The sequence below is a fragment of the Meles meles genome, unplaced genomic scaffold (genome assembly GCF_922984935.1).
Source record: "Meles meles unplaced genomic scaffold, mMelMel3.1 paternal haplotype, whole genome shotgun sequence".
In the NCBI taxonomy this organism is placed as follows: Eukaryota; Metazoa; Chordata; class Mammalia; order Carnivora; family Mustelidae; genus Meles; species Meles meles.
Window position 1 is genome coordinate 579,914 of NW_025721119.1, and position 72,089 is coordinate 652,002.

Consider the following 72,089-nt stretch of genomic DNA (forward strand, 5'->3'; position numbering starts at 1 on the left):
CTTTTGCTCACTGTTAGCACCTGCAAGAGTGCCTGGAGGAATGAATGATGTTTCCTGGTGCTTACAGTTCCCCTTGTCTGTTTCTTATTCTATTTTGTCAAGTATTTTTTCCCATGAGAAAACCATATCAGAAAGAATGCCAGACATTGGCATGATTCTCTGGACCTTTCCAACTTGGACAGAATGCTATTTTAATTGAGACAAACGTCTTCCATGAAATGGAATTTCAGAGGTAGCCTCTGATGGCAGTTTCAATTTTGACTTTGGAAATCAGTTTCAGAATTAACATAGTCTCCTGAAAATGATGGTACTTTTTGCTGTTGGTTGTCCATTCGGTTTCTCAGCCAGTCTATGTGTGGGCACTATTCCACTCCGATTGTAGATTCTGATCACACATTTTTATTCAGCAATGCTTGTCGATGAGGGGCATTGAAACCTATGCAGGGCGGAGGTTGATACATGGCCCAGTCAATGTATGACTTATGAAACCTATTGCAAGTCCAAGGCACTGTATTGATTCTGCTGAATGGACTGGAAAATGACCTTCATTGCACAGAACCCTCAAACTTGCTCCTTGTCTGTTTCTACCCAGTGGAGCACTTGCATCATGCAGCTTTGTTCCAGGATCATTACCAGTTATTTCCTTTAACGTTGCATCCTGATTTTACCATAAGTGTGAAGAGTGGACAAACTGATGTCTTTATTTAGCACAAAAACTGAAGTCCTGTTTCAGTGTCAGCTTTTCAGAGACAATTGCTTTTATCTTCTCTGACTGCATAGTTATGGCACATATATAGTTTTTTCTTGGACATGCAGGCCTTGTGTCAATATAAATTAGAGTTAATCATTATTCTGTTTATACCACCACTTATTATCACCCTGATCATATTGTATTGGATGGAGTATTTAAAGAATATTTTTTCATTTGTCCTGATCATATTAGTGTTAGAACTGTTTCCTTATTTCTCATGGTGGTTAAACCAACCAATGCATCATGGCACATGGTTGGAGTTCCACAAATGGTGGTTGAAGCGAGTTAATTATTCATTCCTGTGGCTGTATGGGAAGCGACACACAGTTTGCTCTCAAGTCTTCCTTTATCATTAGAATGAATTATAGTATGAAATAGGACATTCCTCATCAGCCATTATCTTTGCTCTTGAGAATGGATGTGGACTGGACCTCAAGATACCACAAGGAAAAAATAACTTCTTCCAGGATTAGGTTACAGTTCTTTGTGCCTTTGCATTCCAAGCATGTTTTATTTCATTAGAGAATGGTTATTCTGTTCTAATGACTAAAATTATAGGGATTTCTAGATGGAAGGAAGCTTACCGATCTTCTACCAGAGAATGTTCATTATACAGTTAAGTAGTTGGGACTGAGAATTTAGGGACAGACTCCAGGCCACGGGCCATCAGCTCATGTAAGAAGGAAATGGATGTCTTCTGAGCTCCACCATGATATTTGAGTTTGGTTTGGTGGTAGTTAATAAACTTATCTGAGGCAGAACATTACCATTCTAAGTATACTGATGTGCCTTATTTTTAATTGAGTATAGTTGATACACAATGTTATGTTAGTTTCAGGTATACAACATAGTGATTCAGCTTCTCTGTATGTTATACTGTGCTTGCCACAAGTGTAGGTACTGTCACCAAACCATGCCATTACAATATAGCCTGTATTCCCTATACAGTGCCTTTTATTCCATAACTTATTCATTTTATAATTGGAAGCCCATTTCTCCCTTTCATCTTCACAGATTTTTACCTGTCTCCCTGCCCTCTTCCTTCTAGCAACCATCAGTTTGTTCTTTATATTTATGAGTCTGATTCTGCTTTTTGTTTGTTTATTTATTTCAAACGTGCATTCTTTTGCAGAGATGACATGATGTGCCCACTGAAAGTGGTCAGGCAGGGACATTAGTCTAAGAGTTTGGTTTCTGCAGAACACATGCTCGCTCACATTCTTGTGGGTGTTGTTACTCAGAATTGTCCTGTCATCACCTAGGTCTTTGCTGTTATAGTTCAGTTGACCCTAGGGGAAGAAAATTGAATTGAGCAACAGAAGATGTGCAGACAGTAAGATAAATCAGATAAACACCACTACTCCGCAACACACCCTCAAGTGAGAAGGAAAGAGAAGAATTCAAATAAAGACTTCTAAGAATAATGATTCATTCATACTAAATGTCATATTCCTTGCCTTGGACCTATGATGTCATCATCATATAACATTCTAGACTGTAAAACTCATACTGTTTGATAGTGCATCAAAGGGCAAGGAGCCTCATGGCTGTTGTTATATGTTTGGAGTATAATCATTTCAAATGGAGTATAATCACTTATTTATGCACCAATAAATGGGCCTTTTATATGGAATATTGAATCGTAAGTGGTAGAGAGAAAACGAAAGTGAAGGAAGGGAGGTAACCTTGATGGATGGCCAACCTTGGACAAGTATAGGAACATCCTATATTATTAAATTAAATTAAATTAAATCTTTATTTTTTGAATATTTTATTCATTTGACACAGAGAGAGTGAGAGCACACATATAAGCAGGAAGAGTGGCAGGCAAAGGGAGAGGGAGAAGCAGGTTGCCCACTGAGCAGAGAGCCTGATGGGGGTTTGATACCAGGACCCTGTTATCATGACCAGATTGGAAGGCAAATGTTCAATGGACTGAGCCATCCAGGTTCCCCATGAACATTGTATTTTAAAAACACTTCCCAGGTTTGCAAGCTATATCCCAAATAGTCCATATGGAGCAGATATGGGCAAAGACACTGGCACTAAGAAAATGGGGTCATAACCATGAAGATGAGGTATTGGCCTTTTTGACATGCCCTTAGTCTTGTGCAGATTATTCAAAAGTAAATGAATTCATACTAGAAACCATTTTCTTTAAATGTACTGAATTTTAACATTCATTTTCATTTGCATCTAGAAAGATTTCAGCCATGTGAATGGATATGTTAGCTTTATTTTTCCAATACAAAAGCCAAATATTTGGAGATAATTTTTTTAAAGATTTTATTTATTCATTTGACACACAGAGAGAGATCACAAGTAGGCAAAGAGACAGGCAGAGAGAGAGGAGGATGCAGGCTCCCAGCTAAGCAGAGAGCCTGATGCGGGAGTCCATCCCAGGTCCCTGAGCTGAAGGCAGAGGCTTAACCCACTGAGCCACCTAGGCACCCTGGAGATGATTTTGATAGCGATTCAAGTAGTAGCTCAGTTAAGAAATTATTATATTTAAATTCATTTACATTTAAAGAGGAATCTTTTCTTTCCCACTTTTTATTTTTTAAAGTTCATCTAGGCATTATAATTTTTTTTTGGTCCTAATTGAAAACATTTTTGAAGCACCTTCCCTGGAAGTAGTCTAAACCAAGTTATTGCTTGCTTCTCTCATGTTTTTTGCATTTTATGGTTCTTAAAAAGGGTGTGTTCTGAAGGTATTGAATATGCATATTAGAAAATATAAATATAGCCTTGGGTCCTTTGTGGAGAATCTGCAACTGGATGGTGGCAAAGACTGGTCTTTATTAAGTGACACCATTTGTGTATCCACCAAATCTGAGAGGCTGAAAATCCAGTGCAAGTGAAAATGATAGTCCTTGTGCATTGTGCCATGACTTTCTCTGCATGACAGTGAGGAGAGGAGAAAGCCTGAATGTGCTACAGTAGTAGGATGCCCAGTCTGTGGACCACAGAGTTTCTTGCAGTAGTGTGGCAGACTGAATAATGGTCTTCTCAAATATGTCCACACTCTGTTCTCAGGAACCTGTGAATATGTTACCTCCCATGGTAAAAGGAATTTTGAAAATGTGATTAAGAGGATGCACCTAGAGATACATGGGGACCTTATCCTTAATGATCCAGATGGACCCAATATTATCTGGCTTGGGCATTGAGGGATGTAATGGAAGAAGAGGGAAGAATTCAAAATGTGAGAGTGTTGCATTTAAAGAAGGAGGAGGGGGCAATGAGCCAAGGAATGTGGGTGTCCTACAGAGGTTCCAAAATGCCTTCAGCTGCTTTCCAGGAAGGAGACAGAGATCTCAGTCCTGCAACTACAGGAACTGAATTCTGCCAATAACCTGTATGAGCAAGGAAAACGGTCCTCCCCTAGAGGCTCCAGAAAGGGACACAGTCCTTCCAGTACCTTTACTGTAGTCTAATGAGACCCTCACCAAATGTCTGACCTACAAAACCGTAAGTTGTTAATTTTGTGGTGATTTGCTACAGCAGTAATAGGAAACTAAAAAAAAATGTTATGGATCAAATGAAAAAGATTGAGAGAACACCCTCATTTGGGTAGGTCACTTTCAGCACTTGGAAGGAACTGCCACCGGGAATGAGGCAAAACATTAATGACAACTCAGGCAAACACACAAGTCTGTTAAAATAATGAATAAAGACCCCATGCACATAAGAAACAGATGTTTTTTTTTTATTTTTTTTCCATTTTATTTATTTTTTCAGCGTAAGAGTATTCATTCTTTTTGCACAACACCCAGTGCTCCATGCAAAACATTCCCTCCCCATTACCCACCACCTGTTCCCCCAACCTCCCACCCCTGACCCTTCAAAACCCTCAGGTTGTTTTTCAGAGTCCATAGTCTCTTATGGTTCGCCTCCCCTTCCAAAAAAAAAAAAAAAAGCAAAAACTAAATAAATACATGAAAAGGCACTAAACCCCACTAATATATATAAATTAAAAGGGCAAAAAAAAAAAAAAAAGAAACAGATGTGTTACATTTTATTGTGGAATACAGGTTTTCATTTTCAGACCAGCCTAGGAGATAGGAAACATCCATATTGGTTAGATATGTATAAAAACTAATTTCATATTATATCAGTGAATTATTTCTTGTGTCTCGGTAAAAGTCATACGTAAATGTGTCCATTGTAGTTACTCAAACTAACAATAATTTGTCATGGAAAAATGGTGTGCCTAACAATTAGGTGAAGTTTTTTGTTTTGTTTTGTTATTTATTTATTTAAGTCAAGTGCTTGTTCTTTTTCTTTTTCTTTCCTTTTTTTTTTAGGAATATAATCAATGGTACTATGTTTATTTATTTATTTAAATTTGTTTTCAGTGTTCCAGAATTCATTGTTTATGCACTGCACCCAGTGCTCCATGCAATACATGCCCTCCACAATACCCACCACCAGGCTGGCGCAACCTCCCAACCCCTACCCCTTCAAAACACTCAGCTTGTTTTTCAGAGTCCATAGTCTCTCATGGTTCATCCCCTTCTCCAATTTCCTTCAACTCCCTTCTCCTCTCCATCTCTCCCTATCTTCCATGCTATTTGTTATTCTCTGCAAATAAGTGAAACCATATGATAATTGATTCTCACTGCTTGACTTATTTCACTCAGCATAATCTCTTCCAGTCCCATCCATGTTGCTACAAAAGTTGGGTATTCATCCTTTCTGATGAAGGCATAATACTCCATAGTGTATACAGACAATATCATCCTTAACCATTCGTCCGTTGAAGGGCATCTTGGTTCTTTCCATAGTTTGGAGACCGTGGCCATTGCTGCGATAAATATTGGGGTACAGATGGCCCTTCTTTTCACTACATCTGTATCTTTGGGGTAAATACCCAGCAGTGCAATTGCAGGGTCATAGGGAAGCTCTATTCTTAATATCTTTGGGAATCTCCACACTGTTCTCCAAAGTGGCTGCACCAACCTGCATTCCCACCAACAGTGGACAAGGGTTCCCCTTTATCCACATCCTCTCCAAAACATGTTGTTTCCTGTCTTGCTAATTTTGGCCATTCTAACTGGTGTCAGGTGGTATCTCAATGTGGTTTTAATTTGAATCTCCCTGATGGTTAGTGATGATGAACATTTTTTCATGTGTCTGCCCAACATTTCTTTAAATAAAATTGAAAATAACATAAAACTGAAATAAAATATAATCTGTTTTTCCTCGATGAGATGACATTATAAGGTATCACCCCATACCTGTACAGTCATGACCTAATAATAATAAAAGTAACCACCATGTATTGAGTCATTGAGCAACCACAAAATCCTGGACTAGGGATTTTACTTAGATGTCTTTTCCCTAATGTGTACATGAAACCAACAATGTGAAGCATTTGTGCAACCAACAGGGGAATTACTGTTATTCTCTAAGTTTGGCAGTTGACAGAGGTGCTGTCACTTACTTTAGGGGCCCAACCTGACCCAGATTCAGGTCTGACCATAAATCCTGGTTCCTTTACTATCTATGCTCCTTTATACAAATTGCAAGCACGTGCCTTATTATTAACTGTATTATTCCTGGTAAATTGCATTACATAAATTCTGGGTCCTTTTAAAACAGTTGATCTTTGGGTTGTAGAAATAACCCATACGATCCTTGCTGCGATAGTATAATTTTGGGGAAACTGTTTTAAATCAAGATCAAGAGGCAGATCACTAGAAGAGGCAGTTTGGGTAAGTCTCATCTCGCATCGGACAGAGTGGGAAGTTGCCTTGTCAGCAGTCAAGAAAGGATACATCAAGGCATCTTCATACTTCCCAAATCTTTAGTTGAGTCCAAGGAACATTTTATTGTAAGTTTTTTGTGACTGTTTATTTTTGTGATTAAGAACTATAATTTATAAATGAATGATAGAGATTCATGTATAATATGCATGGTATATACAATATATTTATATGATATAGTGATATATATGACTTACACAAGATATACTTATGTTTAGGTTTATATATATAATACTTTTTTATCACAAAGAAAAAAGTACAAATTCATAGTTGTAAATAGAAATGCTTAGAGAAAAAAGTAGAAGTGTTTAAAAATAAATGTAATAATCACCTTTGCAGTATTCCCTTACCCTCCCCGCCGCCCCTGTCTCTTGATAATTTGAGGAATATGCAAGTATTCTTTTCTTTGTCCTCATGTTTTTCTTTTTTCTATTTTTTATTCTTTCATTTTTATTTTTTTAGACTTTTTAAAAATGATTTTGTTTATTCATGAGTGACAGAGGAGGGAATTGACATCCAAAGTATATGATAACTTGTTTAAATAAGAGGTGCCTTTTAAATTTACAGAGATTGATTATTTTTCAAAACAATTTTGCAATTCATACTTGCAAATCAATGGTGGACATGCCTTTTCTCCTCAAAATCATGGGATACCATAAAGTTTTTAAACTTCGGCTAATCTGATGAGTGAAAAAGTGTATGTCATTTATGATCCAAAATTTTTTAAAGATTTTATTTATTTATTTGACAGAGAGTGACACAGTAAGAGAGGGAACACAAGCAGGGGCAGAGGAAGAGGGAGAATCAGGCTCCCCACCAAACTATGACCCTCAGGCAGGGCTTGAACCCAGGACTCTGGAATCATGACTTGAGCCAAAGGCAGACACTTAACAATTAAGGCACCCAGGTGACCTCATGATGCATAATTTGGATGTCTAGTGATGCTGAAAATCTTTTTCTGTTTAAACATATGTTTATATGTTGAATTATAAAACTATATAATGTAAATATAAGGACCATTATATGTCCTTTGTGGCTTGTCTGTTAATATCCTTCACTAAATTTTCTATTGCTTTTTTTTTAGTTTACTCTTATTAATTAGAAGAACTTGTATATATTAAAAATATTATTTTGGGGGCAACTAGATGGCTCATTCAGTTAAGTGCCGTGTCATGATGTCATGGTTGTGGGATCAAGCCCATTGTGGGGCACACAGTTCAGTGGTGAGTCTGTTTGAGATTCTTTCTCTCCATCTCTCTCTGCCCCTCCTCATATCTAAAATAAATACATATAATCTTTAAAAATTACTACCTTTTTGTTGGTCATATTCATTCAGAATAAATACTTTTCCCAATCTATTATCTTTTACATTTTTCATAGAAGCTTTGGCAAATGATTATTTTCTGTCATAAAATAGGGTTTGCTTAGGAAGATCCCTTCAGTATGTGTGATGGTTCATTTTATGTGTCATCATGACAAGGCTAAAGGATGTCCAGACACTAGCACAATATTATTTCTGCCTGTGTTTTTGAGGATTTCTCCAGAACACATTTCTGGTAGGAGGAGTAAAGAAGATTACAGGTGGTCATCATCCAATCTGTTGAGGGCCTGAACAGAACAAAAAGGCAGGGGAAGGGCAACTTCTTTCTGTGCTTGAACTGAGACACCCATATTCCCCTGCCCTTGGACTCTCTTGGGCATTCAGACTCAGACCAGGGTTTAGAACATCAACCTGAATCTTTGGCCTTTGAACTTGGACTGAATTATACCACCACCTTTCCTGGTTTTCCAGCTTGCAGATGCAGATTGTGGGCCTTCTTGCATCCATAACTGCCTGAACAGATTCCTATAACAAATCTCTTATAGATATTACTGTCTATCCTACTGGCTCTAGTTTTATGGAGAATACTGACTAATAAAATCTGTTACAAAATTTTTCTCTAAAACAACTGTCATACTTTTTTATTGTGAAGTTTATTTTTATACTTTGAGACCAGGGCTAAGTTTCCTTTAATATCATTAGCAAAAACGTTAGCTTTATAGGGCAAATTGAAATTCTTTCCATATTTTCCTATGACCTAGAAAGAAATGATAAAATATTTAAAATTTGGTAGAATCAGCTATAAAACACACTGGAGTGAGGTCATCTGAAAGGTAGATTTTTAATTAATGGCCCATTCTGTGATTATGTGTCTGTCAAGATTCTTCATCTCTTGGATCAAATTTCATAGTTTTCCTCAAGATTTCATTTGGTGTCTCACAGTTGCTCTTATATCTTAAATCCTTCTGATACCATGTTTTCTATTAACCCAACTTTATGTATCTTCAGTTTATCTCTTTTTGAAAGTCATATGACAGATGATCTGTTCCCTGTGGCAAATTAGCAGGTGATGGAATGCCTGGCAGTTTCTTGCAGCTCTGAGTAAGCTGTAGACTCTAACCATTCTTTTATGGTTGGGGAGGATCCCACTATGCTTTCTTTTTCTAAGGGGTTGGCTACCATGTCCCAGATGACAGCTCTGGCCCTCAGCACTGCTTCTACCAGAGCCCCCAAAGGTTTACACAGTTGAGTAGCTGTTCTAATGATCAAAAGAAATAAATAGACATGTGCTGCCTCTTATCCCAAGATCCAGTCATCTGAGACCACTCATGAACTGTTCTCCTCAGACTGAAGAGAGACAAACCTTGGAGAAGGAAACCATGCCTTAAATTCCTTCCTCAGAAATCCCATCAGGACTTGTGTCCTTGGACCCTTTTGATCCACCAACAACATGCTTATCTGGTCTATCACCTTCTCTAGAAAGAGGATATTGACAATGAAGTTGGAGTAGTGTTATGTGACTGGCATGCCATTGTCCTAGAATCCTGGAGGAATGACTTCATTCTTTAGACCTATCTTTGTAAGATAAAAATGTCTTTTATGTCGTTTTTCTTTTTTTTTTAATTTTAATCTCCCTTTAACACACTTTGGAATTAAATGCAACCAGATTTTAAGTGTTTGCCTCTTACAAGCATGGTATAATAAGAACTGGAAAAAAAAAGTGGATATTGTTCTTCAAGGAATTTTTAAAAGATTTTTATTTTATTTATTTGACAGTCAGAGATCACAAGTAGGCAGAGAGGCAGGCAGAGAGAGAGGGAGAAGCAGGCTCCCCACTGAGCAGAGAGTCTGATGTGGGGCTTAATTCCAGGACCCTGAGATCATGATCTGAGCCAAAGGCAGAGGCTTAACCCACAGAGTCACCCAGGTGCCCCTGCAAGGAATTTTAGAACTTCAAGGCTGACCCACTTGAATTTCAGTTTCTTCATAAGCTAAATTGTGTTTTGCTTTCCTGCTACATGTCTAATCATAATCATATGAGTATTTTTCTGCTCTTCTCCATGCAAATTGCCCCGTATGTGACATCTTTCCATCTGAAGCTCCCCATGGGTTCAATCACCCTCTTGCAGAAGTGCCTCTCAACTTTTCCTAAGCATTGCTGGTGTGGTCACAGCTGTCATTTCCTCAGCACCATTTGTAGACTGCTATTTTGTGGGAATTTGTATGGATTCTAAGTAAGAATTGAGCTCAAAAGACCAGCATATTTAGTTTTTAAGAGAAAAGGAAGTAATCGATCACTTCCTATTCTAATCCACTCTCTTTACGCCTCCCCCCACACACACTTCTCCCCATTCTACCCTCACAGGAAGATATTTTTACAGCTTGGAAATGGAATCAGATTTCCCGGCTGCACAATTAAATTGCAGTCAAAAATGCCACTTACCAGAATGCGTACAATACTAATAGTGCTGTAAGAAATAAGACACTTGATTTAAAAATGGCACACTTGTCTGTATCTTTAATGTGCATTCCTAATGAGTCCTATGGGGAGGCTGATTCACAGGAAAATGCACATTAGCTCCTCCAAGTTTAATATACCACTGTATGCACTCAGGCCCTCTCTTCATTACCATTTGATTGCACTGTTTTCTTTGAGGTTTTGTGCAGGAAACAAATCCCTGTATATGGCACTCAGTTCTAGAATCTGATCAGTCTGCATTTGCCCTTTAGACAAAGGGTCAAAACAAAGTGCTCTGTGGTGCATTGATTTTCAATCTCTGGCTATTTTTGAAACTGTAATGCAGCCCATTTCCTTTTCCAAGGGACTTTAGGCAGTATATAGCATAGAGGTGGGTATAGCCAGGGTATTTGTTTGTTATTCTGAGCAGTGGCAGGCTATCTTTCTCACATGGATTCCAGATAAAAGAGGTTACTTTAAAGAGCTGTTGACATCCAGTGAAATAAAATATTACTTGGAATCTGGTTTCACTATATTGAGTCTACATCACTATCTGGACTTTGAAGTCTGAGACAGCCAGTTGCCTGAAACAAAAACTGAGAAAACAGAAGTTTTATGTAACTCCTATCAAGATTATAATTTGACCTTTCATTAATTTTTGGTGTTTCTGGCATGCCATACTCCCACAGTCCTACAAACTTCCTGGTAGTCAGAATTCTGTTTAATCTGGAGCAAATGAAATCAATAACATCAAAGATACTGTGAACATTTTAAAGGATTTCTTTCCTCTTTTTTCCCTCATTATCAAGCATAATGTAATCTTAGCCTTTCAATGAGACTTAAATTACTGTAAAAAGAAAAAAAAACGTCTTTCTTATGACATAGCAGGTAGTTTTTACTCTTGAGTAATGAATCACAATAGGATATGCTACTAAGGATTAAGTCATTTTAGAAAATACAAATGGTTGATATTTTGCAGATTTACAGAGTCAAAGAAAAAGATAAGTCATACTTGAGGTGCGCCGATAGGCAAAATGGTTATTTGTTCATAAGGTGGTGTTAAGAATAAATTACTAAGGTTAAGGAGAGCCAGGGTCACTGGAGGGCACATGGCATATTAGAAAGTAGATGATATTAGAGTACATTTTAACCTGTCGATTGTTTTATAGTCTTTACAATGTATTATTTTTGTCAAAATTTATTCTTAATTTCCCTTAGTCTCATAATTCTTCTTTCCTATTCTTAGCAACATCTGTAAAAAATAATAATAACATCCTTTGTATATCACTGTTGTGAGGGTTAGAGATAAAATCACATAGACTCAGGACACCTGGGTGTCTCTGTCAGTTGGGCATCTGCCTTAAGCTCTGGTTGTGATCCCTGGGTCCTGGGATTAAGTCCTGCCTCAGGCTTCTTGCTGGGCAGGAAGCCTGCTTTCCCTTGCCTGCGTTTACTCCAGCTTGTCTGTGCTCTTTCTCTCTCCTGCCAAATAAATAAAATCTTTAAAAATGAACTACTTAGGTGCGCTGGGGTAGCTCAGTGGGTTAAAGCCTCTGCCTCCAGCTTGGGTCATGGTCCCAGGGTCCATGGTCCCATTGGGCTCTCAGCTCAGCGAGGAGCCTGCTTCCTCTGCTCTCTCTGCCTACTTATGATCTCTGTCTGTCAAATAAATAAATAAATCTTTAAAAAAAAAAAGAATTACTTAGGATCTGTAAGGACCTATTTAGAAACTGTCCCTGCTCCCCTTCCCCCAGGGGATTTACTTGGAGACAAGTCCCAGAAACCAGCTCCAGGTAACAAAGCCCAGATACAGGGGTGGGTCAGGCCAGGTGGAGACATCTGATCAGTGGGGGGGTTGCATACTGTCTCCCTAGCTACCAAGGAGTAGGGACTCCAGCTCTCTGGGAGCCTTTTTGGCACCAATCCTAATCAAGGTGTAATAAGCTGGTTCAAATATCTGCTAGGGTAAATTGTAACTCAACTGGTCACCTAGTATCACTGTGGAGATTCCTGTGTGTGTTACAATCTCATTGGCCACCTGTGCGTGGCCAGGCCTGACTGCATGGCCTTTGCCCTTAAAAGCTAGTCTGTGAAACAGAGAAGGGTCGCCCTCTCTTGTAAGAGGTGCATCCCTGAATGTTCGGTTAGATTCTGGATGCTTGGCGTGAAATAAAGCTTTGCTTGTCCTTTGCTTTATATCAGTCTCCCTCCTTTAATCACGGACCCATTATTGGGACATAACAGAATCTAGTTATAAATTCATAAAGTTTATAGGATTTAAGATCTATAAAAAACTAACGGTATTTCTGTACACTAGCGATGAATAATTTGAACTCTAAGTTAAGAAAAATTCTTATCTGGAATAGTATCAAAAAGAATACTCAGGAATAAATTTTAAAAATGAAGTACAACAAGTCTTGTACACTAAAAACAACAAAACATTGATGAAAGAATCTAAGGACCTAAATAAATAGAAAGATATTCCATAGTCATGGCTCGGAGATTTAATATTAGTAATATGATAATACTATCCAAATTGATCTACAGATTCAACACAGCACCTTTCAGAATCCTAGCTGTGTTTTTTTGCAGAAACTGACAATCAGATCCTATAATTCATTTGGAAATGGAAGGGATCCTGATAGCCTAAACAGTCTTTAAAAAAAAAAAAAGACCAAATTTAGTGGACTTACATTTCCTGATTTACAACAAAGCCATGGTAATTGACTTTGTGGTACTGGCATAAAGACAGAGCTTTAGAACAATGGAACAGAATCAAGAATGAAGAAAGATATCCATGCATCTATACATCTAGTGGAGGTCAGGCAGTTGCCATTGTGAGCACTTTAAAGAAGTAACTGGTAAAAAAGTACCTTGGGGGAAGATGGTGCAGTGAGGACCCTAAGCTCACCTTGTCCCCTGGACACAACTAGATAACACTTTTCTCAGTGTCAATACCCAGAAAATGACCAAAATACTGGCAGAACAAATCCACAATTAAAGGTAGGAACAACAACAACAACAACAAAAAACAAACAAAACTACAACAAAAAAGAGGTCACACTGAAAAGGATAGGAAGGTCAGAGTCCTAGTGGGGACCTAAAAAGATGCTAAGGCCGTCATCGGAGGGAGACACCCCCAGGCCAAGAGAAGGGAGAGAAACAGACTATCTCACTGGGGTGCCTAACATTCCTCTTTGAAAGCAAGAGGGACTGACTCATCAAAAGAGAGAGAGAATGAACTCAAATAAACAAAATCACAAAAGAGAGAATTAACAACCAACACCACAGATTCAAACAATTAGAAGAGAATATTATGAAAAATTACCTGCCAACAAATTGGACAACCTAGAGGAAATAGATAAATTTCTATAAACAACAACCTACCAAACCTGAAGTAGGAAGCTTTAAGAAGAAAATTTGGACAGACTGATTACCAGCAATGAAATTGAATCAGTAATCAAAATAAAAGTCCAAGATCATATGGCTTCACAGGTGAATTGTACCAAACATTTATTTTTTTATTTTTTATTACATTCAATTAGCCAAAATATAGTACATTAATTTTTAATGTAGTGTTCAGCAATTCATTAGTTGCTTTTAACAGCCAGTGCTCATCTACCAAACATTTAAAGAAGAGTTAATATCTACTTTTCTAAAACTTTTCCCAAAAAAAGAAAAGGAAGGAAAACTTTCAAATTTGTTCTTTGAAGCCAGTATTACCCTGATATGAAACCAGATAAAGACACCATGAAAAAAGAGAACTACAGGTCAATAATTCTGATGAACACAGTTGCAAAAATCCTCAACTGACTATTACAAATTGAATCCAACAACACATTAAAAAAATCACTTACCTTGATTGAGTGAGATTTATTCCTGGGAGGCATGTGTGGTTCAGAATTTACAAGTCAATCAACATGGTATATATCATCAACCTGCAGAAGGAACTCAATGAAGAGGGTTTACTTATTGTGTCCCTCTGCTCTTTGTTCTCTCAGCAGAACACTGTGAGATCCACTTGCCAAATGGGAGAACTGGCATCCAAGATCAAGGAATGAGAACTCCAGCTGAGCTATTCCACAGATGAATCCAGGAATGCTCAAGGTCCAAGTGGATATAACCATGGATACTGACAGAATCAGTTAATTCCTCATGATTCTTGATGACTTGAGGAACATGCAATGTGGGAAGAACAGACAGAAGCTGTATGTGTGTGTGTTAGAGATTCAACTACTCAATTTGTGTCTGGAACTCCCCTCAAAGTTCACCTCTGGTGACCATTACTAGCAGGTGAATGTGGGACAAAGCAAGGAACAGGATCTGGGTGTTTGCTGAGAATCTTTTTACCAACAAAGAGAGATCCAGTGGTCGGCAGAGCTCAGTTCTGCACCTTAAGTTTGAGATAAGAAAGCTACTTGTCTGCCAGCACTAAGCTACGGAATCCCCTCCGGGTAAATGCCCAGTTATGCTACGTGGGAATTTTCCTGGGAATGGATTTTTGAAAATTTCCTTTTGTGACATTAGTGATGGAACCCATATCTTTACATTTACCATAATTTCAATTTCTGAGTTACTGTGCTGATCGTTTTAGTTTCTGAGCCCTCGTAATGGTGATCAAAGCTCTCTGAATGTCTTGTGAGAAACATTTTCCTCCTCCATCATGATGAGACATAGGCCAATAAATCCAAATAACAAAACACTTTTATAACAAATGCCTTTGTGCTCATAGCTATGATCTTTTTCAGTTAATTCACATATTGGACAAAGTATTAGTATAAAACTATGGAACATTCATGAGTCATGGACACAGATTCGGTTAATTGGAACATAAGTTGAATTTGAAGTGTTAAAGATCATGGTCAGAAAGTTAAAAATAGCATTAGTAGTACAATGAAAACACAACAAGTGCCAGAATAAGTGTGCTGAAGCTTACATAGACCATCTAAAAGAAAATTATGTAAACTGAGTAGTTACAGAAGAACACAAAGGGTGGGATATACCATGGCAAAGGGTTGGAAGATTTAATATTATAAAGTAGTATTTAAAGAGAACTATATAGATTTAATCAATCCACCATCAAAATTATTGATAGAATTTAACATGTTGATTTCAAAATATTGTTAAAATTGCAAAGGGTCATGCATTAATAAGAGAGTCTCAGAGAAGAATAAAGTTGGAAGAATTATTCTATCAAATACAATAGTCACAATAAAGCTATTCTAAATGATATAGTTTGGTATTGGTGCTACTCTAGACAATTAGAATTGAGATAAAACAGAATCCAAAAAGGAACCCACACTTATTTGTGCTATAGATAAAATTTACTCTGCCGTGACAATGGAAAATCTTTTCAGAAGATGGTATTGGGTCATTTGGACGTCCAAATGGAAAAAAAAAAAAAGTATTCCTATGTGACATTATAATCCAAAATCAATTTGGGATGGATCATGGATCATAAAATGAAAATGAAAACAAGAATATCTCTAGAATAGAGCATGTGAAAATATCTTTTTGAGCTATAATTATATGCAATATGATACGTACATCACATAAACAGAGTAAGTTTACCTTATTTTTTTAATATTTTATTTATTTGACAGAGAGAAATCACAACAAGGCAGAGAGGCAGGCAGAGAGAGAGGAGGAAGCAGGCTCCCTGCAGAGCAGAAAGCCCAATGTGGGGCTCGATCCCAGGACCCTGAGATCATGACCTGAGCCGAAGGCAGAGGCTTTAACCCACTGAACCACCCAGGTGCCCCAGTTTACCTTATTATTACCTTGTGATTATTCCTCTTGGCATATAGCTTATAAAGTCTTATTCCAAATATCATGAGTACTTCCTTCCCAGAAGGTGCTCTCTTCTTGGAATCAGTTGTATAACATCATGTACTTTTACATCATGAGATATTTTGCTTTGGAAATCTACTAACTCCTAACTTGAAGTGCATCATTTCCATACTTCTCATTTTATTTTGCAAGTAATTCAAGAAGCAATATCAATATACATTTGTAGGGAGGTATTAGTACTTTGGAAGCAAATATTTACATTTTATAACCTAGTATTTGCAATTTTTTCTTATCTGCCCCATTCAAAAGTAAAAGAGGGAGAGATAGCTCAAGATTCAGAAATCAATCCTTTCACAATTGTTTCATGATAGTTTTAGGGTGTACCGTTATCCTTAAACTCAATAAGTTGTGTACATTAAATATGGGCAGCTTTTCTATGTCAACTATACCTTAATAAAGTGGTTTAAAAATTGTGTCATGGAATCGGGATAAATATTTCATTTGCTCATCAGATCATACATGATGACTGAGCTAGGATAACTGGTTGAAGGGATAGGTTATAAGCAGGTCTTGGGAGAGAATATGTTTGTCACCTAGAAAAACTGCATGATATTAGTTATATATCCTTATTGTGCTTTCCTTTGTACTGATATGATGTAGCAGTACACTCTTCAGTTTATTTTGAGGGGAGTTTTTTCCTGGGAATGTATTTCTGTTTTGATGGAAAAAGAGGTCCTGAGCTGCGCTTGAGGGTAGCCTGTTCCAAAGAGGGACATTATGACGTCTTTTCAATAAGCTTTGAACAAAACTTAAAAGTTTTAAAAAGAAGTGCTAAGGGAACCTAAAACCATAATTTTTACTCCTGCAGAACATAGAACTATATTTTGTTTATTAGAAAATAACAGCTTAAGAGATGTCTTTGTGCGCAAAAGAATGCTATTTTGGGTGCCTGGGTTAAAGCCTCTGCCTTCAGCTCAGGTCATGATCCCAGGGTCCTGGGATCGAGCCCCAGGTCAGGCTCTCTGCTCAGCAGGGAGCCTGCTTCCCCTTCTCTCTCTCTGCCTGCCTCTCTGCCTACTTGTGATCTCTGTCTGTAAAATAAATGAATAAAATCTTTAAAAAAAGAATGCTATGTTTGGTGGATGCTGGGTTAAAATAATACACAAAATGTGTTCCCACCTTGCTATACCAGTTATTAATGCATAAAACAGGCTCTACCCTGGTTCATGATCTTATAACATGTCATAAAACTATACAGAATTTTGCAACACTAAAACCCAAAAGTTTTATTCATTTGAAGGTTCTATGACCAGGAAAGTCTAGGACTCTGCCTAACCTACATTCATACAGTGGATAGTCAGTAAATACATTTGAATGAATGGAGGTTAAATCTCTTCCCTAAGAGAAAGTTCCAGTTAGTGTCTGATCTAGAAGTAGTTGTCAAATCCAGCTTTCTGTTACATTAGACGGTTATGAATAAGGTGTTTGACTAAGATAAAAGGACAAAGAAACATAGTTTCTCGATGTATTTATTTTCAGGAACATTTGTCCTTTGATGAAATTATTTTAAAGTGGTCATTGGACCCTTAGCGTTTCTCTGACATACTTTATAGGTCAGAGCAGACTACAATCTGGTTATAGGGCCCCGATAGCAAACAAGTTTGCCATATACAACACTAGGTCAAAAATCAGTTTTGACTTCAGGCTCGATCCAGTTATGAGATTTCTTGGCATTTTTCCTGAAACTAGAAATGAGTCTGAGATCACTAGCTGGGCAGACTGGCTGATGTGAATACAATGCTAAGTTTCCTGCTCTGGAAATAAGGACAACCCATGGAAAGTGTGCATGTGCCTGCTCATTACCCAGGGCAGGGACTCTGTTACATATGTCAGGAGAGCTCTTGCAAGAAAGAAGAGACGTGAATTCTATCCAGAAAACGAATCTTTGACAGCCACCACAAACTCCACATTCGAGTCATCTGTGTTTTAATTTGGAGGGCACTATATTGTACAGTATAATTCAACCAGATTAGAGGGAGGGGTAAAGACAATTACTCTTGATGTTACTATTACTATACTAAGCACTATATTTACTACATAAATTTATGAAAATATTATTCTGCCTGAATCAAATCTTCTTTAAATGGTAAATAGATGTAGTATATCAAAGATCACAATAATCATCAGCAGCTATATAAAGCTGCCCCTCATCCAAAATACCCTTTACTTTCTTAAAATATTCTTTGGAATATAGTGAATAGAGCCGATTATTCTATAGGAAGCACATAAAAGAATAGAGAGTTAATGAGACAAGGAAGACAGACACATGTTATTGGGAAATTGAATAGTAAAAATAGACATTTGGATAATTGCAACAGATTGGCTTGACATAAAAGAGAACAGTGCCAATGTAGAGATTGCTGCATTTTCACGAACAGTACATAGAAATGTATTTATTTATTCAAAATATTCTATTTATATGTAGACAGACAAATGTTCAACAAAGTCATTTTGTTCAATACCATACTTACATAAGATAACCTAATGTATATGTGTTTGAAAATAAACACAGTTATAAAAACAGAATTATGTGTGTATGTACCAAGGAATTACTACAAAAGATTTATAATTTATAGAAGGTTGTATCCTTTCCAAAGGTCAAATTGTATGTTTGTAAATATTTATATTTGCCTCAAATATGTGTGTGTGTAAATGCATATATTCTCTCTCTCTCTCTCTCTCTCTCTCTCTCTCTCTATTCTTTTAACTTTAATGTCAAATGACTTCTCTATGTCCAAGGTGACCCTGGGCTCTGGAGAACCAGTCAGTGGTTTTAGTTTTATCATTACAAAGCATGCTTGTTCTTTGGCCTATTCTTTTTTTTTTTTTTAAGATTTTATTTATCCATTTGACAGACAGAGATCACAAATAGGCAGAGAGGCAGGCAGAGAGAGAAGAGGAAGCAAGCTCCCTGCTGAGCAGAGAGCCAAATGCAGGGCTGGATCCCAGGACCCTGGGATCATGACCTGAGCTGAAGGCAGAGGCTTTAGCCCACTGAGCCACCCAGGCACCCCAACCCCATTCTTTATGTTTATATCTTCCTGGCCCCAGTTCCTGGCTTTGACTAGGGCCTTGTGTTGACCTTCACTTTTCTATACTTCCTCCTAACTCCTTGTGTGGTTCTGAGCCACTCCCTGCCTCATCTCTGCTGCAGAGTAACTTGTGAATCTGTACCATACTTCAGTCCTAATTCTTTGGAGGATCACTATGAATTGTTAATTTCACAACTAAGACATGAGTTGCCAATAACACTTATTGCTTTTTAGGCTGCACTTAGCAATATGGAGGTCATTTTTGAGCATAACAAGAGTGGTGTCTTTCGAGAAGTGGGGATGCAGGCTCGACTGTCCTGGGTTGGATGTTAGGAATTGGGCAACTTCTAGGGGTAACTCTGTTGAGACTTTTTGCTGTAAGGGGACAAAAAAGAACAAAAACATGTAAAAGCATATGTGTGCATATAGCTATCTCTCTATGTAATTTTATGTTGCTATTTTAATTTAGTTTAATTTATTTTTAGGTAATAGAAACTTAAGTGAGCTTGTTTGCAAATATAATCCAGTTTAAAGAGAAGGTGGGGATAACCACATGAGTGGAGGGTTTGGATGGGTCCAGGAAGTAGGTTTTGAGGTATTAAGTATTCTGTGCCGATATGAGGCACTTACTGCCCTGCGATAGGAAGGAAGGAGGAAATGGATTCAAGAACAGGTAGATACACAGATTGGTTGTTGGAAAATTGAGTGTGTTCATGTATGATTATTTTTGTTATCTCAATGAAATAGAAGGCAAGAAAAATCATTAATCATTTGTGAGGAGGATAAGTGAAATGGTATTAACAGGTAAGAGAATGTATGAAGTATTCCTCTAAGGGATGGGAAAGTAAGCTTATTAGTAAATAGCAGCATTAGTGAGTAGTACTAAGTTCACTCACAACTTGAGACTCACAATCATGATGATAAAGGGAACACATCACCTGGATTGTTGGTTGAGGTGCTCTGTAGGTTGATATTCTTCAAATAAGTTGTGGTTATTCCCAACACAGTGAAAAAAAAAAAGTGTAGAGCACAAAGTCAAAGGCATTTTAAAGGAGTGATTGTAATCATGCACCAAGGAAAGAAGTTGGACAAGAAAGTGGGTGGGACCTGTTAAGGTGGGACCAAAAGCTGTGGGATTGCTATTGGGGGGTGTGTCAATGGATTGGAGGTATCAGGCGGTCATGGAATGTGCCTTTGATAGGGGTATACCTGAGCAAGTGAACTGGTGTGTTCAGAAATCCAGTTTTCAGAAGTGTTGTAAAGTCTGGTGAAGACAAGGTGCAGGGAGGTAGTGTGTAGGAGGTGGAGGTTCAAGGAAAAGGAGACCAAAGAACCAAAAGTGTAAACTGTTAGCCCACCAATGTGAATATTATCAATGCCGAGAATACTGGCGAGAAGCTGGGGGAATGAGGAAGACCCTGAGTCAGGACCTACCTAGAGTGTTTCGTTGATGAAGTATGTCTAGGAGATTAGCAGGAAGTACAATGAAAGAGGGGGTAGTAGTTATAGAGAGGATGCTGTAGCCAGAAGGATGAATTCCAAGGATCAGAACAAAGGGAAGTATGGACTGGAAAAAGCACAGGAAATGAGGAGGACCTCTAAATCTCCCAGATGGAGGTATGCAGAGTGTGAGACAGAAAAAAACTGTCCCTGGAAGACAGTCTTGCAGAGGAGTCCCAGTGAGGACCTGGGTTTCAGTAAGAAGAAATCATTCTTTAAGAGTTTCAGACATGAAGGAAGAGTACTGATCACAGAGAGGAAGTTGGAGAGCAGTGCATGAGTAGAAAGTTTTATAGGCAAAGGTCAATAGGGAATTAGATTAAGGAGAGGACAATGTGTTACATTCTCTCCCAATAATGCTTGTCTTGTCTACCAAGTTGTAGACGAAATACCATGCCCCTTTAATAAGGTGCTTGATAAGCAAAGTACTGTGCTATTTCTAAGCTGGACTCTGGCTCCTTTACAGAAGTTGGGTGGTAAAACAAATGTCTTTGAACTACTTCAAATATGAACTCAGAACAATTGCCATCCCACACTGAGATCAATACCTGTAAACAACTGGGGATTAAGGGACTCTGAATACTTATGGCACTAAACTATTCTCTACCTTGACCATTGCCTCAGCTTCCTAATTGGAAATGGATTCAGTTATGAGATGCTTATCTTCAACTATGGGGCAGATGGCATCCCAAGAATTCATGGAGTCACTTGTAACATAAATACCTGCAAAAATAATGAGAAGGGCAGAGTAACTAAAATGGTTTAGACCACTGTGTTTACCATAAAAAGTACATTATTTTTTACTGGGTAGATCAATATTAATGTTGGAATCAACACTTTGTGATTATATTTCTTTTGGTGGAGCAAATAAATGGATTTTTTTTTTAATTAACAAAGTCGTCAAGGCTCAGTTTTGAGATTTTAAAAATAAAGACAGATTTTTTTCCAGCATTTTTTGTCAATAGCTATAGTTACATATCATCCTGGAGCCTGTTTTATGCCATATACCTGATCAATGAGATAGTGATAGTAAATTAAAGCTAAAACTAACTGTATGTATTAGGATATAACTTTCACTTTTTTCCCATAGCTTTCTAAAGTACCCTAGGGGAGAAAATTAGTAGGGATACAATGTCAAGCAAGGAAAATGATCAGACTTGTATGTGAAGTGGGGAGAAGCATTTGAAGGAGATGATATCTTCATATTCATTTAACTTATTTAATTCATTAGAAAAAGTCACTTTTCCAATCAATTTAAGGAATGAAGATCACATTTGCTTAGGATTAGTGGACAGGCATTTTGTGAAGTTGCAAAGATTCTGAATCTGGTTTCATCATTCTGTTTTGGTGGGGACTTGGAGTTAATGGTACTGCAAATGTGGGGAGAAAGAGAGGTTTATTGTTGCTTAAAGCTTTGGAAATAAATTTAGAGCAGTCTCAAAGGAAAACCCTTCCACGAGTGACCTGCTCTCTTTTGTACTTGCCTGTTGTTATTTCAAGATTCTGTTTTGTTATTGCTAAGAGTCAGTCAAATCTGATCCACAGAGGATTCTCTAGAGAATGTGGGTGTGCTTTTTATCTTTGGAACTATTCAGTTTATCTTTAACTTTAAACTGTCTCTGAGTAATTAGTCTGATTTGATGTTTTAACAGAAAGTAATCTTCAAAACCTTAATAGAGTAAAATACTGATAACAGCAAAAAAGGGAAAGATAATGAAATATTGCTCTTAATTTTCTCATTTTTAAAGAGTACAAAGTAATAGCTTTTACATACTCATAGAATTGTTATCGGTATGTGGAATACATACAGGAATGTGGATATAAACAAAAAGATTTTAAAAAACCAATAACAATAATGCTGAAGTATTAGCATGATTTTATATGTGTTGAAAATGTAATCATATGGTTTATGAACTTTTAAAAGCATTTTTCTTTTTGCTTATTCTTGCCACATCAACAATTGTCCAAACTGTACCTTGGATGTATATCGATTAGAGGGAGAGATACTAACTTATAAATTACTAAAATCAAGCTAATGTTTTAATTGAAGAAAAGTTGACACACACTGTTGCCTTTGTTTTAGGCATATGACATTATGATTCGAACACTCTAATTGTGATGCTATGTTCACCACAAGGCTAGCTGCCATCTGTCATCATACAACACTGTTATAGTACCACTGACTATATGCTCTGTGTTTTATCTTTCATCCCAGTGACTTACTCATTCTGTAACTGGAAGCCTGTATCTCCCACTTCCTTCACCCATATTGTCCATGCCACTACTCCCCTTCCCTGGGTCAATCAGTTTGTTCTCTGTATTTATAGGTCTGTTTCTGTGTTTTTTTTTTTTTTTTTGACATTTGCTTTCTTTCTTTAGAAAAAAAATATATTAAATGATTTGTCTTTCTCTGCCTTATTTCACTTAGCATAATACCTTCTAGGTCCTTTCATATCATCACAATGGCAAGATCTCATTTTTTAAAGGATTATTTTATTTTATTTATTTATTTTAATTTTTTTAAGATTTTATTTATTTATTTGACAGAGATCACAAGTAGGCAGAGGCAGGCAGAGAGAGAGGAAGGGAAGCAGGCTCCCTGCTGAGCAGAGTGCCTGATGTGGGGCTCCATCCCAGAACCCTGAGATCATGACCTGAGCTGAAGGCAGAGGCTTTAACCCACTGAGCCACCCAGGTGCCCAAGGTTTATTTGTTTTAGAGAGAATGGGAGAGACAGAGAGATTTAGTGAGCACAGCAGGGAGGGTCAGAAGGAGAGGGAGGCAGAGAATCTCCACCAGACTTCTTGCTGAGCAAGGAGCCCAGCACAGGGCTTGATGCTAGGACCCTGAGGTCATGCCCTCAGCTGATACTGAGAGTCAGATGCTTAACTGAATGAGCTGCCCAGGTGCTCCTAATTCTCTTTTTATGGCTGACTTATATTCCACTGTGTGTGTATGTGTGTGTGTGTGTGTGTGTGTGTGTGTGTACACTAAATTTTCTTCAACCATTCATTCATCAGTGGACACTTGGGTTGATGAAGCTGAGTTTTTTAATAGTAATAGAATTTTCATGTCATGTAAAACAATATTCCTTTTGTTGTTTTTAAAATGACTGATTATTCAGATAAGGGTTGATGGTATTAGGCATTAGGTATTAGTTAACCAAAGAAGAATCATCCCCATTCCTGCAGCCTGAGGTTTGCCAAACTCATCCCTTGGAGGTTGACCAATCTTTAAAGATGGAAACCACCTTATTCTGTGTTTTTCTAATGCTTTGGAGTTCTAGTGGATATCTGACTTTGCACAATCACTCTGGTGCTCTCAGGGCAGAGAGAAATAAGTAGATTTTACTCATCACTTATTAGCGTCAACAACTTTTAAACAATTTGTTTATAAATTGTATTTGTATTATTTGAAGACATTTCCCACAGAAACTGAACAAGGGCATATGGAGGTTCCTGATTGTCTATAGCTCCCCAGTTACAAGCCAGTATATATGGCAGAATCAGGACCAGGTATTTGTTTGTATACATTATCCATCTTCACCTCTTTTTTTTTTTTAATTTTTGACTCCATTTACCTACCTGAGAGAGAATGAAAGAGAGCACCAGAAGGGGGAGGTCCAAAGGGAGACGCAGACTCCCCACTGAGCAGAGACACAGATGCGAATCTTGGGACTCCATGATCATGAGACCCAAGGAGAAGGCAGTCACTCAACTGACTAAGCCACCCAGGCATCCTCATCTCTTTCTCTTCTTACTCCTATTTCTTTATTCCTTTCCATATACCCTTCCCCTGTCCCTCCCTTCCTTGACTTCATTTGCCAAATAATGGACTCTGACAGTCACATTGCTTGCCCTAGAGGGCACTGAGATCTACTTAAAAAAAAAAAACAAAAAACAAAAACAACACACACACATGATAGCGGCACCAGGGTGGCTCAGTGGATTAAGCCTCTGCCTTAGGCTGAGGCCATGAGTGCATGATCTAAGGGTCCTTAGATGGAACCCCACATAGGGCTTTCTACTCCGAGGGGAGCCTGCTCCCCCCACCCCTGCCTGCATCTCTGCCTACTTGTGATCTCTCTCTGTCAAATAATAAATAAAATCTCTCTCTCTCTCTGTCAAATAATAAATACAATCTTATAAAAATAAAAAGACACATGATAAGTAAGTCAATCACAAAACAATATGGCGAGCAGTAGAGCAAAAATATGAAGGAGATGAATATGCAGTTGACCGGGTTACTGTAAGACAAACAGTTGCCTTTCCTGAGTCCTGGTACAATACTTAGCATTTGAATTCTGCAATCAGATTTACTTTCAAGTCTTTTCTCAATCGCTGATTAATTGTGTGACCTTTGATAACTTTCTTATTGTGGATTGCTCAGGGAAAGACTTATGTCTATTGTTTTATTATAAAGGATATGAAAAAAGATACAGATGAACAGCAAGATAAAGAGGTAGTAGGGCAAGGTCTGGGAGCATCTCAAGTACAGGGACTTCTGTCCCCTTGATGTTGGGGTGTGCCAACATCCCAGCATGTGAACGTAGTCTCCAACCTAGAAGTTCTTAGTTTAGGTACTTTCATGGAGGCTTTTCACATAATCATGATTGATTTATTAACTTAATCTCCAGCTCTTCTTTCTTCCTTGGAGGATGGGGGATGGGGCAGAAAGTTCCAAGCTTCTAATCATGCTTGGTCTTTCTAATGACAACTCACCATCCAGGAGCACTCCAAGGGTTGCCTAATTTGAAATATAATCCTATCATAAATGATTTCTAAATGACTTGGAGCTCTTCGTCTGGAACCAGGGACAGAGACCAAATAGACATTCCTTACTATGTCACAGTCCATACTCTGGTCTCAGGCCATGGTCCCCTTAGAGCAAAGTCATTAGATTTTTCAGAGCATTTATATTTGCTGTAGAACAGATACACCAGCGGTAGCAACATGGATATGCCTAATACTTGGAGAAGTCATTGTGAGAAAAGAGATGAATTGAGAGACAACTAATTTGCCTTACAAAACTATTGCATTTTCATATTCTTATACAATTTGATTATTCTCTCAGGCACCAACCTACTGCTCTTTGTACCTCATGATAATCTAATTCCGAACTATTGAGCACAGAAATCAGCTAGTGGTTAGCTAGATTCAGTTATTCCCCAGGCAAGTCATTTTCTAAGGGTATCACATCCTGAGGAGACTTTAATTCATTCTCTCAATACACTTGATTGTCAATATTGGTATTATCATAAGACCTATTTACATGAGGTGGTTGAATCTTACTAACTCTAATATTGTAACACATCACAGTGTGATCATAGTACAATGCAGTTTCATTACAGAACAAATCAATAAGAATTGCAGAGGTACTTGCTTTGCTGTTCCAATAAATCTGCCTTTCCCTGTATATAAGGTCTTATAAAGGACAAACATCATTGCTGTTGGCTATCACTCATTTATGTCTGGGTTCTAAGTTAATTAGATACAAAGCCAATCACTTTGTGTCATCTCAGAGGCTTATATGAAGACTGTTTTCCATTGTCTGTAGTTAAATAGCAGGACCCACCTCTGTCTTATGGGGAGGCCATGAACAGTACTTTGAAAAAGAAAAAAAAAAACAAATCATTATGCTGAAAAATATGCCTGAATTCACTCTGCGGCTCATCAGGTCACAATCTCTGCTCTAGAATATTCTGATACACTACAATGATTCTAATGTCCATCTTAGGGCTTACGAGCATGACAGCTGTGGACTCAACCTGACTATACTCGAAGTGCCTGGCACAGTGCCTGGCACATGGCAGACACAATAAATATACATTGGACAAATGAGTTGTGCAGACATCCCCTTTCATAGTTAAATTTATTCCCTATTTCTCAATCTAATGGTTGGCCAAACATTTTGGTTTCATTCTTAGAGGAGTTCCTGTTAAAGGTCTGGTGTTGGTATTTCCCAGCTGTTAATCTCCGCTATTCTTAGTACTTTACTTTACAGTTTATTTCAAAATATTCTGGATGCATCCTGCTTGTGTCAGACGTGGTCATCACACCCCTCCAGTTGCCTTTGTTATCAGTATTGCTTTCTGGCTTCACATTTTCTACAAGCTAAGATTCCCAGTGCAGGGAAAATGCTTTCACTGTCTAAGGAATGAGAGGACTAGTCTACCAATAATTCTCCCACATCAGAGCATCTTCATTAACCTGTATAGAGAATGAAAATGGTTATTTTTACTACTTCACTCATTCATTCAAAGCTAACTCACGGGGGGGGGGGGGTTGAATCATTGAGAGTCTAACTCTGTGCTTGTCACAAAATAGAGAGAAGAGAGGGAAGACAAAACATAACCTTTAATTTCAAGGAGCTTAAAGTCAAGTCAACCAGATGGTAACAGCCTAGTGTAATGTGTGCTGTAAGGAGAAGGAAGCACACAGGAGAGGCAGGATGGACAAGGGGTTAAGAGCACTGATTCTGGAGCAGACTACCAGGTTCCAACTTTGGCTTCACTACTTACCAGCTGTTGGAACAAGTTATCTAACATCATTGTGACTTGGGTTTTTCCATGGTTAAAATGGGGTGTAAGGGACTCTAGCTTGTAGTTAAGATTTAAATGAATTAAAATGGGTAAAATGCTTAGATTAGTACCTGGCATAAAGCGACTCAATCAATTTTGTTACTAATACAGAAGGTGCACTTAACCTTGCGTGTGTGGTTGGTGTGTGGTGGAAGCTAGGTAAAAAGAAAGACAGAAAGAGTTTCTTGAGGTACTTATAGATATAAGCCTTAAAGATTTCTTTCCTCAACAAATGCATACCAGGTATTTGCTATGCAGCAGGCCCTAGAGGAATCCATGTAAAACAACAGGTTGAAATATATAGAAGGGAAACTTCCTAGGCAACAAGAACAGCAGGTTCAAAGCCATGACCATGGGCTAGATCAAGCCATTCCTGGAAGTGCACATAGTTCAGTGTGAGGGAGAACAGGGCTAGAGTTGAAGTAGAGCAGGTGATAACACAAGGGAGTGGGAGTGAGGTATCAGATTGTAGAGAGTCTTGTCTATCACACTGTAGCATTTGATATTTATCCCATAGACATAGGAGCCAAGGAAGATTTTAAGTCCAGGAGTGACTGTGATCTTATTTGTGTTCTTTCCAATATGACTCTGGTGATAATATTAATCTGAGCAAACACAATGTTCCTTAGGAAGTGACTTCTCCCTCAAAGCTCCTTACAGGAGAGGGGTGGGATGGGTCTTTTTATGCAAATCAAAACTTGGAATTTGAAATAAAAGCACTTACAAATTCTAAAGTGAAAGTGAGTTTTCCACATGTGATTAGAGCATGATGTATCATCTCCAAAAGAAAGCTTATAATCCATGAGGCTCTCAGCACAAAATAACCATCCAGGGTTGGTCCTTCTGGAACCGATCCCATATCCTTTTTGTGTCTCATTCATTCATTTAATCAAGAAACATTTATTGTGCCAGGCACAACTCTAAACAACAATAATAAAAATATTTCTGACCGCTGGAAGACAGACAGATAATAAATATTAAAGATAATAAGTTAATCACATGAAATATTAAAAAGAGATGAGTATAATTGAAATTTAAAAAATGAACCAGTGTAAGGAACCTGGGATTGTCCATTCATGATCGGAAACATAATAGCATGATTTCAGCCCAGATGAAAGGAACTGCAAAGCCATCTGCAGTATACAATCCTTGATAAACTCTGTAGTGGGTGCAAAGTCCTCTCAGTACACTTGGGTCTAAGCTGCAGAAAGACAGCTACCCCTGAAAAATTGCATCTGAACACATATACATACATATACATTGGAATAATTTAAGATTTTTACAGCCTGTGTAAGTTTGTTTTGAACAATGTGTGGACAAGGCTTAAAAATGGGCTGGAACATTTCATTTCTTTTGATGGCTGCATAGTATTCACAGACCTGTACCCCTGGGGATAAAAATACATTATATGTTTATTAAAAAAAATTTGGAAGGGGAGGTGAACCATAAGAGACTATGGATTCTGAAAAACAACCTGAGGGTTTTGAAGGGTCAGGGGTGGGAGGTTGGGGGAACAGGTGGTGGGTAATGGGGAGGGCACGTTTTGCATGGAGTACTGGGTGTTGTGCAAAAAGAATGAATACTGTTACGCTGAAAAAATAAATAAAATGGAAAAAAAAAATGGGCTGGAACATTTTCTACCCATTACTTGCACAATAAACATTGCCAGTGACTGGGGGTGGGGGTTGTATGTAAATGTGTGTATGTGTGTATGTGTGTGTTTGTGTGTGTGTGTGTGTGTGTGTGTGTGTGTGTTGGATAGCATCTCTTGCTGGGAACCGAGTCTGCCAGAGCCCTATTCTTGTACAGCTTGTCTTGATAACAGCTGAACCCCACAGGAACCTCAATTAAAAAAAAAATGACAAGAAGATGTGGTATATATACACAATGGAATACTATGCAGCCATCAAAAGAAATGAAATCTTGCCATTTGCGACGACGTGGATGAAACTAGAGCGTATCATGCTTAGTGAAATAAGTCAATCGGAGAAAGACAACTATCATATGATCTCCCTGATATGAGGACATGGAGAAGCAACATGGGGGGGTAGGGGGATAGGAGAAGAATAAATGAAACAAGATGGGATTGGGAGGGAGACAAACCATAAATGACTCTTAATCTCACAAAACAAACTGGGGGTTGCTGGGGGGAGGTGGGATTGGGAGAGGGGTAGCGGGCTATGGACATTGGGGAGGGGAGGCGAACCATAAGAGACTATGTACTCTGAAAAGCAACCTGAGGGTTTTGAAGGGTCAGGGGTGGGAGGTTGGGGGAACAGGTGGTGGGTGATGGGGAGGGCACGTTTTGCATGGAGCACTGGGTGTTGTGCAAAAAGAATGAATACTGTTACGCTGAAAAAATTAATAAAAAGGGAAAAAAACAAAATAAAAAAAAAATGACAAAAACAAACAAACGTCCTTCAACAACATAGTATCATGGAGGGTGTGTCCTTTGTCACTCATCTACCCTTCATGTAGACCTGACTCCAAGGAGGAAGGCCACCTATGGAATCATCTGCACCCATCAGTCAGTTCTGCAAAGTACAACACTCAACTCAACCTGGTTTGGTTCCAAATCCCCTTCCTGATTATTCTCTGGCAAAAAAAACAAACAAACAACAACAACAACAACAAACACCCACTATTGGGGCTGTCCGAAGTCATGCTCTCAGCGCAGATATCTGATAAACACTCCCACATATCATAGCCTTCTCAATGGCTAAGCCATATTTCAGAGTCCTTCTTGCCTGCATTTTCCCTAATTGCACTTTGAGGATTGGAATGCCCTTGTCTTTGCAGCCTCAGACAGCTGAAACCACTGGGGCAAATGGTGCAGAGGCTGCTGACCTGCAGCTGCAGAAATTGAGGAGGGCTACACAAATGTTCAGGATTGCTCAGGAGGCCAGGTGATGCCTGGGGCTTCCCAATTTGCACAGCCCTGGCACCCTGCCATGCTCAGCTCCAACCTAAGACCTCCTGAGTGGGGGCCCCGGGTCCGGGTTGGGGGGGTGGTTCTTTGGGAGGGCGGGCAGGGACCCGGCCAGGAGCTCTTGGGCTGGTCAGCGGGAGAGGCGCGCGTTGGTGCCCTAGAGGTTCCCATTCGTGACACGGGCCCCTGAGTCGCAGGCTAGCAAGGTCCGTGGGCTGCCTGTCCCCAGCAGATCTCTGCAAGCAGAGAAAGACACCCAGCCTGGCTGCGCCCCAGTCGGAGGAAGCGGCCAGGACCACTGAAGCCGCAGAACGGGGGGCGTGTCCTGGCGATGGGCGCCCTGTGCAGAATAGGGACGCCCGAAGCCGGGCGGTCCCGGCGCCAACAGGTGGTCGCCGCTGCAAAGGCCTGCAGCCCATGGTGCCAAGCACAGCGGCGGTGCATGGCCCCGATGGGAGGCACGCCGGTAGCACCCGGAACCCGGCTCAAAGCCTGAGCGCGACAGCAGCCTAGACCCGCGCGTCCTCGCCTGTTTGGCCAGCTTCCCCCGGACATGACTGTGCGGCCTCTTCCTGGGCTGGGATTTGCGGGAAAGTCTTCTTCATGCAAGCGATGTCCCCCCAGCAGGACACTTTAGGGGAGCAGCCAGGGCCCTCCTCTTCTCTGACAGGCGAGTCTGGGACCTCAGGAGGCCCGGGCACCAAGAACGTGAGGATATGGAGCTGCTCCTGCTGCCGCTGCCGCTGCCGCCCCCACCCTCTCCACGCGGGCGCCCTCTGCGCCTCAACTGGCGCGCTGGAGATCGCCGCCTGGGGGATTTTATGCTCTGGACTAGCGGCTCTGAGCCTGCAGCCTGAGTTCCCCGATGTTCCGCCATCCCCGCCCTCCAGCGCCCAGGTCTGGCAAGTCACCCCGAGTCCCCGGGTTTCCAGTCTAGAGTCTTAAAGGCTCTCGGAGGGACCCCCAGTCTGGCTCCTCATCTCCGTCTGCCGCCGGACTGATGGCCGGGCCCCTCCTTCAATCTGGGCCCGCGGACGGACACTGGGGCTTCGCCTTTCCCCGGCCCCCTCCCTCCTTGAGGGTTTGGCCTCTGGGTGCCCCCGAGGTCTCCCTGGCGCTCACCATCTGCAGACAGGGTCCCCTCCAAGTCGTCAGGGCCCGCGGCTTCCGCTGGCCTCTACAACCCGCGCTGAGGAAAGTAGGCGGAGGGGCTGAGGCGCTGGGCCTCCCACCTGGAGGCTGAGGTATGGCCCCTGAGAGGTTTTTTCTGGTGGGTGGGGTGGGGGGAGGTTCCGGCGCCCGCACCGCGCTTTCGCCAAGGCTCCCGGGTGCGGAGGTGGTGGTCTGACTCTCAGGTGTGCTTGGGATGCTCACGGTCCATCCCACAGGGGCACGGAGGTTTGGTTAGGCTGGAACCGGCCTGGCTGACCGGTGGACTGCGGCGGAGGGTCCCAGGCCGGCACAGGGGCCTTCGCCCTGCGCCCTGCGGGGTCCCTTGGTCCCCAGGCCAATGCGTGCTCCGTAGGGGCCCGGGCGGGGGCATGGGGCAGCCCGCGGGTGCTCTGTCAGAGTCTGGAGCGGGGACTCTGGCGACCACTTGGAGCATTTGGTCCCGGTGCACAGGGCGGCCCGGTCTGTGGCGTGCTGGTGCGGACAAGCCAGGTGTCTGGAAAGGGTCCCCTGAGCAAGAATACATGGCTCAGAGTCGCAGACCTCTGCAGCCCTGCTGTGTGCTGGCGGCCTTGTGGGCTTTCTGGCCCTGTCCACTCCTCCTCCACCCCTCCCCCAAAGACCTACTATTTGGACCCCCTATTTTGCCCTGTGTCCTGGTGGTGCCCCTCTCCAGTTTCTCTGGAAACCAACTGGGATTAGAGGAGTCACTGAACTGTTGCATAAGAAATGTCTGGAGGTACTGGGTGTCTATTGTGAGAACCTGGAGGGGCGATGGGGTGCTTCTGATGGTCCAGACCTCACAGCCTTTTCTGAGTCCACGCACCAGGATCCCAGGTTGGCAAGAGGTCATTTGAGGAGAGGGGAGATGCTGTTCTGAGTATGGAAGGGAATGGGCCTCCCTGGGATCTTGACTGTGTTGCGGGGCACCTAGGGATGCCTGTGCACTTGATGATGTATAGGCCTAAGTGCTGGTGTCCTTTGATATATTGAGACTGTGGAGTGTCCTTGTGGCTTTTCCCCTTCTGAGATGAGATGCGGGGATAAACGTGTGTGTGTGTGTGTGTGTGTGTGTGTGTGTGTGTGTGTGAGAGAGAGAGAGAGAGAGAGAGAGAAAATTCACCAAGTTAGCACCACATTCAGGAATGTTCGGAGTAATTGACATGGACTTTAAAGCACTTTTCTTTTATTCTTGTAAACTTAAGCATTTGGGGGAAAATCAAAGATTGATACTCCTGAGCAGTTTTCTTCCTTTCCTAAGGGAAATTAAGCATTCTGGCAAAGGATATTTGAGTAGCTTTATCATTTAGCAAGTAGTACTTATCCAATAAATGAAAGATTGCCTTGCATCTTAAGCCGTTGTCCTCAAGATGCTGTCTTTCATTATATATCTTAATGGGCTGCCACATTATCACCAGTCTCCTCTCTCTCTCTCTCTCTCTCTCTCTCTCTTTCTTTCCAAAGGAAATAGATATTGCTAATCTGGGCATTCTGTAGCTCTTTACTACCTTTGGGGCAAAGACAAGGTGAAGCACTTTTTTTTGTTGTTGTTTTTAATTTTTTTTTTCCATAATGCACCTCTCTCATTTTATTTTATTTTTTTTTTTAGATTTTATTTATTTATTTGACAGAGAGAGATACAAGTAGGCAGAGAGGCAGGCAGAGAGAGTGAGAGGGAAGCAGGCTCCCTGCCGAGCAGAGAGCCCGATGCGGGACTCGATCCCAGGACCCCGAGATCATGACCTGAGCCGAAGGCAGCGGCTTAAACCACTGAGCCACCCAGGCGCCCCCCTCTCTCATTTTAAATATTAGCAGGCATGCCTTGATTTCAGACCTCCATATTAGAGATAGGAAATAATCATAATAAAGAATTTTTCTAAACTGTAGTTCATGCAATCATTGCCATTTATACTCTTACAGACACTAGTCCTCAGGTAACCCAAATACTCAGCAAACTCATCTATATGTTCCATCTTGCCCTTTTGGGTTTTGATAGTTTTTGTGAGCCATGAGACTTATTTCCTAAAAAGTCTACCATGTGATTGCAGTATGTGTTGTAGTGTTAATACCAAAGTGTGGATCAATGTTGTTTAAATTGCTAGTTACAATCAAAATTATAAAAAAAAGAAAAAGAAATCCTAACAAATTAGTAATGGTGAGAACCGTTTTGTATTACTTCTTTTTCTCCATTTCACATATGTATCCGTATTTGGGGTAGTGATATAAAACACATTTTTGTTTGTTTGTTTGTTTGTTTTTCTGAACGGTCTGAATTTTTAAAGACACACTTATTGGCCAGATCACTACATAGAGTCAGTTCATCTGGCTTTTAGTTCTGGTTCTGTTACAATCTTGATGATCTTAAGGAAATCACTGGACTTGTTTCAGTTTCCTCCTCTGTAAATGGGAATCAAAGGGATAATGCTGCAGGAAGTGCTTTGAAAAATGCATAGATGCCAATTATTTCTTTTATTCTAAGAATACAGGGTGATGTTTAAGAGATAAAGCAGAACAGTAGCATCTTTCAAACTAGTCATTCTGAGAGACTGTTAATCCAGTGGTACCGCCATTGCCTCTAATGAAGTTCATATTCCCCGAAATTACTGTTAAGGAGGCTATTACATACAATGTGGTGAAATTTCGAGTGCGGTGACCCAGGTTCAAGTCTTCACTGTGTTGGTCCTATTTTTCTGACCTTCACCTTCAGTTTCCTATTTATACAATGAACATGACAGTAGTACCTATTATTCAAGATGGTTGGGAGTATTAACTGTGAAATGGAGTGAATACTGTCATAGAATAAGCACACAGTATTAGGTCTTACAGTTAGTAGTTTCTCCCATATTTGCGGTTCATACTGTTGTCCCACTCGTTCAAGCTAAAATCTATGGTTCATTTTTAACTCCTTCATTTCCTTACTCTACCACAACCACCAGAAAGGCCAGTTAACTATTACTTCACAACATAACTTTACTTTCTCCACTTCCTCTGTACTGCTGCCACGTAGCCCAAGCCAGACCACCACCGTCAATCATGTGTACCTTTCCAGAAACTCCGTAACTTTTCTAACACCTTCCTTGCTCTTGCCTGGCCCGGTTTTCACTTCACAGCACCAGAGTGATCTGTAAAAATGTGCACTGATCAGATTTCTCCCTGCCTTGAAGTCCTATAGTGGCTTTCCATCATACTTAGATAAAATTCAGACACCTTTTCTTAGCCTTCTCTATTTCTCTCTCCTTACCTACCTTTTCCACCTTGTGTATTCTCCAGCCACATGGGCCTTCTTTTGCACACATCAGGTCTTCCAATTAATTCCTGTCCTGAGGCCTTGGGTGTTGCTCCTCCCTCGGCTTCCGCCACAGGTCTCTGCAGTGTTGGCTCTCTCATGTTCAGGTGTCTGGTCCTCTCAGAGTTCTGTCCTGACTACCTAAGTGGAAGTTGCTGCCCTCACTCATGCTCCATACTTCTGTTTGATTTTCATCTTTTCTTATTTACTTCTCATGTGACCTGAACCCTTTGCCAGATTGTGAAAACCATGAGAATTGTGATCTTATTTTCTGTATTGTTGAAGACTGCCTCTCTAGTGCTTAGGACAGTGCATTCATGAGGTACTCCATAAACACCGCTTGGGTTATACAGCAGTGAACAGGACAGATGTAGCCCATGTTCAGAGTGTTTTATTTAGACCAGGATCAGCAAATCCTTTCTTAAAGGGACAGATAGCAAATTATCTAGATTTGTAGACAATAAGGTCTCTATTGCAACTATCGACTTTGCCCTGGTAGCACCATAGCAGCCACTGACAGTATGTAAATGACTGGGCATAAGTGTGTTCCAATAAAAAATGGGTTTAGAAGAACAGGCAGTGTGTCCCTGGTATATAGTTTGCTCACCCCCTGCTTTAGAGCATTGCTGTTGACTAGAACTATCTGTGCTGATAGTACTGCTCTTTATCTACAATGTCCAGTCTGATAGCCACTGGCTACATGTGGCTCTTGAGCACTTGACTTGTGGCTGGTACAACTGAGGAACAGCTTCATTGAGGTATAATTGACATACAGGAAACTGTACATATTTAAGGTCTATACACCAGGAAGCTTTGGCACATGTATGTATTGATGAAACCATCATGGTCAAGACAGTGAACATACTTATAATCTCCCAAATTTTATGTCCCTTGCAAATCAGGTGTTGCTCCCCATTCCTAGGAAACCACCAGTCTGTTTTCTGTCATTGAAGATTATTTTGCATTTTCAAGAATTATATATAAATAGAATCATACTATGTATTTTTTAACATCTTTAATTCAATATAATTATTTCAAGATTCACCCATGTATTTGCACTTATCAGTGGTTCATTTCATTGCTGAGTAGTATTCCATCATGCAAAGAAGCCATAGCTTGTTTATCCATTCACCTAGTAGTGGATATTCGTGTTGTTTCCAGGTTTTGGCTACTATACATAAGGTTACTATGAACATACATGTATAAGTCTTTGTCTGGACCAACACTTTCATTTCTTTTGGGTAAACACTTAGGGGTTGAATGGCTGGGTCATATTTTATCTGTAAATTTAACTTTTTTTTTTTTTAAAGATTTATTTATTTGACAGAGAGAAATCACAAGAGAGGCAGGAAGAGAGAGAGGAAGGGAAGCAGGCTCTCCGCTGAGCAGAGAGCCCGATGTGGGACTCGATCCCAGGACCCCGAGATCATGACCCGAGCTGAAGGCAGCGGCTTAACCCACTGAGCCACCCAGGTGCCCCTGTAAATTTAACTTTTTAAGAAAATATCCAGTTGTTTTCCAAAGTGGTTTTATATTCTCACCAACAGTAGTGTAAGAGTACAATTTCTCCACATCTTCACCCAGACTTACTGTCCTTTTGATTATAGCCATATAATCAGGAATGGTGTGGCAGTTCAATGTGGCTTTGATTGGCATTTTCCTAATGACTAGTGATGGTGAAAATCTTTTTATGTGCTTATCATCCATATGTTAAGTTGAGTGAAGTTCGTATTCAAAGATTTTGCCCAATTTAGTTGGATTTTTAGTTTTTATATTACTGAGTTTTGAGAGTTTTATATTCTGATTCAAATTCTTTATCATATATGTGATTTACAAATACTTTTTCCCATTATGTGGCTAGTCATTTTATTCTTCTCACAGTGTTTTTAAAGGAACAGAGTTCTCAATTTTAATGAAATCAAAGTCATCATTTTTCTGTAATTTTACTTAATTATAATTTATTTGAATTTAAATTGGAATTGCCACATGTGTCTATTGGATACTAGACTGGACAGTGTATGTTGGGAGAAAGAGACAAATGTTATATTAACAAGAATTAATAAATGGTGATAACTCTTATTTTAAAAAAAAAACATGGAAATGGAGCTAGGCCACTCTCATTAAGGTTTCCAGGAAGGCCTCTTTTAAGTGAGGATTTACTCTTTTGTGAGTGAAAACAAGATGCTGTAAAAAAGATTTCAAGAAGTAGGAGTAATTATTCAAGGATCCTGTGGTAGGAAAGGAGCCAGTGTGTGGAGGCCATATAAGAAGCTATTCTCTTTATTTTATAGCCACATTTAGTATTTTAACCTGAAGCAGAATCACATACCTGGTTCATCCGCATTTATTCACTCGTCAGATGATTTGATTATTTCTAGAAATCAAGGATATTCTGTCACTTAGACTCTACAGAATAATGCACAAGAGATTTTTCTAGTCATTTCTAAACATATGGATCTAAAAGATAATAGGAACGTAGAGATAATGCTTTGGGATAATGCATTCTGGATAGAATCCTGGATTAATCCTTCTGGATAATGTATCCTTGAGGATATCCACATTTGGCTAGAACAGTTTTTTATAGAATGAAATGGAAGCACGTATTAGAGCAATTTCGGTTAGGGATCATTTGTGTCAAACTCAGTCACTCTGACCCTCTGGTTTCCCATAGTAATTGAAAACCCCTTGAATAAGATGGGTGCTGGGATGGGAAAGAAAGACTTAAAGGCACAGAAAGTCAGTTGGAGCAATGGGATTTTGAAATAGCTCCAACATATTAAAATGTAGCAGCTGTTGTTGAAAACGTCATTCTGTCTAGTCTTTCTGCACTCTTTGGGTCCATATTTCTTTATAGCTGTTCATGGTAGAATACCCCCAAGAGCCAGCTTTGGCCATGTGTGTGTCTTATGCTGGGGTTTGAAGGAAACATCTTGGTGAGTAAGCTTTAGTTTTAGTCTATAATACTGAGAAAATATTATGCTTGTGGATAAACTGATATTTTCCTGAATTCTTTTCTTGTGTTAAATTCACAAAATGACTTGATAAAATCAGGCACATTTCTTGTATTGTCTCAGAGGAGTCTGAAGTGATCAAAATCTGAATTAGATTAGTCAGAAATGGCCTCTGTTCTCACTGGTGTGATCTCCAAACTTGTGAGTGTACTTTTTTTCTTTGTGAAATGGTGGTAATAATCGATATCTTGTATAGTTCACATTTGTTTCTTATGGGTCAGAAGAAGAATGTATATTCTGCACTTTTAGGTAGAGAAGCCAAATCATTATCTTTTACCTAGTGAAAGAAGGTGTAAACCAATAAAAAGAGTTTTATTTCTTTGAATTTGATAAGGGAACATTGACATGCAAATGAATGGATGCTATCTGTCTCATTCAGCTCAGGCTGCCATAACAAAATACCCTAAACTGTATGGTTTATACATCAGACATTGATTTCTTACAGCTCTGGAGGTGGTGGATGCCTATGATCTGGGCGCAATCCAGTTCCTGGTAGAGGGCTCCCCTGGCTTGTGGTTGGCCATCTTCTTCTGTGTCTCCATGGGACTGGGAGGATATCGGCAAATGGAGAAGAAAGGGAGAGAGGTGGAGATGGAACTAGATACCTCTGTTCTCTTCTTTTAAGGGCACAAGTCTTATCCTAGGGGGCCTCACTTTCATGACTTCATCCAAACCTAAATCAGCTCCCCAAACCCCTGCCTCCTAATACAATGCATTTAAAATTAGACCTTCGTCATATGAATTTAGGTGGGATAAGCATCAGTCCCTAGCACTATGCTCCAAGTGGTCAACTTTGAAGGAAAGAAATATCAAATAATGTAGAAACTTGAACAGAAAGATAACAATTAATGTTTATATTTTATGGGATAATAAGAGGAAATTTTAAAACTTCTTTAAGTGAATACCTAACTACATATAATCCACATCAATTAAATGAGGTAAGTTTTATTAACTTAATTCTTTTTTTTTGACGTTTCTTTTTTTTAAGATTTTATTTATTTATTTGACAGACAGAGATCACAAGTAGGCAGAGAGGCAGGCAGATATAGATTGAGAGAGAAGGAAACAGGCTCTCTGCTGAACAGAGAGCCCCATGCGGAGCTCAATCCCAGGACCCTGGGATCATGACCTGAGCCAAAGGCAGAGGCTTTAACCCACTGAACCACCCAGGTGCCCCATAACCTTTGGACTCTTAAAAAAAAAAAGAGTCCGAAGGTTAACCACTAAACCACCCCAGTGCAGCTACGACTTCTAATTACTTCCAAGAAGAATGAATCCCTTGAATCTTAAATTGGATCGTATAATGTTTATTTATTTTCTTGCATGCCCAGGGTATATCTTTGGTGGACATTCAACATGAGAATATCAGAAATAGAAGGGCTCTAAGAGACTGTGTAGTTCAAATTCTCTCATTTCCTAGATTAGTAGATGAAAGCCCAGAGAAGTGACTGAACTGCCTTGGGTTGCATATCTCAATAGTGGTGAGACTTACTGCAAACAGTAGGATCTCAAATAAAAATAACATTCTTCCTGTAGTTTGATTACATTCTGTTGCATGTGACTCCAAAAGATGATGTAGGTACACTCTTCATTTCATTCCTTGTTCATCTGATAATTTTGTAACTAAGGAAACATGGTGAACTTAGCCTGGATATGGACCTCTGTGTTAGGTCTCCATGAGAAAATCCATGAGATTCTCCATGAAAAACTCCTATTTTAAAGACACTTTTACAGAAGAAGATTGGTGACCCTTACTTGATTATTCATTCTCATGTTTACCAGCCTTCGCTCTCAAGAAGATTTCTTTGTCCAAAGGTTTCAAATTTGGGGTCCATGAATCCCTAAGGAATCCATGTTATGCAGGTCTCTGAACCCTTTGGAGTTACATGCACAATGTAATTCACAGCTTTTTAAATTTTTCAGAGAACCTCTCCCCTAGGTTTCAATGTAGTTTCTCAGTCTACAGATTAGCAATGATTCTTTTTGTGTTGCCTTCCTTGGAAGACACTTTCTATCCTCCATATTATGACTCAGCATTAAAGTGAAGATTATTTCTCCTTCCAAATGAAGAACTTCAGATCATATTAGCGTTTCTCACAGACTCTTCTTCCCCCAACACTTTCAATACTATCTATGGTTGTCTTTTGAACATTTCTAAATTCTTTGTAAACCTGAAAGGTGAGGAGTGCAGAATTAGAAATCCTCTATGAATGAAGCTGCAGTGAGGAGCACGGATCTGCTGCATATGATGTCAGAGTTTTAGGGGCCACATAAGCAAGGCTGCTGAGATAGAACCAGGAATGTGGTTCTACTAAGATGGACTAGGCATATCCTAATCTAGCTCAACACGGAGTAAGGAACCCAGGGAAGACTTAAAGGATTCGCACATTTCAAAGTTCAAAGCGTGGTAAATAGATGCTGAATAAAGGGAATTTGGAGGATTGGTGTAAGGAATCTAGCACAGGCTCAAAGGTGAAACAGAATTATAAGAATATGTGCCTGTGAACAAACCGCTATCCTTCTTAGGAACATTAACCTGTCTTTTACAGTTGACATTCTTCACATGGGGACAAGCCACTGGACCTCATAGTGCAAGTAATTGTCTCCCAGATTTTCTTCTCCCCGCCACCTCTGCAGTCACACTAGACTCAGAATGGTGGATTGAGGAGAGTTATGTCCCCAAGAGATGTGAGTAATGGCAACAGTGGGATGGAGCTGACCATCTGTAAGATAGAACGTAGGTTATCAAACCCACAGACTTTTCTGGGAGTCTGATGAAAACTGTGGGTTCTCTCTCCAAAAAGAAGGCATAAGTACATACCATCTAAAAAGGAGAAGTACACAATTGAACCATCCCTGAAACTCATTCCTGGTTAATAATTCCTGACCGAGAAGTATGGTATTGTCTATTTCTCACCCATTTGCTTCCTGTCTTTTACTCATGGTTTATGTAATTGTGTCAGTTGCCCTCTGAGCTGTACTAAGGAGGTTGGGGCATAGAATTTCCATATGTGAGCTACAAGATTAAGGTGGGGATAGCAACACTGAGGCACTATGCTAGTGACAGTAACTATGGAGAGATCCTGAGGACACAGTGAATTTAGGGGATAAGAATTGTGCCAAAGAAGTCCAGTATCCCTTTCCAATGGAATGATGGTTCCCCTGTTCCTGTGCTAGGATCTAGGTTTGATTTTACTAGAAGCAGTTCCCTTATGAATAATGTAATGATGTGTGCTGATACTGAGCCAGTTAGTTTTCTCTAGTTCCCCCTAAAGCAACACCCAGTTCCCAGGATTGCTGACCTAGGCCCTCTGGTGGTAGGGGAGACCTCTGGCCAGTATAAGGTGAGAGAGTAGAGCAGGAAAAATGGCCAGAGCTTGAACTTCAGCACTGGCCATTGAGAAGCATATTGGTGATTTTACTTATTTGTTTCCAGTGGCAGGTCCGCTGACTCTATCTAGAATGGTAAATCTATAAGGTGTAATTTAGAGAGTGATTTATCTGGAATATACAAGTCAAATAATTCTCCACTTATCAAAAATCAGAGGTCCTCTGAAACAAAGTACTTGAATTATAGTTAATCCTATGTGTATATACCACTAAGAAAAAGAAAAAAAATATCTTTTTTTTTAAGTTACAGCAAGAAAAAAAATCTGTTTGGAAGATGGGATCCTAAATATGTAAGTATTTAAATCTATTAAATATGTAAGATAGTCTCTTTTGCTGTAGAGGATCTTTTGTCTCCCTTTACTTGATCTCTTCAAATCCTGACTTATTTTGAAGCCCAGTTTATGTTCTGTCCTGCCTATGAAAGAGAGATAATAGAGCTACTCAATGGCATTTTGGAATATAAATGAGATAATCCACTTCTGCCTTTAGCAGAGTGGCTGGAACATAGTAAACCATCTACGTATCTATTAGCTCCAGTTCATGATAATAGGTATGATACTACTTTTCCCAAATGCTCTGATCAACTTTTAACCTCCTTATTCTCTGTCCATAAAATATTTAAAGCCTCTTCCACTTTTGGACCCTTACTATCCTAGTGAAAATGTTAAGTTATCTCCACAGTGAGATTGGGGTCTCTTTGAGAGGTAAGGGCAGGCAATACAAAATTTGCTGAGTTGGTTTCAAAATTGGCACTTACTCACTTTACAAGTCACATGGTCTTCATTTTATTTAATTAGTTTTTTTTTTCTCTCAACAGAAAATGAAAACACTTGCAGAAAGGAGGAGGAGTGCCCCATCTCTTACCCTGGAATAAGCCCTACAGAAAAGGCCAAATAATACTTGTGCCTGGGCATGAGGCAAATTTTTCCTGTTTTAAATATGAAGAAAGATAACCAAAATGAGATTATAAAAAATGGAATGCTGATTTCTTATATTCATTATTAAATTAATTAATGAATGTATCAGGAAATTTGAAGTGGGAAAACAGGCTAACTTTCTATGGAAATGACCATTTTACCCATGAAGACTAAATATCATTTCGATAGACATTTTCAACAAGTCTTTCATAATATGTAGAAATTGAATGAATATTCAGTCATTAACTTATTCATTAATTTTTCAATGGCATTTTACACAGGAGGAGTTTTTATGTTCAAAGGAATCCTGTGATGATTTTCCTCTAATCTGTGAATCATTTTATATAAAGTGAAATCCTTATCACATTTTCTTAAAATAAGAGTATAACTGAAATTTCTGTGAATGATGTGCTAATTGAACATAAAATCAGTATGAAGTCGTGGTGGTCTTTTTTTTCAGTGCCAAAAATAAATTATAGAACCAAATCCCAATTAGTGAAACTTCTAGAGTACTGTGGCCACTCTCTTAGTACTCAGTATGTTCTCAGCTCTGGCAGTTCCCACACGTGTCCCTAGAAGACACATTAGGCATTAGGTTGAACAGGAAATATAAATTACTTTTGATTGAAGCCGAATCAAAATGTAATTAGAAAGATACTCTTCTTCCAAATAAATAATACTTTTCGGTGTTTATAGAAATGACTTCTGGATCATTGGCATTAATTTACCTTGGCCTTTGTGTGGAAAAAAATAACAGTAATATTTTCACAGTTTGACCATGATTATCTAGAAAACTCAAGAGTAAGTGTTGTTCGATAGAGGCAGACAGAAGAGGCAGAATTATTAGTACAACTGTATATATGGATATATTGTTAATACAAAAATAGCTTTATTATCTACTTTATAAAAACAGTGTTAGGTATAATTGCTTATTGGAAGCTTCTATGATAGATATGTTTCAGGCTTTTCAATGATAAGGAGTCCTTTTATCAGTGGAATTTTAGCCCAAGATCAGGGGTCATACTGGCCTACTTACCCCCAAGCTTGTGAGACTCTGTAATCGCAGGCATGTAGATACCTAAAGTTTGTGTTTGGAAGTTTGGAATATTGTGGAGCATTTGCATTGATCTCAGCGATTTAGTGGGCAATGGCCAGAGATGGTAGGCATCATGTAATGCACAGGGTATCCTGCACATCAACGATTTGTGGGAACCTCCATGGCTTTGAGGGTCCCATGCATGGCATGTTGTGTTCAGCTCCGAGCTGAAAAACTTTATGTGATTGTTTCTGTCTATAACTTCACTTTGTTTGAGGTATAAAGACAAAGTATTTTTATATGCTTTTGTTTTAATAATCACTAAATTTTCCAAAAGTGCCACTACCTCGCCTATCAAAAGTTAGTTGTACCTTATATTGTTTGGGACGATTTCAGGAAATCATTTGACTTCATTTTCCTGTACTTGTGTGGTATGGCTTCTTACCCTCTGTCTATTCTTAAACTTAAATGTATCATTTGAAAGTTCTATAACCATATGGGTCTGTCATTGTGTTTTAGTATAGTCCTGCGAGAGCATATACCTATTGAAATATATAATTTAGTAGTGATTACATTTATTTTAATTTCTTTGTATTGCTATTAGGAATTGTATTGATATTTTTGAAATTCTTTTAAATATGCCTGAATTTCATTTCATGGTAGAAAAGAAGGAATGGAAATGAATACATACATGTAGACATCACTATCCCATTAGGGATCTGGGTCTCATAGGGTTGAGAAGGAAGAGGCAGTTGAAGTACTGGGTCAATAATGCTGAAAACACCTACCCACCTTTGTGAAATTGTGGTGCGTTAGAGAACCAATGCACTAAGACACAACCGTGTCCTTCCCTATCCTACCTTCCCATTACCTCTGCAATAATTAGGGCTTACATTAGACCCAGTTCCTAAATTTCTGTCTCAGGAATAATGAAATATGGAGAACTTGTGTCAAGATAACCACAGGAAATAAAAGTATATTTAAGTTGAGGTTGTATATGTTTTAATCTTCAATTTATTTCTTACGAGTTTCTCCAGGTCAGGAAAGTGAGTGCATAGCACAGGGGAATAGGGTCTTCATCTATTGTACAGAAACAGTGTTTTTACTCTGTGCAGTGCTGGGCAGTCAATGTGTACAAAAAGAAAGCTGTTGGGTGTTGAATGTGTACAAGGTTTTTGTACATAATGTAGTCTCTGCATCGGAAAGAACCATAAATGTCTTCTAATCTGGTGGTTTCCAGAGCTTTCTAGTTAGTGTTCTGCAGTGAGATCCAGAGAATTGCACAATTGTCAGAGACTCCTCATGGTTGATTTCAATACACCCTTGGTGGAGAACCACTATGACAAGCTACAAAAGAATCCCTTTTATTCAAAGAGTAGTTTTAGGGAAGCCTGGATGGATTGGTCATTTAAGTGTCTGACTCTTGATTTCCACTTAGAAACATGGTCTAAGTAAGGGTTGTGAGATCAAGCCCTGTGTTTTGCTCCATGCTCAGTACTGAGTCTGCATGAGATCCTCTCTCTTCCTCTGCACCTCCCCACCCCCTCACACATGTGCTTGTTCTCTCTCTCTCTTAAATAAATCAATGAATACATTATTAAAAAAAAGAATTTTGCTTTACTGTCAATTGCACCCAGGAAACATGAAAACTTTACAAATGCTAAGCCGATAGCACACTTGTTTTAAGTCAAATTATGTAGAGTAAAATCTAGAACCTAGAAAGAAAGAAAAATAATATTTACTATTTCTTTATGAGTAATATCATGGGAATGATCCTGTAAGAGAAATAGACTTCTCTAGCACTTCATATTTCTTTTTTTTCTTTCTTTTCAGCATAACAGAATTCATTGTTTTTGCACCACACCCAGTGTTCCATGCAATATGAGCCCTGCATAATACACACCACCTGGCTCCCCCAACCTCTCACCCACTCCGTCCCTTCAAAACCCTCAGGTTGTTTTTCAGCGTCCATAGTCTCTCATGGTTCATCTCCCCCCTCCAATTTCCCTCAACTCCCTTCTCCTTTCCATCTCCCCATGTCCTCCATGTTATTTGTTATTTTCCACAAATAAGTGAAACCATATGATACTTGACTCTCTCTGCTTGACTTATTTCAGTCAGCATAATCTCTTCCAGTCCTGTCCATATTGATACAAAAGTTCCGTATTCATCATTTGTGATGGAGGCATAATAATCCATCGTGTATATGGACCACATCTTCCTTATCCATTCATCCATTGAAGGGCATCTTGTTTCTTTCCACAGTTTGGTGACCATGGCCATTACTGCTATAAACATTGGGGTACAGATGGCCCTTCTTTTCACTACATCTGTATCTTTGGGGTAAATACCCAGTAGTGCAATTGCAGGGTCATAGGGAACCACATGGTCCTCTCAATTGATGCAGAAAAAGAATTTGACATAATCCAGAATCTGTTCCTGATTAAAACGCTTCAAAGTATAGGGATAGAGGGAACATTCCTGAACTTCATAAAATCTATCTATGAAAGACTCACAGCAAATATCATCCTCAATGGGAAAAAGCTCACAGTCTTCCAGTTGAGATCAGGAACACGACAAGGATGTCCACTCTCACCACTCTTGTTCAACATAGTATTAGAAGTCCTAGCAATGGCAATCAGACAACAAAGAGAAATAAAAGGTATCCAAATTGGCAAGGAAGATGCCAAACTCTCTCTCTTCACAGATGACATGATTCTTGATATGAAATACCCCAAAGACTCCACCCCCAAACTACTAGAACTCATACAGCAATTCAGTAACGTGGCAGGATACAAAGTCAATGGACAGAAATCAGTGGCTTTCTTATACACTAACAATGAAAATACAGAAAGGGAAATTAGAGAATCGATTCAATTTACTATAGCACCAAGAACCATAAGATACCTGGGAATAAACCTCACCAAAGAAGTAAAGGATCTTTACTCGAGGAACTACAGAACACTCATAAAAGAAATTAAAGAAGACACAAAAAGATGGATGACCATTCCATGCTCTTGGATTGGAAGAATAAACATTGTTAAAATGTCTATACTGCCTAGAGCAATCTGTACTTTTAATGTCATTCCGATCAAAATTCCACCGGTATTTTTCAAAGAGGTGGAGCAAATAATCCTAAAACTTATATGGAATCAGAAGAGACCCCAAATTGCTAAGAAAATGTTGAAAAACAAAATAAATTGGCAGCCTCACATTGCCTGATTTCAAGCTTTCCTACAAAGCTGTGATCACCAAGACAGCATGGTACTGTTGTAGAAACAGACACATAGACAGTGGAACAGAGTAGAGAACCCAGATATGGACCCTCAACTCTGTGTTCAAATAATCTTTGACAAAGCAGGAAAAGATATCCAGTGGAAAAAAAGACAGTCTCTTCAATCAATGGTGCTGTGAAAACTGGACAGCTATATGTAGAAAATGATACTAGATCATTCTCTTACACTGTACTCAAAGATAAACTCGAAATGGATAAAAGACCTCAGTGTGAGACAGGAATCCATCAGAAACCTAGAGGAGAACATAGGCAGTAACCTCTTTGATATCAGCCACAGAAACTTCTTTCAAGTTATGTCTCCAAAGGCAAAGGAAACAAAAACGAAAATGAAATTTTGACCTTCATCAACAAAACAAAGAGGTAACCCACAGAATGGGAGAAGATATTTGCAAATGACAGTACAGACAAAAGGTTGATATCCAGGATCTATAAAGAACTCCTCAAACTCAACACACACAAAACATATAATTATATCAAAAAAATGGGCAGAAGATATGAACAGACACTTCTCCAATGAAGACATACAAATGGCCATCAGACACATAAAATGTTCATCATCAATAGCCATCAGGAGATTGAAATTAAAACCACATTGAGATACCATCTTACACCAGAAAGAATGGCCAAAATTAGCAAGACAGGAAACAACGTGTGTTGGAGAGGATGTGGAGAATGGGCAACCCGCTTACACTGTTGGTGGGAATGCAAGTTGGTGCAGCCACTTTGGAGAACAGTGTGGAGATTCCTTAAGAAATTAAAAATAGAACTTCCCTATGACCCTGCACAGTCACCATAACATTGCATATTTCTTGTACTGTATGTTACTTAATTTTGGCTTTGTGACAGGGTATTGCTCTTTCTAATGTTTCCCAGTAATGCGTTGCTTAGTAATTAATGATGGTAAAATTATTGTCCAAGGTTTAGCAAACATGCACATGGGACTTATAAGAATCACTTCATTTGATAGCTGTTGCACCTCAATTTTTATTGAATGTAACGAATAAGATCTCATTTTATTTATGTTTTTAATAAGACAGTATGTTTGTTTATTTTTTGTATTTAATTTTTTTAACTTTATTTTTCCACTTACCAAGATTCATTGTTTATGCATCACACCCCATGTTCCATGAAACACCTGTCCTCCTTAATACCCACCAGCAGCTAGTTTTAAAAGACAGGAAGACTTAGGTTGATTGGTGAGTTAACTGTGTTGAAGTGTTATCTCCAGTGTTCTTCGATTAGCCTTTACAGTACATAAGGAGTGGTCATTTATAGATCTTTAACTTTTCTTTTTTGTATGTGGATACATTTCAGTTCAGCTAGAGGTGATTTCTGTAAGTAATTATTTTAGTTAAGTGTCATCGTGGTTCTCCAATGTGGCTGCATTCAGCTCTTTTTACTCTCAAATGTAACGGCTTCAGTTCTGTCTTTGAGAACAGCCTCACTTCATGTGCTAGCGTCCTCATGGTAAAATACTGGGCACCTAATGAGAGGGATTAGTTTCCCTAAACATAAAATGAGAGTGTGTAGAACTTATCATGTCATAAAACCCTTCTACCTCCAGTTCTGTGGCTACATAATTATGATTTGTGAAAATAAGTGCATAGACTTCCTTACGCATACTCTGAATCCTAGTCATTCTTAATTACTTGCAGTGTCCTGGGAATACTGTACTCTCACGTTGGCTCAGCTGTCACTTCCTTCAGGTGCGCCTCTAACCCATTAGAGATAACATCCAGGCTTCTAGAGCATTTCATTGTAAGCACTCCTGCCCCTGATTTGACATCACCATCTACGCCATGCTCACTGGTGGGTCCCTGTCACTTAAAATGACATTTTGTACATAACTTGTGTTCAATTATGATTTGTTGGCTGAATTAGTGACTGAATAAGTGAGTCCATTTCCAGACCAGAACAGATCTTAGTAAGTTTGCACAATTTAGTAGTTTCTTAAGTTTCTGCCTTTCCTACCCTCCTGTAGGTAGTCAACACATGAGAGACTTTCCTTGTTCATCGGTATTATTGGTGAATTCTGGCTAGAGAGAAAGGCAGAGTCCTTTTGACAAAGTGACTCTGAGTTATTGTTAGGAAGTTTTTTTCATGCAGCAAAATACCCCACGAACTCATATATCTGATCTAGAAATACCACATTTATTGACATTCTCATCGTATTTCTTCACTGTTTACTCAGGGCGAGATTCAAGTTATACAGATTCAAATCATACAGAGATTCAAGTCATACAAAGTTTTCCCCCAGAAAATCACTTGTTTTGTTTTGATAGGTACCACCCTGTAGAAGTTACAGAGAAATGTCTCTGCTTTTGTTTGAAGTTGCCATCTGTTAGCACTTTTCAGTTGATATTCACCTATTACCATCCCCACATCCAAATTACTTGATTGTGTGTGTGCTCTTTGCAAGACTTTATGCTAGAGACTTAAATAGTTTCCCTTTTTGATCTAGCCTCCCTGCTCCTCCCTGCTGCTAAGAGGACAGGCAGGGAAGCATTGTGGTGTCACAGGAAGGGCTGGGGCTTTAGCTGCATTCCCATGCCCGCTGTCCATCCTTTGTGTGACCTTGGAAAAATCACCTAATCTCTGAGTCTCAGTGGTTTCCTCTGTAAGGTTTAAATCTAATGCTTGCATCACAAAATACAAAGTGGGAAAATTCTTAGAAGATTGACTTTGTTATTATTCGTTGCCTCTTTCCTTCCCTGAGGTACATTTCATTTTCAGGCCTTAAACCTCCTGACTCATCCAGCAAAGTCAAATTTGTTAGTGAAGAGTCCCTACTTCATCATTATAGCATTGTGTAACCAGAAGAAAATCATTGAGCCTGGCTTCTTATGTGATGAACATTGAGTCAAAGATTGTCTCTAGGTCACATGCTTGATTAATAGACTTAGAGATGGGATTGGAAATGACAGTCCTCTGGTTTTGATGGTGTATTCTTTGAATCGTTCAAACAGAAGGACTATGGTCTAGAGTGTGAGAGCATGGATTCTTGAGCCAGATTGCCAGGTGTGACTCGTGATACTGGTCCTTACTAGCTTTATGATATTGTAAGGTTCTAAACCAGGGATACTTAGCTATCTCTTAATATGGTAAGGAAGGCTCAGTGGGTCTTCCATATGAAAATTCCTTAGTGGAATCACCAGCATGTGATCAGTGCTCTGTGTATGAAGGTTATTGTTAGTAGTAGTAGTAGTAGTAGTAGTGCTAGTAGTAGCAGTAGTAATAACAGAAGTAGAAGTAAATAGAACGCTCATAGGAAAACTGTCTGAGCCCTGGGGCAAATTAGAAATTAAAAAGGATGAAAGATGCAATCTAGAAGCTAAACTGAACTCTAATATTAATTTTTTTTTATTTATTTGACAGAGAGAGAGAGAGATCACAAGCAGGCAGAGAGGCAGGCAGAGAGAGAGGAGGAAGCAGGCTCCCTGCTGAGCAGAGAGCCTGATGCGGGGCTCGATCCCAGGAACCTGGGATCATGACCTGAGCCGAAGGCAGAGGCTTTAACCCACTGAGCCACCCAGGCGCCCCTCTAATATTAAATTTATTTTAAAAGATAATTATATTTCTGGATCTGGCCTGATGCAATATTGACTCAGGACATCTGGTATTTATTCTTGGTAGACCCTGTCAACTCCTCAGATCTCCCTAAGCAGAAGTTCAAAGTATGTGTGGAATGATTCTGGGAAATAAGGTGCTAAGACAAGGGGATTGACGTGATTTGCTTGACCCCTCCAGAATAGGGTCTCTAGGAGAGCCATATGTGCCAAAGCTATGAATCAAGATGAGACACATATAGAATTGGCCACTTTGGGATAAGGATGCTAAGATGAGTGAGCCACATCGGAACGTGTTGGATATTTAGGACAAGCAGCTGTTTGCTGGCTGGCTTCTGCTTCCTTTTGGCCTGATCACTCCTGTCGTGTATGACTACACACACACACACACACACACACACACACACACACACACACCACACAAAAGCACAAACACTAACATTACCTTACCTAGAATATCCCATATTGTGTTCTATACACTTCTCATTACCCCATTTCCTTTTCTTCTATGTTATGTTAGCATTACAACTTTAATACTCATCTAATGTAGCTGATAACACATCATCCTTCCATATGCAAGGAGTAGAGTGCATTTGTACCCTGGAGTGTTTTACTAAGAAGAGTGGCCATGTCTACTTTCATAACAGAATGAAAAACCACCTCCACTTGTGATTATTCAGTGTGAAATTCCCAGACATGATAACTGGAATGAATTGAATGACCTCAAAAAGGCCATTCTCATACCGAGGAGCCTAAGACAGTTATGGTAACAGTTAGATATAATTTACAGGAATGGTTAGTTACTAGACTTTCTTTTGGAACTCTGTATACCTTCCGTATCATTATACAGTTTCTTTGTACAAGATTTTGAAAAAAAAAATTTGAATTTTAGAGGAATTATTTAAAAATCCTTAATAGCTTTTCAAAGTCACAAATAAACTACATAGACACATTGTCTTAGAAGAAAACCTGTGTGGATACTCATCATTGTGCAGCCTTGTACTCTGTGCCAGCCGGCTCTGCAGGAGGCCTCTTTCTACAATTAGGGACCATGCATCCATTGGTTTTCATGGAGAGACGCATAGATAATTCAGGGTGTGTGATGAGAAGAACACTAAGTAGGATTAGATACATGAAGATTGCCAGTGGCCTGCAAGGCCTTTCCTTGTGAAGGACATTTTCCAAAGGTGTAAAATTTGATTGCAATGGAAAGAGATACCGATTGCTTTATGACATGACAAAGTTGGCAAATTTTTACCAAAATAGAAGTTACTGCTTTTTTGTAAGGAAAAATGCTTTCAGACCCACAGGTCACCTTATTCTTTTCAAACTACTTTTCATCTTCTTGAAAAATAATCTGATATATCTGTTCCTGGTATGTTGTGCTGTTTTCCTATGTCATGATGCTGCGAAGGCATCATTAGAAGATTATATTAAGAATCTCCACTTTCTAGTGGATATTGATAGTCAAATTAATTTATTTTTGCACTTGCAGATCAATGTATCCATTTAATTTCTTCTTTGCAACTATAGCTTAATTTCCTAACTACAGTTATGATTCAGTTTCATCTTTCATATTGGCACCAGGAAAGCACTGACTGCCTCAATAGTGATATTTACTTCCCCTTCCACACCCCTCTCCACAGGGATGGCCACTGTCCCCAAACATCCTTACTCTACGGGACTAGATCCTCCCTTCCCCTGTGCCCCTTGAAAGCTAGGATTCCTCAGAGGAGCTTTAAAATTCCATTGCTGACCTTCCCTCAAACCCTGAAAAAGGACTTAGGAGGTAGATGGGAGAATAATTGTCCCTATGATGAAGAAGATTCATAGAATGTTGGTTAAGAAAATATAAACCTTGTAGCCATCCTACCAGGGTAAAATCTGGCCCTGCTTCTTAACAAGACAGAGAACTTTGACAAGTTCTTTAACCTCTGCAGGGCCTGCTTTCCTCATCTATAAAATGAGTATAAGCTCATAGGGACTTCAGAGAATTGATAATATAATGTATCTGGATCACTGTAAGTATTATGTAAGATTTTTATTAAATAAAACTGTTGAAATACATAAATCCTTGCTCTGCCCTGTCACATGGGGCATCATTTTCTTAGCGTTCCATGTTTAGGTCTTGTTTTATCAACTTGACTATCTGCTTTGTGAGTTCTGTTCTTCACATCTCCATGTTCAGTAGTGGGTATAGAACAGAGACTCTGTAATATTCACTGAGCTGAAAGAGTGAGTCGTTTCACTTCCAGCTAAGTAGGACAGCTCTCAGTTAGAGTGGAAATAAGGGTAAGAGTCCACTACTGCCTGGGAAAGTAACAGAGCCAGTATCAGAAAACCACAAAAAGAAGTATCATTTCTGGAGTGACTGGCCATTTAATGCATGTGATGTAATGCTCACGTGTATACAATATCATCTGTACTATGAGTTCCTGCCACTGGTTCTCTGATGTATAGCTTCTGGTGTATTGAGAGGACACAGAGAATCGGATCTTGTTCCTGTTCAATCAGCGTTTGACCTTGGTAGAGTCACCCAGCCTTTCTGCAACAAGGGCTGTTTGCTCATCTGTCAGTGGTAGGGAGGAGGGGAGAGTGAGTTTGACCACATCATTTATGTACTTCTCCCATCAGTCGTCAACTTCTCAGTTTTGTTTTATACGAATTGTAGCTTCATCACATGGAGAACAGAAAATGGCATGACTGTTCCTTGCAAAACTTTTTATCACAAGGCTTGCATCCCCAGGAGTGTGTCTGTGGTCCTACTAAGGACTCCGAATCCCATCTATCCTTTCATTGAAAAGGTCAAGCATTCACTTGTGTGGGATCTTTAGGTTCCGTTATTTTGGTAGCTGGCCTCCATAATGACCCTAGTGATTCCCACCTCCTGGTAGTCACACTCTTGTCCAATGCCTTCCCACACTGATCAGAACTGATCTGTGTAACCAGTAGAATATTGCAAAAGTGATGGTGTATCACTTGTAAGATTAAGGCCGAGCTTCTGACTTAATTGTTGTCATACTCTGTCTCTCTGATCTCTCGTTCTGTGGGAAACAGTGTCCTGAACAGTCCTATGTAGAGGCCGATAGGGGAGGAACTGAAGCCTCCAACCTGCAGCCATATGACTGAGCTTGGAATCCGGTATTCCAACCCCAGCCAAGTTTTCAGCGATTGCAGCCCCAACTTGACTGCAGCCTCCTAAGGAATCTGAGCCAGGACTAGCCAGCTAAGCCACTCACTCTTTCCTGACCAGTACAAACTGTGTGAGACAATACGTGCTTGTTTTAAGCTGCTATGTTTGGGGGTATTTGTTAGGCATCAATAGATAACCAACAGTCATCTTCACTTTACTGAACTAGATTTCTAGAATGTTTTTGCCATGTACTTTTTATGTCCTCTTACAGCTAGAGGTGGACAGAGGGGAACACATACTGTTTCCATTTGCAAATGAAAATGCTCACTTCCCAGATCATGTATTTTGTTGGAAAGGGGGCCAGATGGCATTCTTCCTTTCTTTAAACAGTTTTACTGAGATACAGTTTATGCCATAGAATTCATCCACTTAAAGTATACAATTCAGGAGCACCTGGGTGGCTCAGTGGGTTAAAACTCTGCCTTCGGCTCAGGTCACGGTATCAGGGTCCTGAGATTTAGCCCCACATCAGGAATCTCTGCTAAACAGGAGCCTGCTTCCCCCTCTCTCTCTGTCTGCTTCTCTGTCTACTTGTGATCTCTCTCTCTGTCAAATAAATAAATAAAATCTCAAAAAAATATTGCAAGTATACAATTCAATTATTTTTAGTATAGTCACAGAATTGTGCCACTATTCCCACAGTCATCTTCTTTTAAGATTTTATTTATTTATTTAAGTTGAGAGCCTTGGCACAAGTGATGGGAGGAGCAGAGGGAGAGGAAGATGGGATCTGAAGCAGACTTCCTGCTGCGCAGGGAGCCTGACAGGACATAAGGCTCTACCCCAGTACTGCAAGATCATGACCCGAGCCGAAACCAAGAGTCCAACGCTTAACTAACTGAAGCCATCCCGGCGCCCCCTATTACCATAGACTTAGAGAGTTATCATCCCTCCTAGAGGAAACCCATAGCCATTAGCTGTCCTTCCGCTTTGTCTCGCATGTCCCTTCTTCCCCATGTGCAGTTCTAAGCAGCCACTCTTCTCTTTTTGGTTCCTATGGCTTCAGCTCTTCTAGACATTTTGTATAAACACAGTCATGCACGGGTGGTCTTTTTTGACTGGCTTCTTCCAGTTGGTATAACGTTTTCATGGTTCTTCCGTGTTGTACCTTACATTAGTCCTTCATTACTTTCAATTGTAAAATAAGATTTCATTAGGTGGTAGATACACCACATTTGGTTTATTTGCTGATCGGTTCATGGGCATTTGGATAATTTCCACTTTGTAGCTATTATGAATAATGCTGCTGTGAAAATCCACATACAAGTTTTTGTGTGGACATATGTTTTATTTCTCTTGGGTATAGACCTGTGGTGGAATTGTTGGGCCCTGTGATAATCCTCTGTTTAGCTCATTGAGGAGCTGCCGAACTGTTTTCCAGCACAGCTGTACTGTCATACACTCCCGCCAGCAACATGGAAGAGCTCCGCTTTTACCATGCCCTTAAGCACCCTTGTGATTTTCTGGCTTTTTGACTATATCTGCCTCAGCCAGCATGAAGAGGCGACTCTTTTTGCTTCTCATTTCATTATGACATTGATCATCTTTTCATGTGTTTACCTGCCAGTTGTATCTTTTGGGGGAAAGGTTCTATTTAAAACTTAGAGCATTTTTAATTCGGTTGTCTTTTTATTAATGAGTTTATTAATGAAAGAGTTTTTTATGTGTTGCCAAACAGCATTGTTAGTATTATGTGCATATAAACACAAAGCAAAGAACAGGATTGTGGCACTAATTTGAGGCTTGTGAGGCCCCCCAAAGCACCTGAGCCTGAAACACCTGGATAACTAAAGACCAACCAAGCTTCAGTTGTCCACTTCATTTTGCAATTGTGTATCTTTGGTTTTGGTTGCTTTTTTCCTCCTTCATTAAAACTAACCCTTCCGTTTTGGGGGAAAAATTAATTTCTATAAGCATGGTCTTCAGCAGATTTCTGAGATACATTCTCTATAATTAAGAGATTTAATCATCTTAAACTTTTGGATAACCATGGCTTTTCAGAGTATTTTCTTGTTTGTTTGTTCAATACATAGTTGTTAGAAAGTTAAATATGTGCATTTTAGAAAATCTAAAAAAATACAAGGGTTAAAAATGAAATTTTGGTCTGTATTCATGGATATCCACCTTGATACCTTTTTCTGTCAGTTGGCTTCAAAGTTTCTGTATGTAATTTTATGATTGAATCACAAACACCATGTATGATGCTGTGCCTGATAGAAATACTCTCTACTTACTGTATTTATAGATCATGTATGCAAATGTATTAAAAATAAATACAATTCTATGGGTTTGCTTTAACTTATAACATGAAGAATGGAGTTGAGGAATAAATATGCTCCTCTTTTGGTAGTTGTAACAATGTATATGTTTTATTTCTGAGATCTTGCATTTTCCTGCAAAAATGTCATTTATTTACTCAATGGCTGCCCACCCTGAGGGAAGCACCCTTACTAGATAAGAGTTTTTCTATACTAGCCTTCAGGGAGCTCACAGTCAAGTAGCTAAGGAAATAAGGTCAGAAATAAATTACTTTAATAGACTATAAGTGCTATCATGCAGGTAGAAATAAAACAACAAAGTGAATGCCTTAGGCCTTGAGGGAAAGTGTCCTAGAGGTGACATTGTCCATGCTGGGGTTTGATGGATAAGTAGGAGACTTTTAGCAGAGGGAACAGGTGACATAGTGTACTATTCAAATGCTCAAAGTTCTTAGGAAAGAATGACAGGTGATGAGGATAGCAAAACAAAGACCAGATTGGTAACCACCTTTGTCAGGTCAGGACTTTGGATTTCTAGATAGTAGAGCTATAATCTAAGAAAATCAGAGTTAATCATGTGATTTAATTTTTGTTTTTAGAAAGACTGCTCTATCAAAGAACTGATGGGAAGAGAGATGGTCCAGACAGGTAGGCTATTTAGGAGACAGCTGAAAAAAATTCAGGCAAGTGTTATTGAAGAGCTAGCATGCTGAAGGGGAAAACTTTAGAGTGTGACAATTAGATGTGGATGTTAGAAAGAAGGAAGTACGCATGAAGATTCTAGCTTTTGAAGACTGGATAAATATGGTGACATTAACATATTGGCCAATTGAGCAAATTTTCAACATGGTGAATTCTAATGGTATAGGACAAAGTGTTTGTATTAACAACACTAATAAAAGCTACAAATTAAATTGAGTGCTTATTATTTACCATGTTCCTAGTTATGTATTTTTGTGTGTGTGTGTACACATACATATGTATATGTATATATTAACGTCTTAATTTAATTTTTTTTCCATTTCCAAGGTTCATTGTTTATTCATTGTTTATGCACCACACCAAGAGCTCCATGCAATATGTGCCCTCCTTAATACCCACCACCAGGCTCACCCAAGACACCCACTCTCCCACTCACCCACCCTCTCCCCTCCAAAACTCTCATTTCTCTATGATCTTACATTTTGTGACCTTACCAAATGTACTATATACTATCTCAATAAAATCATTTCAAGTTTTAGGATTTCCTATCTCATACAATAAAGAACATTTTTAGAAGCTAGGTTTATGAAACTGCATTATTACTATTATAACCTTTTTGTGGCCATTAGATTCTGTCCGAAGTAGTTGCACACAACAGATGAGAGATCATCACTTAAACGAAATTATAGAATGGCTCTGAAATGATTCAGCTACTTTTATCTCCAACTTACAGAGGCTAAAAATTACATTGTTTAATGGAATTAGTTACTTAGCTCTGGGTATTTTCTAATATAAAGTAGGGAAGTTGAAATGTTGTATATTGCATTTTGTAGTTCTTGGGTTTATTTTCACTTTTTACTCTAATTTTTAAATTTTTTTAAAATTTATTTCTTATTTTTTTATAAACATATATTTTTATCCCCAGGGGTACAGGTATGTGAATCACCAGGTTTACACACTCCACAGCACTCACCATAGCACATACCCTCCCCAATGTTTACTGTAATTTTTAATGTTACCATCTAAGTTTCTGGCCTCTGCCAGGGAATATAATTGTATGTTATATGATTTATGACTTTTCTTTATGACTTGTTGCAAAATCAGATATTTGGAAGTATGACATGTATGTTGAAAAAGATGTTATCAGTTATGTGAATCATCAGTCCCTTTTTTTTTTTAAGATTTTATTTATTTATTTGACAGAGAGAGATCACAAGTAGGCAGAGAGGCAAGCAGAGAGAGAGAGGAGGAAGCAGGCTCCCCGCCAAGCAGAGAGCCCAACGCGGGACTCGATCCCAGGACCCTGGGATCATGACCTGAGCCGAAGGCAGAGGCTTAAACCACTGAGCCACCCAGGCGCCCCTCATCAGTCCCTTCTTAATATTTTGTCCTCTTCTATCCCTCACTAAGAGAGCTGTGTATTGTTTTCCACTTCAGTTGTGCGCATGTCAATTTCTTCTTCTTAATCGATTAGTTTGAAACCTAGATTGTGAGGTCCATAAAGCTCAGGATAGTTCTACTTTTTATCAAGTGGAAATATTTTTCTTTTGTCCGATTTTTGTTTTTTGTCTCGGTCTCCCTTGGCTCAGTAGAATGTGTCTGAGATTCTTCCATGTTACATGCATCAGAAGTTTGTTCCTTTTTATTTCCAGGCAGTATGCCATTTGTGGATATACCACAGTTAGCTTCTTCATTTGCCTGTCAATAGACATTTGAGTTGTTTTCACTTTAGGGCTATTATGAAGGAAACTGCAGTGAATGTTTGTATCCAAGTCTTTTCTGTTTTCACTCTTTTGGGTAAATGCAACAGAGTTAAATTATTAGATCCTATAGTAAGTGTTTCTGTACCTTTAAAATAAACTGTCAGACAATATTCTAAGGTGTTCATACTATTTTGCATACCCACCAACAATGCATGAGATCTCCAGTTGTTCCCCATTTTGGCCAAAACTTAGTAAATGAATGACAATTAAAAAAAATATATATATATGCTTTCTATTGGGTATATAGTGGTATCTCAGTGCAGTCTTCATTGGCATTTCCTGAAGACTAAGATACTGGACATCATCTCATGTAATCATTGCCCATTTCCTTTGTGTAGTGAATTTTTGTGCATTTCTTTACATGCCAACCTAGCGAATTATATGAGTTCTTTCCATATTCTGAATATATAGGTCCTTTGACAGATGTATATAGTGAAAATATTTCCTCTAAATCTGTCTTTTCATTTTCTTTAGTACTTGTTTTTGAGGAATAAAAATTTTTAGTTATGATAAAGTCCAATTGGACAAGATTTCTCTTTCATAGCTTGTATGTCTGTGCCTTAAATAAGAAATATTTGAGTATTTGAAAGCTCCACATATAGTATTCTATGTTTTCTTCTGTACTAAGACTATGATAGATTGGATTTCATTTTTGTGTATGGCATAAAGTAAAGGTAGAGGTTTATTGTTTATCCTTACAGATATCCAGTTGTTGCAATACCAATGACTGTGTAGAGTTTCTTTTGCCAATTGGATAAATAGGGTCTGTCTTCCTTCTGGAAACTTTGTCCAAAACCAGCTCACCATATTTGTATAGGTCTACTTCTGAATTCCATTCTCTTCCATCACTCTATATGTCTATTCTTGCCAATAACATCATATTTCCTTACTGAACTTTCTAATAAGATGCTCATGTTTTTTTGTTGATATTGAAACTTTTTATTGCATGTTCCATTTGATAATTGCTAATATGTAGAAATACAACTGAGACATTTTTTATTGACCTTTAATCTTTGATCTTTCTAAATTCACTTGTTAGTTTTCTTTAAAAAGCGCTTTTAGTTTAATGTAGATTTCTCAGAGTATTCTATGTACACATTCATTTCCTTTATGAATAAAGTCAGTTTTACTTCTTCCATTCTGACCTGTTCAATTTTCCTTTTCTTTTCTTACTTTAATGTACTAGCTAGAACCTCCACTATATTGTTTAATAGAATCGGTGTGAAGAGACTTAACTTTTTTCGTTCCTCAGTTTAGACAGGAAAATAATCTTCCACCATAATGTATGATGTTAGCTGGCTATAGAGTTTTTCTGTAGATGTCCAGTATTAAATTGAGCAATTGTCTTTTTAGTTTTGTAGGGTTTTGTCTGGTATGGGTGTTGAATTTTGACAAATATATCTCTTGCAACTTTGGAATTATCATATGTTCTTTCTGCTTTCTTTTTTTAGTGTTAACTAAATCAACTAGAGTGATTTTGTTTTTTAAATAAACTTTTAGGGATACCTGGGTGGCTCAGTGGGTTAAAACCTCTCCCTTTGGCTCAAGTCATGATCCCAGGGTCCTGGGATTGAGCCCCACCTTGGGTTCTCTGCTCACCGGGGTGTCTTCTTTCCCCTCTCTCTTCGCCTGCCTCTCTACCAACTTGTGATCTCTATAGCCAGCTATAGAGTTTTTCTGTAGATGTCCAGTATTAAATTGAGGAATTGTCTTTTTAGTTTTGTAGGGTTTTGTCTGGTATGGGTGTTGAATTTTGACAAATATGTCTCTTGCAACTTTGGAATTATCATATGTTCTTGCTGCTTTCTTTTTTTAGTATTAACTAAATTAACTAGAGTGATTTTTTTTTAAATAAACTTTTAGGGGTGCCTGGGTGGCTCAGTGGGTTAAAGCCTCTCCCTTTGGCTCAGGTCATGATCCCAGGGTCCTGGGATTGAGCCCCACCTCGGGTTCTCTGCTCACAAGGGTGTCTTCTTCCCCTCTCTCTTCGCCTGCCTCTCTACCTACTTGTGATCTCTCTCTGTCAAACAAATAAATAAAATTTTGAAAAAAATGAACATTTATTAAAAAATGAACATTTATTTTTAAATGTTTATTTTAGAATAGATTCAGATATACAGGAAAGTTGCAAAACATTTGTAGAGTTTCTGAGTACCATCTACCAGTATACCTTATAAACATCTTAAAATACTGTAACACAATTGTCACAACTAATGAACCAGCATTAATACATTGTTATTGACTGAAGACTGTAATTACCAGATTTTTACCTAATGTCCTTTTTCTATCTCTAGATTTTATCCCAAGTACAATATTAGATTCAGTCATTATATCTTCCTTAAGCTCCTCTACAGTATGACAGCTGTTCAGACCTTTCCTATTTTTGATGACCATGACAATTTTGAGGCATTTAGTAGAATGACCTTCATTTGGGTTTGTCTGATGTTTTCTTACAGTTAGAGTAGCATTATGTGTGGGTTTATTAAGTATTTGCAGTCCATACACATTAGGGATAGGGTTGCAGTTTTCCTGTCCTGTCTATGTTTGGTCTTGGCACTAGGATAATGGTGGACTCATATATTGAGCTGGGGGGGTGTTCCCTCTTCCTTCCAGAAGGGCATATAGGGAATGCCAGTATTTCCTCCTAAAATGCTTTGTTGAATTCACTAGAAAAGTGATCTAAGTTTTGAGGGGTTTCTTTTCCGGAACAGTTTTAAACTATGATTTTAATTCTTTAACAGGAATAAAACACTCCTTCTTGAGTTAGTGTTGGTAATTAGTTTATTTCAAGGAATGTGCACACTTCATCCCAGTTGTCAACTTAATCACCACAAAGTTATTCATAATATTTTTTATGAGTTTAGTATATATATGAACTATCATTTTAGTTATTGCTTTCATTTATTCTTTTATTTTGGATATCAGTAATTTCTGAATTCTTTTTTCTTCCTAGATCAGTCTATGGATGAATCAGTTTCATTTATTATTATTAGTTCTTTTCAACAAACTAGCTTTTGGTTTGGTTGGTTTGGTTGCTTTTCACCATTGTGTGTTCATTTTTTATTTCATCAATCTTTGTTTGTTTGTTTTTTTAAGGATTTTTAAGGATTTATTCTAGTATAATTGTGGACAGTAAAGTACTCATATTTAAAATATGCAGTTTGATGAATTTTATGCATTATGTTCATGAACCCACCACAACAATCAAGATAATGAACGTTTTCATAATTCCGAAAGTTTCCCCATGTGCCTTTTTGATTCATTCTTTCTTGCTGCCCTACCAACCTGTCCTCAGGTGATCAGTGATCTGTTTGGGGTCAGTATAGGTTAGTTTGGGTTTCTGAGAATTTCATATAAATATGCCATGTTACATTTTATTGCTGAGCAGTATTCTACAGTGTGGGTATACCACAATTTTGTTATCCCTTTTACCTACTGGTAGGGCTTTTGACAATTTTGAGATTAAAAATAAAGCTCCTTTGTACATTCATATGCATCATTTGTGTGTAATTTTACATCATATGTTTTTATTTTTTGTAGAGTTCAAGTTTCAAGGCTAGAAAAAAAGTAATGAAATTTATGAATTTGCTTATTCAGATTTAAGCATTTATCATTTTGTGGCTGTCTATTCAATTTTGTTAACAATAAGCTGCTTCTTTCTTGTCTTCCCAAAACTTGTGTAATATTTAATTTGTGGAGACATACCTCAGGGACACTGGCTCTGCAAGGAAACAAGAAAATTAGTTTTAAGCTTGCACCTTGCTTCTGCATCCTATTATCACAACCAGATTTTGATGGCTGGGTGAGCTGAAGCTTCTCACTACTGTCATTTTGGTCTGGGATGTGTGTGATCCTCTATTTATTCATAAACATCCTAACCAGAATCAATGTGAACATTTCATTAACAAAAATGTCACCACACCAGACCGTTGTAAAAGTTTATAAATACTTTTCTGAGATTAAGAAAGAAATACTTTGACTTTTGACTGTCTTTCCTCTTTCTATGAGACAAACATTTTGAAATAAAACAATAAATGTGAAAATATGTGTAACATAGGAGTGTATATATATATATATATATATATATACATATACTTCCGAGCCCAGTATGTGTGTGTGTGTGTGTGTGTGTGTGTGTACACACACAATTTTGGTGTTAGTAATATATCCAGATATTTCTGTGATATTTTATAGTTTACAAACCTGCATTAGTGGCAATTTAAACTGAAATCTAGTATATTTTCAGATACTAATAAGTTCTAGGAAGGCAAGCTTTATAATCACATATTTCTGTTAAGATGTTATGTGGTTCTAAAGATGTCTTTACTTTGAAAAGAACAACCACCATGTCCTGGATGGCAGGATAAGAACTTTGAAAGGATTCAGACACCTCAGGACTATAGTCTCCTTTACTATAAGTGCCATCAAGTTGTGTCACCTCTCCCAGTTTACAGAACACTGTGGGGAATTGGAGGATTGCTTCTGGATATTGTCCAACTTTTGTTCTGCAGACCTTTCCCAGAGTCAAAACCTGGGACAAAGAGAAATCACAAAGAGTGACAGATTGTTCCACAGCCATCTTCCCTTGGAAGCAAGAGCAACAACTGCACTATTTAGTATATATGACTTGTGAATTTTCAGTCTCTGAGTTACAGTTACTCTATTTTAACTATTTACTTTAAACTGATCACTAATTTTTTATACAAATGTGTAAACATATGATTGTCCTTATGTCTTTTTTTAATAAAAAATACAATTTAGTTGTGTCTGCTTAGTTCAGTGGTTAAGCATCTGCCTTCAGCACTGGTCATGATCTCAGGGTCCTAGGATGAAGCCCCACATTGTGCTCCTGGCTCTACAGATAGCCTGCTTCTCATTCTCCCATTCCCCCAGCTTTTGTTCCCTCTCCCGCTGTCTGTCTATCTGTCAAATAAATAAAATCTTAAGAAAAAATTCGTTCTCTTCTAACACATGAATGTTAGAGTCATAAATTAATTTTTCTTTGCCCTGTTAAAACACAGTTGTATTCACATTGTAAGTAAATATAACTAGGGATGCAAGAGTTTTTCCCTATACTCAAGATTCATGACATAAAATGTTTTCTGAATTCAGAGAGTTTCAACTGGAAGTGCCAATCATGTGACTGTCCATAGAGGCACAGAATTCAAAGCCCCCACATGTAGCTCTGAAATACAATTCTCTAAGTTTGTGGAAGATGCCAAGCTTTCCGACAGCAAATAAGACTGAGATACCAGCCTAGAAAGCAGACATGGCTAAGGAACACCAGAAGGATGATGAGTGCCTTGTATAACACTTCTGATAATGACAGATACCAAGGCATAAAAATCAACCATTTCCAAGGTAATCACCTAGAATTTGCGTATTTTATTGTCACTATTAGTTAATATTTACTGTGATGATTAATTTTATTGGCCAAGTTGACTGCCCACAAGGTGCCCGGATGAAACATTTCTAGGTGTGTCTGTGAGGTATTTCTAGATGAGATTGCCATTTATATCACTGGATTCAATAGGACAGATGATCCTTCTCAAAGTGAGTGGGCATCAGTCCATCCTCTTGAGGGCCTTCACAGAACAGAGTAGAGGAAGGAGAAATTTGCCCCCCCCCTTTTTTTCCTGCCTCACTATTGAGCTGGGACATCTCATCTCATCTTGCCTTAGGGAATGATGGACATGAATTGAACTACCAGGTTCCTGGGTCTTCAATGTACACTCGGCAGATCACAGGACTGTCATTGGTCTCTTTCTCTAGAGAACCCTGACTAAAGCAGTTACCTAAAATTTACCTACTGAATGGCAGGAGTGAACATAACATTCAATGGTAGAAGGAGAAAGTAGAGGTTCTGCTGCCCAAAGAAGAAAATTTCCTCTCAGGAGAAAAACCTCTCATATGTGCTTTTCTCAATACGTATGGAAAACATACCTATTCTCTTCTATACCTGATGTTATAAATAGCAACAAAAGCATCTATAATCTAGTTAGAAAAAGAAACAGAGTTGGGAGATCTGGTCCAAATTCTAGCTTTACTGCTTGCTACAATTGTTCTTGGCAGGGCTCAATCTCTTCTTCTTTAGAAATAAGTTAATAATACTTACCTCATCTAATTGATGTGTATTATATGTAGTTAGGTATTCACCTAACGAGGTTTTAAAATTTCCTGTTATTATCCCGTAAATTATAAACATGAAATTCTTAACTTTCTGTTCAAGTCTCTATGTTATTTGTTATTTCTTTCCTTCAAAGATGACTACTTGAAAGTATAGTGCTATGGACTGATGCCTGTGTCCCACCTAAAGTCATGTGCTGAAGGTCTAATTTCCAATGCATGGCATTAGGAGGCAGGAGTCTTTGGGAGTTGATTTAGGTTTGGATGAGGTCATGAAAGTGAAGTCCCCTAGGATGGGATTAGTGCCTTTATAAGAAGAGAACAGAGTTATCGAGTTCCATCTCCACCTCTCTCCCTCTCTTCTCCATTCCCTGGTCTTCTCCCACTCCCATGGAGACACAGAAGAAGATGGCCAACTCAAGCCAAGGGAACCCTCAACCAGGAACTGAACTGGCTTGCACCCAGATCTTAGGCATCCACAGCCTCCAGAAGTGTTAGGGATCAATGACTGATGTTTAAACCACCCAATTCAGGGTATTTTGTTATGGCAGCAAGAGCTGAGTGAGACAGATAGCATCCATTCTTTTGCATGTCAATGTCCCCTTATCAAATTCAAAGAGATAAAACTCTTTTTATTGCTTTACACCTCCTTTCACGTGGTAAAACATAACTAATTGGCTTCTGTACCTGAAAGTGCAGAGAATACTTTCTTCTTCTGACCCATAACAAACTACTTGTGAACTATTTGAGATATGGTTTCTGACCACCATTTTACAGACAAAGAAACAGAGTACACTCACAAGTGTGGAGATCACACCAGAGAGAACAGAGGCTATTTCTGATTAATCTGATTCAGATTTTATTCATTTCAGACTCCTCTGAGACAAAACAAAAAATGGGCCTGATTTTATCAAGTCACTTTGTGAATAACACAAGAACAGAATTCAGGAAAATATTGGTTTATCCACAGGCATAATATTTTCTCAGTATTACAGAGTATAACTAAAGCTTACTCACCAAGATGTTTCCTTCAAATCCCAGCATATGACACACAGGTGGTCAAAGTTGTCTCTCGAGGGTTTTGTGCCATGAGCTGCTATAAACGGATTTGGACCCAGAGAATGCAGAAAGATGAGACAGAATGAAGTGGTCAACAACAGCTGCTACATTTTAATATGTTGCAGCTATTTTAAAATCCCATTGCTCCAACTGACTGTCTGTGTCTTTAAGTCTTTCTTTCCCATCCCAACACCCATCTTATTCAAGGAGTTTTCAATTACTATGGGAAACAAAAGGGTCACAGTGACTGAGTATGACAGAAATCATCTCTAACCGAAATTACTCTAATATGTCTTTCCATTTCATTCTATAAAAACTGTTCTATCCAAGTGTGGATATCCTCAAGGACGCCTTATCCAGAAGGATTAATCCAGGATTATATCCAGAATGCATTATCCAGAAGCATTATCTTTACGTTCCTATTATCTTTTAGATCCATATTTTTACACATTACTAGATAAATCTATTGTGCATTATTCTGAAGAGTGTAAGTGGCAGAAAATCCTTGATTTCTAGAAATAATCAAAATCATCTGACTAGTGAATTTGGATGAACCAGTCAGATGATTATGCTTCAGATGAAAATACTAAATGTGGCTATAAAATAAAGAGAATAGCTTCTTATACAGCCTCTACACACTGGCTCCTCAAACACATCATGTCCTTTCCTACCACAGGATCCTTGAATAATTACTCCTACTGGTTTTGAATAATTGCTCCTACTGCTTGAAATCTTTTTACAGCATCTTGTAACCCATGAAAGAGGAAGGACTCACTTAAAAGAGGTCTTCCCGGAAACCTTAATGCCAGAGTGACCTTGATCTATATCCATGTTTGCTCTTTTAATAATAGTTATCACCATTTATTAATCCTTGTTAATATCGCATTTGTCTCTTTCTCTCAACCTCTGCTGTCCAGACTAGTATCCAATAGACAATTATGGCAACTTAAATTTAAATTCAGATAAATTATAATTAAATATAATTACAGAAAGAATGATGAATTGGATATCAACAAAATTGAGAACATTGTTCTTTGAAAAACACTGTTAAAAGAATAAAATGGATGGGGTGCCTGGGTGGCTCAGTGGGTTAAGCCTCTGCCTTTGGCTCAGGTCATGATCTCAGGATCCTGGGTTCCAGCCCTGCATCAGGCTCTTTGTTCAGAGGGGAGACTGTTTCCCCCTTTCTCTCTGATTCCCTCTCGGCCTACCTGTGATCTGTCTGTCAAATAAATAAATGAAGTCTTAAAAAAAAAGGAACAAAATGGCCAGCCACATAATGGGAGAAATATTCATAGATCACATATATGATAAGGAACTTGAATCAGAATATACAAATAACCCTCAAAACTCAATAATACAAACACTAAAAATCCAACTCATTTTGGGCAAAATCTTTGAATACGAACTTCACTCAACATAACACATGGACGATAAGCACATAAAAAGATGCTCACCATCATGGTCATTAGGAAAAGGCAAATCAAAGCCACAGTGAAATACCATATTATTCCTTCTAAGATGGCTATAATCAAAAAGATAGTAAGTGTGAGTGAAGATGTGGAGAAATGGGACCTTACACTACTGTTGGAATGAATGTAAAACCACTTTGGAAAACAACTGGATAGCTTCTTCAAAAGTTAAATATACAGCTAAAATATGACCCTGTCATTCAACCTCTAGGTGTATACCAAAAAGAAATGAGAGCATAGGTCCAAACGAAGACCTATATACAAATGTTCAAAGCAACTTTATCTGTAGTAGTCAAAATGTGGAAACAATGCAAATATTTACTACTAGCTGAATGGATAAACAAGCTGTGGCTTCTCTGCATAATTGAATACTACTCAGCATTGAAAGGAACCACTGATAGATGCAAAAACATGGATGAATCCTAAAATAATTATATTGATATAAAGATGTTAGAAAAAGTACATAGTATGATTCTATTTATATATAATTCTCAATGTGCAAAATAATCTACAGTGACAGAAAACAGACCAGTGGTTGCCTTGGAACGGGGAGAAAACCAAGCGATTCGCAAGGGACATAAAAGTTGGGACATTATAAGCATGACCATTCTCTTGACTGTGATGGTCTCATCAGTATATATATGTGCCAAAGTTTACAGATTTATTGACCTTAAATATATACACTTTCCTGTATGTCAATTATACCTCAGTGAAGCTGCTCAGAATGTTTTTGTTCCTCACTTGTACCAGCCACACATCAAGTGCTCAACACCACATGTAGCTAGTGGCTATCAGACTGGATATTGTAGATAAAGAGCAGTACCATCAACACAGAAAGTTCTAGTCAACAGCAATGCTCTAAAGCAGGGGATGAGCAAACTATACACCAGGGACACACTTCCTATTCTTCCAAGCCCAGTTTTATTGGAACAAACTTATGCCCAGTCATTTACATAATATCAGTGGCTGCTATAGCACTACCAGGGCAAAGTGGGTAGTTGCAATAGAGACCTTATGGTCTACAAATCTAGATTATCTATTATCTGGAATCTTTAAGAAAAGATTTGCTGATTCTGGTCTAAATCAAACACTCTGAACATCTGTCCTATTCACTGTCCTGTTCAAGCAGTATTTACGGAGTACCTCATAGGTGCACTGTCCTAAGCTCTAGAGAGGCAGCCTACAACCATACAGAAATTAATAACAATACAGAAAATAATATCCCAATTCCCGTGGTTTTCAAAATCTGGCAAAGGGCTCAGGTCACATGAGAAGTAAATAAGAAAAGAGGCAAGGATGAATGCTAAGATGAAAATCAAACAAAGGTATGGAGCATGACTGAGGGCAGCAACTTCCACTTAGGTAGTCAGGAAGGCCTCAGAGATGGCCAGATATCTGAACATGAGAGAGTCAACACTGCAAAGACCTGTGGCGGAAGCCGAGGGAGGAGCAACACTCAAGGCCTCAAAATAGGAATGAATCAGAAGACTTGATACATGCAAGGGAATGCCCATGTGGCTGGAGAATACACAAGGTGGAAAAGGTAGGTAAGAAGGGAGAAATAGAGAAGGCTAAGAAATGGCGTCTGATTTTTATCTAAGTATAATGGAAAGCCACTATAGGACTTTAAGGAAGGGAGAAGTCTGATCAGTGTACATTTTTACAGATCACTCTGGTGCTACCAATTGAAAACCAGGCCAGGCAAGAGGAAGAAAGGTGTTAGACAAGTTACAGAGCTTCTGGAAAGGTATCAGTGAGAGATGGTGGTGGTCTCGCTTGGGCCACAGTGGCAGCAGTACAGAGGAAGTGGAGAAATTAAAGTTGTGTTGTGAAGTAATAGTTGACCGGCCTTTCTAATGGTTGTGATAGAGTAAGCAAATGAAGGAGTTAAAAATGAAACCCATATTTTAGCTTGAACAAGTGGGAGAAAAGTATGAACCACAAATATGGAGAAACTACACACAGTAAGAGCTAATACTTATTGAGTGCTTTTTCTATTACAGTATTCACTCCATTTCACAGTTAATGCTCCTAACCATCTTGAATAATAGGTACTACTGTTATATTCATTTTAGAAATAGGAAACTGAAGGTGAAGATGAAGGTCAGAAAAATAGGACCAACTCAGTGAAGACTTGAAACTGGGTGATCACACTCCAAATTTCACAACATTGTATGCAATTGCTTCCTTAACAGTAATTTTGGGGAATACAAACTACTTTAGAGGCAATGGCGGTACCACTGGATTAACAGTCTCTCAGGATGACGAGCTTGAAAGGTGCTGTTTTGCTTTTTCTATTAATCATCACCTTGTTATCTTAGAATAAAAGAGGTAATTGGGCACGTACTGCATGGAGCCCTGGGTGTGATGCCAAAACAATGAACACTGTTATGCTGTAAATAAACAAAAAAAAATTAATAAAATTTAAAAAAAGAAGTAATTGTCATCCATGCACTTTTCAAAGCACATTCTGCAACAGTATCCCTTTGATTCCCATTTACAAAGGAAGAAACTGAAACAAGTCAAGTGATTCCTCAAGACCATCAAGATAGTATCAGACTAAAAGCCAGATGAACTGTCTCCATATAGTGATCTGGCCAATAAAATTATCTTTAAAAATTAAGCCCATTCAGAAGAAAAACATGTTTTACATCACTAGCCAAAATAGAGACACATATTTGAAACAGAGAAAAGAAGTAATACAAAACTGTTCTCACCATTACTAATTTGTTAGGATTTATTTTTCCATTTAATTTTTATAATTTTGATTGAAACTGGCAATTCAAACAACATTGATCTACACCTTGGTAGTTAACACTACAACATATAGTATAATCACATAGTAGACTTTTTAGGAAATAAGTCTCATGACTCACGAAAACTACCAAAGGCCAAAAGGTCAAGACGGAACATAAAGATGAGTCTGCTGAGTATTTGGGTTACCTGAAGACTAGTGTCCATAAGAGTATAAATGGCAATGATGCATGAATTACAGTTTGTAAATATATATATATATATATTATCATTAATTTCTATTCTTAATATGGAGGAGTGGAATCAAGGCATGGCTGCTAATATTTAAAATGACCAAGGAGCACTTTTATGGAAAGAAAATATTAAAAGCAAAAGAAAAAAATTATTCATTCTCGTCTTGGCCCCAAAGGTATTAAAAAGCGACAGAACACCCAGATTAGCAAAATTTCCTTTGAAAAGAAAGAAAAATAGAAATAGAAATAGAAGCAGAAATAGAAAGAGCGACAGAGTGGTGATAATGTGACAGCCCATTAGGATATATAATGAAAGACAGCATCTTAAGAACAACGGCTTAAGATGTGAGGCAATCTTTCATTTATTGGAGAAGTACTACTTGATAAATGATCAAGCTACACAAATGTCCTGCCAGTATGCTTAATTCCCCTTAGTAAAGGAAGAAAACTGCCCAGGAGTATCAATCTTTCATTTTTCCCAATTCCTTAAGTTTACAAGAATTAAAAAAAAATGCTTTAAAGTCCATGTCAATTACTCTGAACATTCATTTATCTTCCTGAATGTGGCCCTAGCTTGGTGAATTCTCTCTCTCTCTCTCTCTCTCTCTCTCTCTCTCTCACACACACACACACACACACACACACAAACACACACCCCTATCCGTGCATTCTCATCTCAGAAGGGGAAAAGCCACAAGGTCACACCACAGCCTCAATACATCAGAGACTGGCCAGCACTTAGGCCCATATATCACCAAGTTCACAGGCATCCCTAGGTGCCCCGGGACATGGCCAAGATCCTGGGGAACACCCTTTCCTTTCCATATTCAGAGCAGCATCTCACCTCTCCTCAAATGTCTTCTTGCCAACCCAGGATCCTGGTGTGCAGACTCAGGAAAGGCTGTGACGTCTGGACCATCAAAAGGCCCACACAGCCCCTCCAGGTTCTCATTATAGAAACCCAGTACCTCCAGACATTTCTTAGGCAAGAGTTCCATGATCCTTCTAATTTCAGTTTGCTTCCAGAGAAACTGGAGGGGCACCACCAGGACACAGGGAATAAAGGGGGGGGGGGGCAAATAGGAGAAGGTCTTGGGGGAAGGAGTGGAGGAGAAGTGAAAGTGCCAGAAAGTCCCAATTGCTGTCTGCACATAGCAGGGCGGCAGATGCCCTGACTCTTGGCTGGCCAAGTGCACTTGCTCAGGGGACCCTTTCCCAGACACCTGGCCAGTAAGCACCAGCATGCCAAAGGGCTGCTCTGTGCACCTGTAGGGAATGCTCCAAGTTGTCTCTTGAGCTTCAGCTGCCCCATGCCCCCGGCCCCAGGCCCGGCCCTCTCTGACCCAGCACTCCCACCATGGTACCAGGGGACCCCACAGGGCTAAGGTCCTTGTGTCTGGTCCTCCATGGCCCTCATGACCCTCCATGGCAGTCCACGCCCTGCTGCAGCTGGGTTCCAGCCAAACCAAACCTCCGTGCCCCTGTGGATGGACCATAAGCATCCCAAGGTCATCTGTGAGTCTGATCACCACCTTTGAGCCCCCAGAATCATGGCGGGAGCATGGTGTGGATGGAGTAACTTCCCCCCAGCCCGACCCACTAGAAAAAAGATGCCCAGTGGCAGCACCTCAGTGTCCAGTTGTGAGGCCCAGGGCCACAGCCCACCTGCCCTCCTACCTTCCTTTGTGCCTGCTACCACTCCCTGGATGATGCCAGGGTCCCTGACTACTTGGAGGGGACCTTATTCTCAGATAGTGAATGCCAGGGGAACTTGGAGGCACCCAAGGGTGCGAGCCCTAGGGGAGGCGTGGTGCAAAGAGAGGCGAGGCCCCAGTGCCTGCAACATGCACCTGGACTGAAGGAGGATCCCTGCCACAAGAACCACAGCAACTGGAGATTGGGAGGGAGCTTGCAGGGCTTCTCAGAGAGACTCAAAGACCCTAGATGGGAAACCTGGGGATAACATAATAGCTTCTGGCCTTGGCGCTGTGAGGGCAGGGAAGGCAGGAAGGTCACAGAACTCACACAGCAGGCCACACAAGACTCCAGCATTAAATCCTTGACATGGGTGCCTGGGTGCCTCAGTGGATTAAAGCCTCTGCTTTTGCTCAGGTCATGATGCCAGGGACCTGGGATTGAGACCCACGTAGGGCTCTCTGCTCTGCTGGGAGACTCCTCCCTCCTCTCTCCGCCTGCCTATCTTCCTACTTGTGATCTATATCTGTCAAATAAATAAATAAATAAATAAATAAATAAATAAATATCTTAAAAAAAAATCCTTGACACAGCCAGCTCTTGCAGGGTAGTGGCAGTATGGAGGGCATACGTGGGGAGATGGGGGCTGTGGTCTGGGCAGGGCACTGTTCAACATCCTCATGTTCTTGGTTCCTGGGCTTCTCACTGAGACATGCCTGTCAGAGAAGAGGAGTGCCCCAACTGCATCCCTAGAGTCTTCTTCTGGAGGAACATTGTTTCCATGGAGAAGACTTTCCCACAAATCCCAACCCAGGAGGAGGCTACACAGTCATGTCCTGAGGGTGCTGGTGGATCTGGCGAGGACACTGGAACACTGGAGGCTGTTGCCCTCAGACAGGGAGACAGGCTCCTGGTGTTGCGGGCCCCCTCCCTTTGGGGACATTCACCACAGTGCTGGGCACCATGGGCTGCAG